The sequence below is a fragment of the Rattus norvegicus genome, chromosome 2 (genome assembly GCF_021556685.1).
Source record: "Rattus norvegicus strain SHRSP/BbbUtx chromosome 2, alternate assembly SHRSP_T2T, whole genome shotgun sequence".
Classification (NCBI taxonomy): Eukaryota; Metazoa; Chordata; class Mammalia; order Rodentia; family Muridae; genus Rattus; species Rattus norvegicus.
Genome location: NC_141535.1, coordinates 122,696,475 through 122,768,240, shown reverse-complemented (window position 1 = coordinate 122,768,240; position 71,766 = coordinate 122,696,475). Strand labels below are relative to the sequence as shown.

General features: G+C 44.2%; 1 protein-coding gene across 3 annotated transcripts; it reads left to right on the top strand.

Moving 5' to 3' along the window:
• Positions 1–14,920: 14,920 nt before the first annotated feature.
• Positions 14,921–49,382, top strand: Ankrd50 (ankyrin repeat domain 50). Of its 3 annotated transcripts, none has more exons than XM_087619304.1 (5): positions 14,921–15,095; positions 16,182–17,067; positions 35,711–35,940; positions 41,427–44,971; positions 46,544–49,382. In XM_087619304.1, the coding sequence occupies exons 2-4, from the start codon at positions 16,556–16,558 to the stop codon at positions 44,966–44,968; spliced, it is 4,284 nt and encodes a 1,427-aa protein (XP_087475430.1). In that variant the 5' UTR covers positions 14,921–15,095; positions 16,182–16,555; the 3' UTR covers positions 44,969–44,971; positions 46,544–49,382. The 3 variants fall into 3 exon arrangements, with proteins under 3 accessions (XP_087475430.1, XP_087475423.1, NP_001178535.1); XM_087619297.1 differs by having other exon boundaries at positions 16,104–17,067; NM_001191606.2 differs by having other exon boundaries at positions 15,776–17,067.
• Positions 49,383–71,766: the final 22,384 nt, after the last annotated feature.

Sequence of the window (71,766 nt, the reverse complement as noted above, 5' to 3'; positions counted from 1 at the left end):
TAGTGAGGCTACAGTGAGGACTGGAAGTGGTGATCCGATTTGGTGTTAACAAGTGGCAATGAGGAGAAGGTGGCTATAAAAGCACGGTTGTAAAGGTGCTTGGTTAGGCAAGACCACACACGCCTCTAATCTCAGCCCTCAGGAGAAGGAAGCAGGAAGATTGGGAGTTCCAGATCACAGTGAGATCCTGTCTCAAAAACAAGGAATGGGGTGGGTTGAGTACTGCCAAAATACATTGTATGAATAAAAAATATTCCACTAAGAAAAAAAAAAACAAATCAAATAAAAGGTATCTAGGTGAATAGGAAAATTTCATATAAACAATAAAAAGAAGGGAGAGGTGTGGGATAATGCCTGGTCTTGTGATTTGAGCAGCCAAAGGGAGAATGTACCCAAACAGTGACAGCAATCCAAGAGGAAGAACAGATTTGTGTGGGATGAGGAGATATGTTCATTGAGATTACAATGAAAACACCGCAGCGCTGCTATGTTATATGAGAGTGTTTTTATAAAAGCAACCCTGTGGCTCCTGGGCTAGGCAGAGCATGTGTCTTTAGTCAATACGAGTTACAGAAGAATAGGAATGTTTGACAGAAGAGTATCAGTGGGAAGGTTCATGATGAGCGCATATGGCCTCTGCCCTGAAGGAGCTCACTGGGTATACGAAAAGTCACCCAAATAATTAGTGTTGATTATTACAGAAGGTGCCCTAGTTACAGTGTGAAACCAGGTAGGGAAGGCTGGCATTACACCTGCTGGCTCCAGTTCTCAGAGGTGGACGAATTTATACATGCTGTGGATTTGGGAGCCTATGATGAAACTACGGGGGCAGGGGCTGAGACCTGTCATTCATCTCAATAGTAGGATTAGAATCACACGGGCTTTTCATTTCCTCGAAAGAATGGTTGACTTCACGTTCCTGGTAACAGGGATTTGATAAGACAAGGGAACTTTTGAAAGTGTTGAGTGACAGGATTTCCAATGTAGCAATATGGCAGATGTGTGGGAGAACAACGGATGAGGAAAAAAGAGTTATGGTTCCCTGATACACCAAACAGATCCCAACGGTGGTGATAAGGAATCAAACTTGGACATGCTTAAAGAAATTAGGATGAAACATGACAAAGCTGAATGCTTGCTTAGTATGTGCGCAAGGAACACGGAGGCACTGGAGTCTGAGAGTGGGGCGAGCTGATGTTATTTGGACCAAGTTGAAAGGCCTCTGAAGCACACATCAGCTAAAGGACCAGATGTTGGAATTCTAAGTCCAAGGACAAAAGGTATATAGAATGGCTGCAGAGGGTTGCAAACCTCACAGATCCAAGGCCAGGAAGTCTGGAAAGAAAGATTATGCTTTTTTTATGGCTGGGGGTGAGTATGTGAGGATTCGGACAGACAACTTATCCTTTCTGCCCTCTTGTTCTGTCTGATTCCAATTCTTTATATAGTGCCAAATCCACTGAGGTTGATGGTTCCCTAACAGTCTGCCAGCTTAGGCACCAGTCTCCTCTGGATGTCCCTTTACAGACACTTGGAAATAATGCTTAACCAATCATCTTGGCTGATTGTGGTGGTGCACACCTTTCAACTCAGGGAAGACAGAGGCAGGTGAATCTCTGTGAGTTTGAGGCCAGCCATGGATACACAGTGAGATCCTGTCTTAAAATAAAGCCTGATCAACTCCTTTTGGAAGCTAAGTGGAGTTGCTGCTCCTCTGCCATGGCCTTAATTGCTAAATGGTGACATTAATGAAGATGGTAACCACAGTTGTGTGTGTGTGTGTGTGTGTGTGTGTGTGTGTGTGTGTGTGTGTGTGCAGGCACATGCACACATACATGTCTCTAAACCACATTAAAAGGCTCTAAGACATTAGCCGGGGATCCATGAAACTAAAGGGATCTTCACGGAAATAATAAAAAAAAAAGCAATTTGCTTTTTCTCTATGCTGCTGTTTAACTGTTGGCTAAGGGGCCGGTGCCTCTCCAGGTCCGGCTGACAAGTGCACTGTGGGGCCATAAGTCACGGCAGCTCACCACTACACAGGCAGAGTGTAGAAACAAAGCCGCCTTAACTTAATGCCACTGCCAAGCAAAGGACAGAGGTTATTTTTACTAAAATTCTCACAGCTGGATATATTTCCTGCTGCATACCTGTGTGAGCCCGTTGCTTTGGTAACCTCAGTGTGCTCTGAGCAGTCAGTTGAACTATACAGTTTTCATGAACACTGCTTTGAACTGTCAGGATGACTAACACAACAGTCACACTTTGTTATCCCGTCTAGGGAAGTGTAGTGTGGGTTTTCTCAACGAGGAAAGACATATGCCTGTCATCTATAGGGAAAGAAGTGGCAAGATTTATTGCTGATGGCAAAATAGAGGCTTTCGAACTGCACTAAAAGTCTTGGAATAGGGCTAGAGAGATGACTCAGTGGGTGAGAGCACTTGCCGCCCTTCCCAAGGACTTGACTTAAATTTCCTGCACACACAAGAAAGTTCACAAGAGTCTGTAAGTCCAGTCCTGGGAGATCAGATACCCTTTTCAGTCACCAGGCGTGAACTTGGTACACAAACAGGTAAAACACCCATACACGTTATATTTATCTCGGAATGCTATTGGTTGTCTTTGTCAAAGTGGCCAATATTTTTTAATTAATTTTTTTAAATGAAAGTCTACATACAAAGCAGTGTATGAAGTAAAGGTTTCTTTCTGGCATTTTTATATGTACATGTCATCTTGCCTAGTCCTTATTCTTCCTTCCCTCCTCAGGCAGCCCCGTTCCCTCTCTTCTGAATGAGACATGTTGGGGATCCCAAGACTTGGGTTTGGTTCTTGTCATTCTGTATATTCTATAAGAGGATGTGCCTACCAACCTCAGTGAGTATTTGCCAGATCATACAAATTCAACTTTATGTAATCGTGTCTGGAAAAATTGCCCATCTGGTTTACGATAGAGCAACTGATGCCAATAAAGTATACTGTTAGAGTGCAAGACAGTCCAACCAGATTTAGCTGAATTAGTCAGTTAAATGAATCGCCATGAACTCAGATCCCATTGTGAAACTTAATGTTTAAGATGCCTCTGTTTGCCAAATTTTGGTGTAATATGCAGCCGAACATTAATTATTATATGAAAAAAATTGTTATAACTCTTTACGTGTTGTGCTCAGCTTGGCTATTATGTGTAAATGCACAAGAGTGTATTTCCCAGCAGCCAAAGATCCCAGCTGTCTCTTGTTACATCTCCCATTAAAGAGATTTGTTAAGGGGGAGTACTGAAGTCTTCTCATGGCCTTTCCTATTATTGCTTTGAAAAAAAATTATAAAATTACAATATTTGTATCAGCATGTAATTGGCTTATGCTTATTTAAACATAATATATTTCCACTCTTTGTTTTAATAGGGCAAGTACATTCCCACACGAGCATAGTTTGGAAGCTACATAAGCATGATTATTCAATTATGTTAAACTATAAATGTGTACTGAGGCAAAAAATAAAAAATAAAAACTTGATGACCCTACATAAAGGATGAAAAAAGAAAAACAAGTGCCTGCCTTTAACAACTGACTCATGAGAGCTAGCCTCAAAATGTCCACAGGTGTTCTTTTGACCCACCTCCCTAAGAGAGGATGCACATCTTAAATCCTGCCCCAGTGGCTTCCAGACAAGGGCATAACAAACTGGGGGTTTCTTGCGCTGGCAACCATCCAGTCCTCCCGTCTCTTCCTTGCAGATTCGGTGTGCCCTGTTTTGTTTTGGTTAGAAAGGCTGCACTGCAGAACTATTTACCCCCAACTCTACCGTCTTCACCATCTCTGTTATATATCTTCCTCTATTTCAAAGTTATCAGTGGCATTCAATGCTAAATATATTGACTTTCAAATCTTTGTGAAGCCAAAGAGGAAGTTAATGTCAGAGGTCATGGTGCAGAAGAGAGTTGGGCCAGGCAGGTTCGTTCAGGGGAGCCTTCGCTACAGACAAGAGCAGAGGTGAATGTTTGAAGGTGACCGTGTCCAGAGATGAGAAGTGGGATGTGGAACCCTGGGAGCCATCACGCCGAAGGCATGGGTGATGGATGAGAGGGACCAAAAGAAGACTGCGGGAGACGTCAGCTCAACTAGCAGGGCTCTCTCTCAGAAAAAGTTTAATGCTAACTTTGAATGTCAACCCGACAAGCTCTAGAAAAATGCAGGAGACAAGTCTGGGCGTGCCTGTGAAGGTGATTATGATTGGGTCATTTAAAGTGGGTAGCACCATTCTGTGGCTTGGAGGCCTCGGCTGAATGAAAGGAGAAAGCAGGCTGAGCACCCACATCCATCTGCTTTCTGACTGGGGCTTCTACTATCATGCTTGCCCCACCATGGTGAACTCTGTGAGCCAACATAAACCTACCCTCCCTTCCTTCCTTCCTTCCTTCCTTCCTTCCTTCCTTCCTTCCTTCCTCCCTTCCTTCCTTCCGTTGCTTTGGTGAGGTATATTGTTACAACCAGGAAAGTAGCTGATCAAAAGATGTTTGAAGCATCAAGACAGGGTCAAAGGAGGCCTGAGAATTAGCACAACTGAGGGTCATTAGTGACATCAGTGACAGCAGTTTTGTTCTAAGTGTGGAGGGGCAAACTAGATGACAAACTTGGCAGAACTTGAAAGTTGGAAACATTGAACTTGGAGTAAATATTTCCCAAGATTTTAAGTTAAGGAAAATATCACTTGTTCTTACCTTCACTCATCCACCTGAGCTCCTGAGTCTGTTTTGATGTTTGGATTTTGTTCTGTTGTTGAGAGCCAATAGATGAATTCCCTATGAAGAGCTGGGCAGTCCCCGGATTCCTTTGCTTGGATTGTCACCAGAGAAAGCATCAGATGGTGATATGACCTACAGAAGTGCATCTTGTGGCTCTGGAAACCAGAAGTCTAAGATTTAGGCACCAGCAGGCTTGGCATCTGACCAGGCCTCTGACTTTGGTTTGACAATGGCCATGTTGGCACTGTGCCCTCACCCATCCTCTATGCAAATATCCCTGCCTCTTCTTCTGAGGCTCTATTCCTACTGGGTTAGAGCTTTTAAACACATTTAACTTGATTCACCACCTATGGCCTTATCTCCAAGCACAGCTGGGCATCGGGGACCAGATGAATGCACTTGGGAATGAGAGGTGTCATTAAAGGATACCTGGTATTAACTGGAGTGACAGAATGCAGCCTTCTGCTTTTTAACCACGGAAAGTGCGGATGAGAAAGCCCTCAGTCAAAGTCACAACTTAAGTCAGAGGCAAGATGCACTCCAGAACTAGTGTTCTGAGGGTCAGAGACTGTAAATGTGAAGCATGGCTCAGGCAGAGAATCACACAGTAGAACAAAGCACAGAAGTCACAAGGAGAATACTGGTGAAAACTGTTGTAGAGGGAATACTGCAGCAGGGACAGTTACAGAGTTAATAAGATGTCTCTTTTGCATATGCATGTATGCATGAATTAATAAGATGCCCCTTTATGCATATTCATATATTTTAGTTTTGGGTCTCAAAAGTTCTACTTTCTGCATATCATTGAATTACACATATTCATTAAATGTCCAGGTGTGGTGAAGTAAAGGAGGGTGAATCCCAGGAATGAGGCTCACTCAACAAGGCGGTGCTCACACAGAGATAACGCCTGTGCTCTCCATTTCAAGGCTGTTTTCTTATTTTCATGTATATGTCTGGGTGAGCATAAGCTCTGTATATGCAGATGCCCTTGAAGGCCACAAGAAGGTGTTGGATCCCTGGAGCTACAGGGCTCTGGCCACCTGCATAAGCACTGGAGGTGTGGTGGGTTGTTACAGGGCAATTGGAAACTGATCCAAGCTGGGTGTGGTAGCACACACCTAAAATCCCATCCGCTGAGGCTCCAGGAACTTGGTGAGTTAGAGGCCAACCTGGGCTACATAGTGACACCTTATTTCAAAAAAGCAATCAATCAAACAGCAACAACAAAAAAGAAGAGAGAGTAATGAAAGGGAGGAAGGGAGATGAGGAGGAGGAGGAGAAGCGGGTTGATAGAATTATAAACATTCCCATTCAGAAATAGTTTAAAGCCGATCTGACAGAGGCCTGGGAATATCCTTTGTGGTTTATGTCCTGGGCCTCGGGGATTTTTCACTCTGAGCCCTTTTCCTCTTCCATGAAAGGTGGCTTGTGTCAGCTGAGTGGTTCTGCCAGCCTCAGATCTCTGCTGGGATGCAAGGTTCTGAATCTATGCTACTTTAGAACATGGGCAATCTCCTGGGGATGACGCGCTCTCAATCCTATTCGGAGGTTCTTGTGTTGTTTCCAAGTTGTGTTGTGAGACAGTTGTGTTCTTTGTGGTTTTTGTTGGGACTGGGAGGGACGGTAGCAAAGCTACCTAGGGGTGCGTGGCTTTGACTGATGGCCTCAAGGCTACCTTCAGTGTTGTTGGCTCCTCAGGCTCTTTACTCTTGCTGGGGTTTCAGAAAATGGTCGGCCACGCATTCAGTCTTTGTGCCCCAGTTATGAAGCTGGGGGATTCCTGAGCCATCAAGTGTCTGATAGCCTTTCACGGTCTTTTCCTGAGCTATTCTCCAAACTAAAGCAAAGGGCAACAACGGGCAAGGCTTCACCTTTGACACTTGGCAATCTCCGCTGCTCTGATTCCAAACTTACCAAGCCAACGCTGCACATTTTACATCGCTACAGGAACTAATGTCCAAGCCTGACCTCACAGTGAATCAAGAATGTCCCTTCTTGGGCTCGAGACCCCATATGTACAACAATGCCAAGCAACCAGAGCTCCCAGGGACTAAGCCACTACCTAAAGACTATACATGGACTGACCCTGGACTCTGACCTCATAGGTAGCAATCAATATCTTAGTAAGAGCACCAGTGGAAGGGGAAGCCCTGGGTCCTGCTAAGACTGAACCCCCAGTGAACTAGACTGGTGGGGGGAGGGCGGCAATGGGGGGAGGGTTGGGAGGGGAACACCCATAAGGAAGGGGAGGGGGGAGGGGGATGTTTGCCCGGAAACCAAAGAATTATTATTAAGTATTAAATAAATTAAAAAAAAAAAAAAAGAATGTCCCTTCTTCCGGTTCTGATAACATGTTCCTCCTTAAGGCCTTCACATACCTTCTCTGGCAATGCTTTTGTTTTGTTTGTATTGGTTTTTGTTTTTTGTTTTGTTGTTTTAGTCTGTGTTTCTAGTAGCCACCATTCTAAGACTCTAAGTCTTTTCTATTCTTTAAATTTTCAGTGGCTATTGTTCACCCCACCCTCACCCCGCCCCAGCCAGCCCCTCTCACGTATCTGAGAATTTGCTATGATGGCCTTGTGGTACTGAGTTCTATTGATTTCCTATGGTGGGCAAACATGTTAACAAAGACTCAGACTTTTAAAATAACACCTGCTTACCATCCCACAGTTTTGGCCAGACTCAGATGAGTCTAGGTTTATGAAGTCCAAGTCACGGTGCTGGCTGTGGGACTCCAGCTTCCGTTCCAGACTCCTTCCTGTGACTGGGAGATTTTAATATCCAAAAGATGTTGTCCCATTTCCTGCTGGCAGCTAACCAGGCTTCCCGCCTTGCTCCCTGGGTCCCTGTCCCTTCCCTGCCTGTGGCCATTGCTGTTTCTGAGCCCGCAGAGCTGCACTAATCCCTCCTGCTGCCATCACCTTGTATCAGAACTCTACAGAGACTTCCTGAAACTGGTCAGGCTCCTGTGATGGAAACAGGGATGTTTCATTTGTGTGCAGTGTCTCCTTTATGGGCACTCCCTCAGATAACTCCTGTGGTGGCTAATTGTGGTCATCCACTTGACACAACTGGGAAGAGGAAGCTCAACTAAAGAACTGTTTCCATCAGACTGTCCCTTGGCCATAACTGTGTGACATTTCTTGATTGCTGATTGATACACAAGGGCCCAGCCCACGTGTGGGCAATACCATTCCTAAGCAGGTGGACCTGGTCTGCATAGCTCAGGTTCAATCTTTAGCACCCACAGTCCCAGGGGTGCTGATGCCCTCTGCTGGCATCCTGCCAGAGCCCTGCCTGTACATGGTGCACAGACACACGCAGGCAGATCCTCATACAGATTTTTAAAAAAGATTTAATTAAAAGAGATGGGGAGGAAAGTGAACAAAACTGGGAAGCAAGTCAGTAAGCTGCATTTCTCCAGGGTTTCTGCTTCAGTTTCTGCCTTCAGGTTTCCCTGGCTTCCTTTCAAGATGGACTATATGATGTAAGCCAAATAAACCCTTCCCTCCCTAAGCAGCTTTTGGTCAGTGTTTACCACAGCATCAGAAAGCAAATTAGGACAGTTCCCTGCAATGAACTTTTGGTTTCTGCTTTGCCCTGAGGGCACACTTTGATTGCAGTGTTTTCTTGCAGCTCTGGCCTGCCTTATCAAGTGGTAGCACCTTGTTCTTCTGGACAGTCAGGAACTATGTGAGAATTTCTAGCCTGCTGTGTGGACACATGCAAAGCACAGTGTATCTTATCAATCACTGGAAAGTGCCAGTTGCTTGTGCGAGCGTGTGACTTTCCTAAGATCTTCCGGAAGCAAATAATGAATGCATATAAGAACATAAGGGATAAAATACTCTCCATTCATTTTACTTGAAACACAGCCAAATTAAACTACCATGCGTTATAATACATGCTCACAGCACCAAGATCATATCAAATAACAAACTTACCTGGGGAAGATACAGCCAGTGCCAACTATTATGTCATATAGTAAATTACCTTTGAAGAACATTTATCTTAATAGGTTTCGGTACATATTGTTTAATTTTTAACACTATAAATTAAAAGTCTGGCTCTTGTTTGATGGAATACCCTCCAACCAGTACCCAGAGTTTAAAAAATTAGTTGAGTTTAACCTTATTAGTTTAAAATAATTTAATTTTCGAAAGTGCCAAATTTATAAGACCCACGTTCTAGCATGAGGTGAGGATATGCGGCTATTTGGTTGGGTGTTGATTTGTAGAACACATGTGTTCAGCTCATGCTCCTCCTGTGTAGTTCAGGATCCCCATCAGGTTGAGCTTGCCACCCACAGTGACAGTTATTTTGTGGAGCAAAAAAAAAAAAAAAAAAAAAAAAAAAAAAAAAAAAAAAAACACTAGCTAATGATGTAAATGCAAAATTCATTGTTTCATACATATTTTCTACTCATAGCTAGATATGATTTTGTCCCATCTTCTCAGTGATGCTGACCTGTGACTGGGACCCAGCCTGTGAAGTCATAGGCGGAGTTTCCACTCATGAAGAGGCTTCAGCACTTTTCAAGTTTGGAGCATTTTCTGTTCCAGATTCTGAGTTATGTTCGACCTGTGTTTGTGGGTCACTCTATGGCTTCTCTCATCACCCAGCAGGGTACAGCTCTGACATTGCGGTCAGTCTGTTAGCCCTGGAGTTCCTGGGACTTGACAGGTTCAGATAGCCATCCTGGCACTGGACACATTGTAGTTCATGGAGGTGGTGACGTCAGGACATCAGTGTTTCCTAGGATGCTGGGCTGGCTGGGACTGTCCTTGCTGGCCCCGAGGGATTGGCATAGCGTCTCAGATTAGGTAATAACTTTCTTCATGATGGTTCTTTGACCCCTCCCCCCCACCTCCCTTTATGATGGTTCTTCCCCTCTTCCCCCTTCATGATGGTTGTTTAAATGTAGAAAATCCAGGCCTGGAACTCGTGAATTCTCATGTCTGTCACATTCTAATGTGGACAACAGGATACATCGAGAAGACTGTCTAAGGACACCCACTGCAGGGGGCAGGGTGCAAGGTGCATCTTGACAGCTACCTAGGAGACACAGGTAGCTGGGGTTGGGGCAGGGGGATTATCATTTTTGCCTCCCCTTTGAAGAACAGGAATCTTTACACTTGTGGAACATTTTTTATGTCCTGCCATCGAAGCCACCACTGACAGGACAGTGTTTCATAGCCACACTGGTCAGGCTCTGCTCTTTAACCAACTCAGTGTTGACTTGGAATTTCAATTACATTTTTTTCTGCCAGAAGGATTCTTCACAACAGAACAAGCTTAGGCAACGTTCAATGGAAGTAAAAGGAAATTTTAACACACCCCTAAAAGAAGGAAAGTAAACCAGGCTAATCAAAAATGTAGGCACTTCACTCGAGTGACTTAAGAAAATTGTGGATTACATCTTGGTGGCTAGCAAACAGCCAGCCTAACTTGAAACAAAGAGGAACACACTGTCCAGACAGTGTAGCAGGCTGGTTCTGCCCTGTGCACCAGCATCATGGTGCACCTCAGTCAGTGCTGTATGGGAGCCTCTTGAGACCTTAATAACATGTCTGCTCTCTTAAGTCTTTTTTTAATCATTATTATGTAATACAGCATTTGTGCATGCGTTGTGCGTGTGCGTGTGTGTGTGTGTGTGTGTGTGTGTGTGTGTGTGTGTACATGTAGGTATGTGTATGTGACTGTACGTGTCTCCAGAAGTCAGAGAGGATCGATTCTCGGCCTTTTGGCTAAGATCAAGTGCAGAAGTCAGAGAGGGGTAGGATCTCCTTGGAACTAGAGGTTATGAGCTAACCATTTTAGGTTCTGGGAACTGAACTCCAATCTCTGCAAACACTCAACTCTTCAGAGCCATCTCTCCTGCCCTTGAGGAGAATGTCCTACTAGATTTGTGACTCTCAGATGCCAGCTTCAGTTTACCCTTGTGCTTTCTAGCAAGTCATGTTGGTCTTCCTGGTGAAGGCAAGTTACCATCCTGAAGTTATCAGTGTGGTTCAGCAGATAGCAGTGGTTTGGAGCAAGAAAAAGTAAGGTGTGCTGCTGGGATCACAGACGCCTGAGGACAAGTGATTAAACAGTGACTTTCATTTCCCTGAGAACGTTCACGTTAACAAATTACATGCAAGCTAATGAAGTGATTAATTTAGCCAGTTTCCTTGCCGTCTCACTGGAGGATGTATAGCAGACATAATAAAGTTACAGAAGTTTACCTTAACAGATGGCACTTAACATTAGTTTCAAATTGGTCTAATTCTGGGTGATTATTGCTATGTTTCTATATGACCATATGGCACAGGCCACAAAGGACTCATGAAGGTGGGGTCACTTATTACTTAGTTGCTCTCCAAGGTTCTCACATATTTAAGCTGTGGCTCAGAGGATGCTTATGAACAGATGAGACTCCTCTGTGAAGGTGGAGGATGACTTTGAGGTTGAAGTTAGAAGATCACTAAACATGCATGCAAGGTCAGTGCTTGACACATTGTTAGACGGTAACTTGTTTAAAAATTCCTCTCTGCCTCTGAGAGGGGGGACAAGGGTGATCTCTAAATGTACACTACTCAGCCTATAGTGGGTGTAACACTAGGGTCTTCTGACAGCTCTGTCTAGCTTTGCAGTCAGCTGCTTAACTGTACTTAGGTCTTCACCCTGCTGGCCTAGCATTCCACAAAACAACTTATCTGGGGGTCTCTTCCATCCTTCGAGGGAAAACACCTTTTCCTCTTGTGTCTTACAAGCAAAAGCTACTTTCAGTGTGTTTTCTAGAACACAGCAGGCAACAAAGTACCTTCAGTAGGTAGAGCTTATATGGGCGCTACTCTAAAAGGTACTCAGGAGGACAGCGACAACATGTTTTTATTAAGCTCGGGTCCCTTTGTCTTGGTCTTTTGAGGCAGTGTCTTACTACAGTTCCCTGACTGGCCTAGAACTCTCAGTAATCCTCCTGTCTTAAGCTCTGTGTCCTGGAACTCTAGACATGAGCTACCATATTCTTCCGTGGTGAAATCTTTCCTATGTGCTCCATTTCTGTCAAGTTCACTCGCCATAACCAGTATGTTCCGTACCTGTGCAAATCATACCTGTGCTAACAGCAACATTAACAGTCATGTGGGATGGGTGGGCACCTTTATTACTCCCAGCCTCTGCCCTGTTGAGTGCTGTGTGGCATAATCTGTGTAGAATTCTTTAAATTTGTGGGGAAATAGGTAATGCCTCTTGGGGTAATTTCTTCTCTAGCCCTTCTACAAGAAAATCACTTTTCTTTCTAGAATGGTGAGCTATCTCAAAACATGAAATATAACTTCACAGGAATGGCTAGTGCTTTCTTATACACACACACACACACACACACACACACACACACACACACACACACACAAAGAGGCAGTATGGCTATATACTTGTGAACTTGTTTTATGCTGTGGTCAGCCACTGCCTCCCACACTTGGGACCTGTGCAATGTGTGCCTTCCTGAGATTCAGTGGGAATCAAATGTAAGCTCTCTGGAATATGTGCAGTAAAGGCCATGTCATCTGGTAAGGAAGCACACATAAGACAAGGTTCTTCAAATCTGTGCCATCACCTGAAGAAGCCCAACTCCTTAAGGCTTGGCTTTGTGAGCAAACCCTAGATCTCCGCCAGAGCACTAGCAGAAGTCCTCTACATTTTCAAAACATCATACTTAAAATCTCTAAAATCTCAGGCTTTTTGGGGTTGGGGACTTAGCTCAGTGGTAGAGCGCTTGCCTAGCAAGTGCAAAGCCCTGGGTTCAGTCCTCAGCTCCGAAAAAAAGAAAAAAGAAAAAGAAAAAAAAAAAAAAACTCAGGTTTTCATGTTTGTGGCCTCTGCCTGTTGAAGTGACTGAAATTGGGGGCTTAGATAAAAATAGATATTTTTCACTGCCATAGAAAACAACAAACACTTGTTATTGTAAGAGTATAAACACAAAAAACCCAGTTTGAACTTTTTTTTTTTGTGCTTTTTAATAGTTTGTGGGGTGAAACTTTGGGTTGGAGGTGCTGATCCTAACTGGATGAAACTTTACTTTATATATAAATTATTAAAATGAGAAGAAATATAACTTTGCAGCATATACATCTGCTTAAAACATTAATAAAAACAAAATTTAAAACTAAGTTGTTTTTTTTTTATTAACTTGAGTATTTCTTATTTACATTTCGAATATTATTCCCTTTCCCGGTTTCCGGGCCAACATCAGCCTAACCCGGGCCAACATCACCCTAACCCATCCCCCTCTCCTTTATGGGTGTTCCCCTCCCCATCCTCCCCCCATTACCACCCTCCCCCCAACAATCATGTTCACTGGGGTTTCAGTCTTGGCAGGACCAAGAGCTTCCCCTTCCACTGGTGCTCTTACTATGAGGTTAGAGTCCAGGGTCAGTCCATGTATAGTCTTTGGGTAAAAACTAAGGGTTTTTATTCAACCATATTTGTTGAAATATATAACTGTGAATATGGATAAGAAACAATCTATGAAAACATTTGGAATGAAATAGTTTTCAAATAAAGGCATCAGAAATGGAGACTACTTTCTTCAGCCAGTGTGCTTTGAGCTAAATAGGGACCTCACCTCTAATAGGGAAATGAAAAAAAATCAATAAAACTTAAATTAAAAGAACAAATTAGTCTACGGGGTGTAAAATATGTTTGAAGGTGTGAATAATTTCAAATTTATGAACATTTTATTAGCAAACTAATAATAAGGAACACTGTTTCTAAAATGTCTTTTTCAAGAAAGATGCCAGGGTCTTCTGTTAGAGAAATATTTCTAAGAAACTAAACAATGTATGTGAACCAAAAGGCTTGGTGGCACTCAGTTTTAATCTCAACACTCAGTGCTGATCTGGTGAAGGCAGGCAGATCCCTATAAATCTGAGGCTATCTTGGTCTACACAGAAAGTAGAGGCCCTCCAGAGCTGCCCAGTGAGACCCTGTTTCAAAGCAAATCTAATGTATATACCAAGAGTAAATAATAAGCTAATGTTATTTCTAGTATTTATGTGATTGATAAATATAAGTTGGACAAAATTGTATGTAAGCTATTGTTAGAGTTTCTATTAGGAAAACAAGATAGGTGAGTTGTGAGCTAAATGAAAAATTAATATTCAAACGGGCATGAAGATTAATGACAGTCATAGCTGATGATAGTCTTTCAGCAGGCATGATTAATGCCTTGTAATTCTAGCACTTGTGAGGTAGAGGCAGGAGCATAGCCATCCTCACGGCTAGCCAATGCTACATACAAACTCTGACTCTCACAAACTGTTCCATATCAATGGAGATGGCCAACTAAACCAGGTTTCTCTACCTTCAGGTCCAGGCCAAAATTATTTCATTAATTAACTTAGCAAGTGGTTTAATGAAAATTATATGTACAAATTAAAACAAACTAGTCTACATATATATTAAAATCTCTCCACTTACCGTCTTGCCCTATGCTGTTGGAGACACAGGCTAAGCAATGACTAAAGCAGTTTAAGCAGAAACTAACCCAAATTTAGCTTTATAGAAATCAGCCTTCAAGCAGCTCTGGAGAACGTTCTCTTCTGCAGGTTCACTTGCAACCTGGACAAGGTGCCAGGCACTACAGGTGTTGGGAGTTAAGCGAACAAGAAGTAACGCCCCGCCCCTCAGCCTGAGCCGGCCGAACTGAGCCGCCTTTCTAGTTAGGCACAGAGCCCCTCGCAGTTTAGCTTTCTCGGGAAAGCTCAAGGACCAGTTGCACAAAGCGGCCACAAAGCCGAGCTTGGGGTATAGAACACCACCCAGCACAGAGTCAACCGCCACACAGCGACCAGGTTCTACGCGGGTGCGAGGGACCGGGGACGGGGGGCGGGGCGGGGCGGGGCCGCGGCGCGGGGGCTAGAGAGGAATGGCAGGGCAGATTAGGCGGGGCTATGAGCTGGGCGGGGCCTGTAGAAAAAGAACGATTGGGCAGGACCTGCGAAAGGCGAGCCAATAAAGTGGGGCTTAACTGGGAGGGGCGGGGTCTATGCGGGACGTGACCTATAGGAGGGGCGTGGTCCTTTAGAGGCGTGGTCTGCGTGCAACGGGGCTGTGGTGGGCGTGGTCTGCGCGGGGAGGGTCCTGTATGGGCGGGGCTTGCGCGGAGGGCGGGGCTGTGGTGCTGGCTGAGACAGTCTTTGCGCCGGCGGCGGTGGCGGCTGTGGGGGCTGGGCGGAGCGCCGCTGTGCGGGGCGGCCGGGCTGGCGGCGGTCGGGAGCCGCAGGCTGGTGCGAGGCTGAGCGCACCGGGGGCCGGGGCGGCGGAACGGCTGCGGGGATCCCGGGATCGTGGAACTGAAAGGACTGAGGTAACGGCGAGCAGCAGGCCGGGTGGAGGGGCCTCTGTAGCGGAGCTGGGGCCGGGCAGGTCAGACCCTCACTGGATTCCCGGGACTGGAGGCGGCGCCCGCGGCGGGACCTGGGCCGCGCCCTGCTCGCGCCGCACCGGGCAGCACCTCGTTCGGAGCCTTTGTCTGTCAGCTGAGCCGGGGCTGGAGCGGCGGCAGCAAGCATTCAGGGAAGCAGGCGTCCTCCTGGGCCTGAGTGGGGACTGCCTGCTGGGGCACAGCCGGCCTTTTGCGGGAACAGGTCCGGTGCAACCGTAGCCCCTTGATTTCCCTAGGGTCTGTAAACTATCAACAAAGAACCCCGGCCGGACGGGGTGCCTGAGCTGCCTCAGTGGCGCTCTTGCACAGCTACACTGCGAGGGCTTTCAGGCTGAAATCCAGGGTGTTGCTGTAGGTGGCATAAAGTACCATTTTGTTTCCGTTTCGACAGTGAGGCTTTCAAAATCTGGGTTAATTCTGTTAAAAAAAAATCTGTCTTAGAAGCATACTCATGGGGGAAGAAAAAAGTATAAAAAGGAAAATGGGTTTATTTAAGGGGTAGCCATGTAACTTTTTTGAAAGTGATTTCTGGGGTGAGTTGTAACGAATAGGTTTTAACATGGTGTTTTGGACTAAAGACAATTTTGTTTGCTTCATTTTAGTTTGGGGAATTGTTGACTACCTGGGCACAGGAACACCGAGGCACCTGAAAACAGGTCTATTAAGAATCTGTCATCTCAAAAAATTTATTTTATGTTTTCCATTAAGAAGGTGTCAACAGAGGTTTGTGATTTTTGCCACATAAGAGACTCTAATTTGAAACAGTTCCCTGGCAGCGGTCAGATGTCTGAAACTGGCAAGAGCTAGGCTCTGGGCTCGGAATGCTCATCCTTCAGCGGGAGAGACACCGCGCTACCTACATCCTGTCTAAATGCAATCTCTCTGGTGCCACTTAACGTAATGGATGGCTTTTCTGCATCTCGTTTTCAGATAGAACACTGAAGCTTGCAGTGCTGTGGGGGCGTTTTCCACAGACCCAAGCGCTGGCTATTCTCTTCTGTTTTCCAGATGTGTTGTCTCATTTGTGTACTTGAAGTATCTACCATCACATGAACTCCAGATTGAGCCACAGAGTTCTGTGACCCCAACAGATCCAGGAATGGTGTTGCCCAGCTTCCGGACAAGCCATTTTTACATCCTGTTTGACAATTAAATAAATAGATCCTTTGCTAATGAAGGCTATGGAACCAAATAAAGACATGCACATTCCTTTGCCAAGTGAACTCTGAGACTGTTGAATTTCACCGTAACTGGTCATTCCCAGCTAACTCACATAGAAGTTATGCCCGAATGGATGTGAAGCCTCTGGTAGTGTATCTGGATCCTAGCCCACACTGAAGATTTAAGAAAAAAACAACAAAACAAACCAAACAAAGCCTATTATGACTAATCCTTGGGAAGAGAAAGTCTGCAAAATGGCCCAGACGAGTCTCCTGCAAGGGAAGCAGTTCTACTGTCGGGAATGGGTTTTCCACAAACTTCAGCACTGCCTCCAGGAGAAATCAAGCCGCTGTTTCAGTGCAGCCAATGCACAGTCCCTGGTCGGGGATGCTGGGAATAATGCTAGTGCCCTCTCTGGAAAGGGAGCCTCCTGGGGCGTGTTGCTGGTCGGAGGGCCTGGCAGTGGGAAGACAGCCCTGTGCACTGAGCTCCTGTGGCCCAGTTCCCCCGCCAGCCTGCAGAGAGGTCTGCATCGGCAGGCTTTGGCTTTCCACTTCTGCAAAGCCCAGGACTCGGACACACTGTGTGTCGGGGGGTTTATCAGAGGTCTGGTAGCCCAGATCTGCCAAAGCGGACTCCTCCAAGGTTATGAGGACAAGCTAAGAGATCCAGCCGTCCAAAGTCTCCTAGAGCCCGGAGAGTGTGAGAGGAACCCAGCGGAAGCATTTAAAAGGTAACAGTGGGAAGGTAGCTTGCATGCTTGCATTGCTGTGCATCCAGGTCTGAGATACCTTGACTACACTACATTGCTCAGTTGTTGGGCTCAGATCACTGTTCATCAGTACAACTCCCTAGTGACCTAAGGAGAACCAAACTCAAGCTTTGGATCATTGCGAAGTGTGTGGCTTAAAAGTGAAGCTTAATGTTGCTGGATTAATAGCAGAATGCTGCTTTTCTTCTACAGTGCCTGTAGGTGGTAAGCGGGTTTCTAATAAGGCACAGCAGTTAGCCACTGGGACTCTGGGGTCAGATTTCAGTGAGGCTACCTTTGTCCATAGTGGTATTTATAGTTTCTTTAAATAAGAGATGTACTTTGTCTAAAACAGAGTCCTTAGGAGATTTGCTCATGTTGTGGGATTTATTCTCTTATTAACCAATAGAAAAGTTGAGTGCCCTGTGGTGATATTTATAAAATAGCAAACATTGGAACCATCTAAGAGTTTTGAGTGTTGAAGACAACATTGTCTCACTCATTTATTTAAGAATCTCTATGTAATAGACGGGTGGGTGGAAGTGAGCGTGTTGCTTTTAAAAATGGTTTCAGATGCAAAGCTGCATTCCAGGAAATGCCAATCCTTGCAGACAAATTTTTGCTTCTCAGTCTCTCCTCATTTAGAAGCTGGCACATTGTCCTCTCTGTCTCACTTCAGCTTGAATCGCTCATCTCCCTATGTACCTGTTTCTCCACACTGCCTCGTTCCTCCAGAACCAGTTGTGTGTTCGGCACCCTACGCTCTGGTGCCTGAGAGGTTTGTGTGTCTGGAGGAGGGATTTGCAAAGTCTCTCCTGAATCAATGTTTGCTTTTATGTGCTGAAATCTAAAACTGTGCAGGTGATACTGAAAGTACTTGATAATGATAGTAAAGTGTGGGGTTGTTATGATGAGGGTTACAAATATTAAGCCATGTAATTTTCTTAGGAATTCTGTGATGTGGGAACCTTCATTCTATTTTCTTGATGAGGAAACAGAGAGAAAGCAGAAGGAAATTACCAAAGATTGTACAGGTTGCATACTGATATATATATTTATCTCAAATACACACACACACACACACACACACACACACATAATTGTAACTGGATTGTTTGATGAACTTGATGAATAACAGAGGTTGTGAGTGGAGAAGGTGGAGAGCCTGGAGGTGTGTTTAGTACCATGTTCCGATGACCCATAGAGTAACAGGAAGAGTAGGGTCTGCATGGGAGATGCCCCCATCGACTCATGAGTTTGAAAGCTTGATGTGCAGCTGGGCACAGCCCTAGAAATGGAGCCCAACTGGAGGAAGTTGGTGACTAGGGGCAGGCCTTGAATTTTGTAGCCCACCCCATTTCCTCTCTGCTCTTTGTTTTCTGACTGTGGACACACTGACCATCGACCTCAAGTTACTGATGTCATGCCCTTCTCCTCTTAAGCTGGTTCTTGTTAGGTATTTGATCACAGTAATAGAAAGTAGTCAGTACAGGTAGTGTGACCAGCATGGTTGAAGGTGAGTAGTTAAACTACGAGAGTCAGCTTGAGGGTAGGGTTTGAGAGGTGTGATGTTCTAGACCTTTAATTGAGTAAATACAGTCTGGTAAGACCCTGGACAAGTCTTCTGTTAGCCATCAGATTCAGGGCTATTGCCTGTAGGCTGCTGAGGAAATCAGGATAAGCCTGTGACACAGACTCAGTCAGGTTGTAGGTTTGGTGGAGAGCACTTTGTGTGGGAACTTTGTATGATCAGTGCTGTTGCCTAAAGCACAGCTTATAGGCTGTACATAAACACCCCTCTTCCCCTTACTGCCTTTTCTGAAGGATACTATTAATAATTAATGTAATTTGTTTTAAATAATTTCATAAGCTATTTGGGTAACATCATGAACAATCACTTCTAGAGTATAGAATCTGATACTTAAGAGTGCAAACTCTTGTTGGGTAACTGTGTGCTTATTTTTATATAATCTCATCCCAAACAACTCTTTCCTCATAATATCATTGATTTTCCTGAAAACAGGAAATTTTCTCTCATTCTGTAACTATTTTTCTACCTGATTTGGAGTTATTAACTAATTGAAGGGAAGGGAGCCAAGTTAGGGCTTTGGATGAAAACCATACCCACACTGCCCTTCTGATTGACAGGGGTGCCAGTCCCTTAGTGGTGCCACCTATACTAAACAAACACCTGTGTGTTTGTTTGCTTGATTGACTTTCTACCCAGTCATCTATCGAGAAGTACTCCATGAGCTAAGGCTCCTCCGTTTTGGGTTTCCTACCCTTTAGAACTGTAAGCCCAGTAAAGCCATTGTTTATACCCTTCCCACTATGGTATTTTGTTACATCAGTACAAAGTGAACAACCTACTTTAAATGAACTCTTCAGAAAAATGTATTGGAGCATGTGTTAGATTTGGACATGAATAGACACCATTTGATAATCACCCAGGAGAAAGCTGTTGTTTCTAAACAGTTACTCTATTTGGGGAGAGTTAAAAGTAGACAGTTAAGGAGTAGGCCCTATTTTTGGTTACTAGTTAGGATTGCTGTGATGAAACACCATATTTACCAAAGGAAGTCAGGACAGGAACTCAAACAAGGCAGGAACCTGAGGCAGGAGCTGCTGCAGAGACCGCTGAGGAGTGCTGCTTACTGGCTTTCTCATCATGGCTTGCTCAAACTGCTTTCTTATAGAACCCAGGACCACCAGAACAGGGATGGCCCCATCTGCAATGGCCTGGGCCCTACCCCTCAGTCACAAATTAAGATACGCTTGCCTATAGTCATCTTATGGAGACATTTTCTCAGCTGAGGTTTGCTCCTCTTCAATGACTGTAGCTTGTGTCAGCTTGACAGAAGACTAACCAGCACGGTGTAAAAGTAGATAATTGTTGAAGAGTTTAAATGAAACATAAATTTAAGCCTAGAGAAATAGAATCATATTTTTTCCTTTTGATAAAATCAAAGCCAGCTTTTATAGCATTTCTTAACATATACACCTTGGTAATATTTGTGGCTTTGTAAATACACATGAAGCAGGGAAGCAATCTGCCCTTGATGAAGAGAAGTCTTAGCTGGGGAACAGGCTGAGGAGAGACTCAGTCATGAACTTTTTCATCTACTTGACTTTCCCCCTTGGTTTTACTTTTTAACCTTTTCCTTATATTTTACTCTCAGTCCATGACCACACTGTGCAGTACTGCTAATTAAATCTTACATGAGGTGATGCATAGCTGGTTTTATTGGAGTGACTTTTATTCAAGTTGCACATGGCAGCTCCTTTTCCCTCAGACATGGTGTGCTGCTTCTCATATGTAGTCTAAAGTTCCCTTCTCATTCATTCATTCATTCATTCATCCGTCATCCACCCATCCATCCGCCCGTCCGTCCGTCCATCCATCCATCCATCCATCCATCCATCATCCATCAGCAGACAGAGCTGTGCTGAGTTCTGGGTGGAGTTGAGCTGGAGATAAAGCAGCATGTGGTGCGGTTGCAGCCCTACCTTCGAACAGTCTAGATTCTGATACCCATCCTGCTTCTATGAAGAGAGATTATGGTTGAAAAGCTGTTACAGTGTTCATGTGACACACTGTGCTGTTCATAGGATTATTCCACTTATTCACCAGACAGAAACACGATTGCTTGTTTCTTTTCATTTTACTTAGTTTGCAATTGACTGTATATATTTACATTTTTTTCTTTTAAGTCTATTTGTGTTACTCAAAGGAACTAAGTTTATAATGCTTTCTTTTTTATTTATGCTGAGAACTGTTGACTAACTTCTTTCATTCTGTTCTCCCCAACCCCAGGTTTTCAGTACAAAGCTGTGTGTTTTGCCTTCAACATGGCTTCTTCTCTAGTGTTAGAATAAGTAAGTTGGGCTTCCTGATAGTCTTGTAACCATTAGCAAATTTTAGTCATTTCTGACCAAATGGTAACTATCTCTGTAGGAAGTGAGGTATGGGATGACCGGGAGGAAGTGCTTCAGTCCTCCTGTATGCTTCAGAAGCAGGACAGAAGCTGTCATTTCACTAGGCTACAAACTCCCAGATAGGTCTTCCAGGTCTTTCAGATTTAGGTGTACACAGAGCCCAGAAGCCCTGTTCTCTATCCCTGTCTTTATTTCTGGATGACAGTCTGCAGGTATCCCTTTCCCTCTGGTATCACAGATTAAGTGTAACTGAATTAGAATTGTGAGGAAATATTAAAGATGGATGCATGGCTGTAGGCAGTAAGAGTTTGGAAGTTACATGAAGGGCTATGGACTTGCAAAAGAATATCTCAAGCTGAGAGATCAGTCCCTATCCCCAGCCAACAGAACTGGAGTCCTGGGGCATCTGAATCTTCCTGGTGCTTTCATCTGTCACCTCCAGCTTCCTACCTGGGATCTTTTAACTCATTCAGGCATCCTTTGTTCCCCTCTCTCTTCCCCATCTCCATGACATCATCCATGCCTGAGGAACTTTTCCTGCCTACTGTAGTGCTTAGTTAGCACTTTGCATGATGTCAACAGCTGCTAAGCAATTATCACTTAATGAATGCAGAATGCTGCTTGCCTATCTAAAATATTCCCTAACATAACTGAAAGGCTGAAGCCTTTGAATAAGAAAAATGAAATGTTTTATTGTTAAGACTAATTTTAAATTCAGAACAGACTAGAGTAGTGATTTTTAATTTATTAACCTGCTGTGCAAATTGGCATTAATCCAGATAATTTGGTGGCAAGATACCCATCTCCCATCTCTTCAACAGAGGGTTCAGAGCAGAAGGCCTACTTACTTGTTCTCTTGTGTGTGCTCATGGCAAAATATTTTTTCCATCATTTGTCTTTTATAACTAATACTATGTAGGATAATTGTCATTTTCATCCTCTTTTAAAAGTACTTTGAAAATTAAAAATATGTGCTTGTATATGTGCATCAGAGTAAGTTGTGAGGCCTCCAGGAGCTATAGTAGTAGGTGGTTATGAGCCACTAGTTGTAAAGTGTTAGGAATCAAACGCAGGTCCTCTGCATGAATGAATGGTCCGTTTTCTTAATGGCTACACCTCTCCACCCTCTTCATTTTTCATTCTTAGGTATTTTTAAACTGAAGATCCCTGTTAAAATGTCTTTTTTGTCCACTATTTAAACACAGCGAAACCATAATTTATAATTTCATTTACAAAACTTTACAGGTATTGTCTTAGCCAGGGTTTCTATTCTGCCTAAAACACCATGACCAAGAAGCAAGTTGGGGAGGAAAGGGTTTATTCAGCTTACACTTCCACATTGCTGTTCATCACCAAAGGAAGTCAGGACTGGAACTCAGGCAGGTCAGGAAGCAGGAGCTGATGCAGAGGCCATGAAAGGAGTGCTTCTTACTGGCTTGCTGCCCCTGTCTTGCTCAGCTTGCTTTCTTATAGAACCCAGAACTACCAGCCCAGGGAAGACACCACCCACAATGGGCTATGCCCTCCCCCACTTGATCACTAGTTGGGAAAATGCCTAACAGCTGGGTCTCATGAGGGCATTTCCTCAACTGAGCCTCCTTTCTCTGTGATAACTCCAGCTTGTGTCAAGTTGACACGCAAAACCAGCCAGTACAGGTGTCTTTCAGGCCAAGACCATTCTCACTTTTTGCTCTGTCGTTTAAAATATTTGTGTATGTAGTTGTGTTTATTTAGTTATAAAAGCATTTTTAGTTTTATGTCCTATAGTTTTGTGAGTGGCTGTGAGCACATGAAGTGTCCACAGAGGTCAGAAGAGGGAATTAGCTCCTCTAGAGTTGGAGGGACAGCTGATTGTGAGCTGCCCTGTGGGCTCTGGGAACTGAACTCCGTCGGAAGATCAGTGAGCATCCTTAGTTCCTGAGCCATTTCCAGCCCCACTTGATCATCTTCCTCTAGGATGGCTTTCCATTCTTTGGAGCCTTCCACTCTTCTCCCTCATGTCTGTCCTCTTGCTCCAAGCTGGACACTGAGTGCTGAGCACCTGCAGTGCTCTCTGTACCTGCTCTGCACGCTCTGCTCACCTCTTTTCCGAGGTTTCTTTCTTTTCCTTTAGCACGGTGTGTGTGTGTGTGTGTGTGTGTGTGTGTGTGTGTGTGTGTGTGTGTCAGACATACTCAACATATACACACATATTTAATAAATAAATGCAGAACCAAAACCCAACAAATGTTGCAAATACAATCCAGAGATACCCTAATTTGATAACATGCCACGGAATGAAGGAGGAAAGCATGGGAAGACTTTGTTTTCCATAATTAAGCTGCCATGTTTCTATAAGAGCAGAATGCTTTGTCTGTGAAGGTGAAGTAAGGTGATTCATAATGTGTGGTCATTAATCCAAGCTGGAGTGTTTCAGGCCTTGGACCTAACAGTGTGCACAGTGTGGAGTTTCCATGTGCTATGTTCAGAGCCAAGGCTTCTGTGAAGCCATGTGACAGAGCATAGGCAAGCTGCCAGACATACCCTGGATTCAGTCCGAATTTTATGTTGAGCTAATTTTGGGTTATTGTATATTAAAAAATCAAAGTTATGTTATGAAAGTTATGGAACCCCAAATGGAGTTGCAATCCACAGTTGAAGCAACTGAGTTCTAGAGCCATGTTTGTCTCTGGTTTTCTCAGGATTGAGGTCTGTGCCATGGTGGCAGACATGTCCTGAATAGGGCTTCAATTCGGCTTTTTCTCTGGTGCTTTTTGCCATCAGCATGGTAACAGAACTGTGGTGTAAATGTGCTTTGGTTGCCCTGCTGGCCCAGAGATGGTAACAGTTAGGGAGAGCCAGGATCCTAGCTGTAACCTTAACTCATGCCTGGAGTAGGTAAGATAGACACACAGACATAAGAGAGAGTGTACATAATTGTTATGGGGAGGTATAGGCCACTGTTGTGAAAATAATTGCAAAGCTAAGAAGAAAGGACTATTTCAAAGGGAAGTCACTGTTTGCATTAGAAATCTGGGAGTCATGGATTAGTCAGTGTCACTCACTCATTCATTCACCCAGTCTGTCAGCAACTTGTTCTACCTCCAAGATTAAGCCGACACCTCCTGTTTACACTTCCCACCATCACTAAATCCCATGTTTCCAGAACTACAGCAGCCTCCCTGGACCATCAGGTCATGTCACCTTCTCATTTAGACCTGCCAGCCCCTCTTACCACCAGTAGAGGAAAACCTGAGCTCTCCATAGTCTCCTAGTGGCCTTGATCTTTGACCTTGCTCTGTAATGCTTTGACCATCTTCCTTGCTTTTGAGCCACAGTATCTTTACCCCATCAGGTTATGTTACACCCAACACATTTTTTTTTGCATACTTTATCTCCTCAGAGTCTTCTGAAGCCTTCCTTCTCAGTCCTCATCCTGTTTTCTTGTTTTCTGTGGTGCCAGGGCTCATGCTTAGGGCATAGCACTAGTTAGTAAGCCCTCTCCCACCCATCAAGGTATGCTCCCCCCCTCAGCCGGCCCCACATCCCACCACCCCACTCTGCTCTTTATTCATTAATGATCATATGAGATCGGGAGTTCTTCTGTCGGATTTTAACTTTGACTTTCTGTCTACCTTTTTGAGGGAATACAGTATGTGGTTGCTAGAGTTACAATATAGTAAGAGCCAATCACTAGTAAACTAATAGCCAACTATTTGTTTTAATATAAGACATTCTAATTTTGGCCATGTCAATATAATTTTTATTGTTTGAACCACATTCAATTCTGAAATACTTCACTTTTGTGTGATAAGCAGCTTACACTTATAACTATATGTATTATAGAGTTGTTGATGAGCAGATCTCTTTTATACCATTCCCCTGCTGTAAGCAGAATATTCACATATTCTGGAGGGAATGAAAGTGAGAGCAGCTAAGGAGGTCTTCCTTCACCTCACTGTGCCTCTCTGAGAGGTGTGAGGCACGGCATGTCTGGGGTCCCAGAGAGGCACAGTGTGGATTATGTTGTACAGCCAGAATCATTAAGCAGCATCTGTGTGTGTGTGTGTGTGTGTGTGTGTGTGTGTGTGTGTGTGTGTGTGTGTGTGTTTAAAGCTTTATTTTACTTTTTATGCATATGTATTTGAATCTGTGTGAGTATATCCCACATGAGTGTAGATAACAGAAGAGACTAGGAGGAGTAAGATCCCTTAGAGCTGGAATTACAGTTGTGAGCCAGTTGATGTGGGTGCTGGGAGCTAAACTCCAGTCCTGAAGAGCAGCCTTAGTTATGCAGTGTTGCTGAGGCCACCATTGTACGTTGGTTCATTCATTTCTTTGAATTCATTTGGGTGTAAGGAATGCATCAGGTCCTGTCCTAGGACATTCAGTTAGCAGATGTGGAAAGTATTCTGTTTATTGACTTATCTTTGCTAGCTAAATATAGGTGATTAGCCCACAAGTTAAGACAGTAGGTAACAGTGTTTTATAGAAAACCAATGCAGGGCAAGAGCTAGGGCTGAGAGAGTGGAGGACTGCTCTATTCATATATGGCTACTTAGGATGTTTAGAAAGAAATCTGACGAGCTTCAGACCCAGGAGACACCAAGTACAAGGTCATAGCCTTGGTGGGAGTTGGTTTAATGTCTAGGAACACAGAGACTGCAAAACTGAGAATAAAGGAATATTTCTTCTGCAAGAGAGCTCACAGGGGCAGACAGTAGGAGGCAGAAACAGCCAGGACCCTGAGAGAGCTTTAGGTAGTTGCAAGGACATTAGGTGTGTTTGTGTGTTCATTGTCTTTGAGTAGATTGGAAGTCGTGGGAGCTCTTTACACAAAAATAATCTGACTTGAGGTTTCATTCGGTCACACTGACTGGTGTCCTGAGAAGAGGATAGGTGAGTTAAGACAAGGAAGGCAGTAAGTGGCCAGTGTGGTCATCTGTGTGCAGGTGCTGGTGCTTGTGCTTGGACTTGGGAGAATGGAGAGCCCAGCAGACGTGTATTCTGAATTTGGTTTCAGATTGACCCAAGAGCTTGTTGGATAAGAGTGATGACAGAAATAAAGCAAGATCTGCCTCTTGGGATCTTGGCTTTGAAGCTGGTGGGCTGGAATTTTGAGTTACTGCAAAATAGAGGCTGAAGGGAGGAGCCCAGCTAGGGCTGGAAGCTGGAGGGCGTAGTTCTAAAAAGCTGAATTCCAGCATCAAAGCACAGAAGGTGAACAAGCAGTTCAGATTCAGCCAAAGTTAGCCTGGGATGTTGCTGGCATCTAAGGCCACTAATGAGCAGGCAGAGTAATAATACGAGGCTCAGAACGTGGTGGGGTTCTCGATTGGGGGTTGTTAGAGCATGAAGAAGGAGTTACTGCAGCAAGGGGATGATAGGGCCATACACATGGTGTCAGTGGTAAAGGATTCCTGTGAGCTGAGGGTCATGTGTGGGAGGGAGTGGTAGGCAGGTCATCTCCATAGCATGAGAAAGCTCCAGCCACCGGCATTGTGAATGAATTCTAAGGCTAAGTATCAGGAGACTGAAGCCTTTACTGTGGTGCGGGGCTGACATCTAGCAGAAGCGGGAGAAGCTGTGGGCTCCTGGATCGCTTGCAGAGGCAGAGAAGAAGGGTGGAAGGAGGGGAGAAATAAAGATGCTGTCTGATTCGTGGGAGACACTGGGTGCTGGGAATTGGTGTCGAGTGGGTGTGGTTGGTGGAATCTGAAGAGCAGATGAGCAGAGGGGACATTTCTAGCCAGGGCGTGAATCTGTCCCCCATGGCCATGATTGGAGGACTGTGGAGCTGTGAGCCGGAGTGGGCTGTTGGAGCTCTCTAGTGAAGTTGTTTCCAACACTGCCCACCGAGCCCGATGGTCTGGAACGAGTGGGTCCAGAGCTGGAGTGCTGAAGTACCTGGATTATCTCATCTGCTTGTCTATTGTTTCTTTTGCCAGTAGGCTACTAATCCACATAACTATTTTTTAAATATGTATTTATTTATAAGTGTGTATGTCTGTGGGCATAGCCATGCCATGCTACTTTGTGGAGGTCAGTTCTCCCATCAAATGGGCAACAGGGATTGACGTCAGGTCTTCAGATCTGGCAGCAAATGCATTTACGCACGAAGACATCTTGCCAGCTCCGTAATAATTAAAGTTTTTTTGAGCTAAAGAGATGACTCAGCAGTTGAGAGCACTGTCTGCTCTTCTAGAGGACCTTGGTTCCATTCCTAGCATTCACATGGCAGCTTACAACCACATGTAATGCTAGTTGTAGGGGGTCTGACACTTTCCTGCCCTTTTAGGCACACATAGTATATATACATGTACTGGCAAAACATTCATGAACATGAAATGGGAAAAAGAGGTTTGTTTTACTTTTAATTGGGTGTCTGTGAGTGTCTGAAGCGGTTTGTGCATTTGCATTCTTCATCTGCATTTCCATACAGAAATCAGAAGATGGTGTAGGATCCTCCAGAGTGAGAGATACAGACACCAGCATGGTGATGTGACCTGTCCTCTGCAAGATGAGCAAGCACTGTCAACACTGAGCCATCCCTCCTACCCCCTACCCCATAATAAATTACTTAAGTGGGTGTCAGTTGTTGGATGAGCATAGCAGTCTCCTGATAGTGCCTCTCATCAGTGAGGGCCTTTCCTTCCTTGGGCCAGCAATGCTCCTGGGACTCAGCTGCTCTGGGTTTCTTTGTGATCTTTGTTTGCCAAACCTCTGGTGCACTTTTCTTCTGTATAGTTTGTCTCACTTTTGACCAGGTCCTGGAGGCATCTCAGCGCCTTGAGGCTCAGAAGTTCTGCTCTTCCTTGGTGATGCTTAGATTAGCTCTTGTAGCCTCCTGCCCTTTCCAGCCTGAGATTCCTCCAGCTCTCTTGAGTGTTGTTTGTGTTTAAAGTAAACAGAGTTCTCTTTCCAGCATGTAGACTGAGCTTTCCTGCTGGCCTGCAGACACACTTGGCCTACTTTCCTCAGCCTTTTAACACTGTCCAGAACTCAGCAAACACACCTTGGGGAAAACTAATCTTGTGTGCTGAGCTCTTCAGATTTGCACTTTACTCTTTAAATCAGACCTGACTGACCTCTACCAGCCTTGTGAGTTTGCTTCCTAGCAGAGTTTCTTGGTGGGCCAAGTAGGTTTTTGGCCTGCGCCTTTAAACATTAATATAACTTTTCTAAGTCCTTGGGTGGTGTTGTAAATGTCTTCTCTTAAGACATCAGTACTAGGTCTGATCTGGAATGGCCACTCTCTGGCAGTTCCTGCCTTCATGAGAGACTAGCTTTGTGTGCTCTCTGCAGGTCCAGTGAGTCTCTGGCTATCACTGCGTACCTTGGGGAGAGGTTGGGCTCTATTTACTCAGAGCTAAGCTTCTGATGCTCGTTTGTCTTTTGCCTGCTATATGTTCTTTACAATTCCATATTCCATATTTGCCTTAAGATTTCAGAAACAGGCATGACCTTGCTTTAATTATCAGCTGGTTGACGTTACTGTTGGTTTGGTGAATAAATAGATAATATTTTATCCTCCATGGGTTGGAACTAGCAGCTACCTCCATTATCTTCTTTCACCTCTTACAAATGCCTTGATTTAGTGGATGAAAGATTTTCTTTTTAAGAAAAGAAAACACAATCTAAGTTTGTTGTCCCGAAAGAAGGCAAGATAAAAATTATTGATAATTTTATTTTCTGTGAAAAGCAAATAAAACCTCTCAGAAAAAAATTTATTAAAGCCTGGGATTTTTTTTAAAAGAATTGAATAATCTATTAATATGTCAGTATATCATCCAAGATAATTTAGAACATGCTAGGTCTAGCATTAACCTGTTAGGTAAATGACCCTCACACATGCTGGGTTGGGGAGCTCCACCATCAAGCCAGCTCTTATGTGGATAATTCTCAGATACTGACTTGCAGGGAGGAGAGAGACTTAAGACTCTAGCATTGGAAGTGTGTGGTCTCACTCTGTAAATGGTAACATCACATTGACAAGTCAGTGAAAAAACCAGTTCCAAGACAAAGGCTAGTTAGGCTCACAGGCTTCGAAGTTCTAGTCACTGAGCAAGGGAGCCCATTATGACTAGGTCTTTGCTGATGGTGGTGCTATCAGCAGTGGTGGACACTTTTCAAAGCACAGCTGCTGTTCTTATGGCTGGGTATTGAAAGAGAAGACAAGGCCAGCATCCCAGTGACTTCTTTAAGGGCATGCCCTAGTGACCTGAAAACCTTTCAGCCAAGGAATTTAGTATCTTGTGTGCATTTCGAGTGTTAAAACTTGAGGATTTTGGTTTCTTATGCTCCCCTGGAATCACAACAGCTTAGTTTTAGTCATGCAAGTCCTTCACCATGGTTCATGTGTAGAAGCTAGTGGAGTCTCTCAGTATCTGTCCTCATTTTCTTCTTGTTTGCCACTGTGTACTCCAGACTAGCTAGTCTTCGAACTTCCAAGGATTCTTCTAACTCCAAGTCCAGTTTTTCTTTACAAGTTTTGTGTTTTGAGATAGATACTTCACATGATTTCTGGGGTTTCTAACTATGGCCCTCATGCATATGCAACAAGTACTTTACCCACTGAGCCATCCCCTTCAGCCCTATAATTTAGATTTTTTCAATCACATATTTTTAAGCAGAAATGGGACAACCTTTTGTAAAACCTCAGTTGTGGGCCACTCATCACTGAAGCAGTACTTTGCTGAAGCCCAGAGAAAGAAAGGCTCACATGTGAATGTTTAGAAAGTTATATATATCCACAGAGTGAGGCCAGCAGGAAACAAAGTAAGAGCAGAGCCACTCATGTTCTGAATCCACAGGGCCTCACTGGCTCCTCGTCTTCATCCCTCCTCTTGCTCATGTTCTCTCCACAGTCCCGAGCCTGAAGAGAAGTATGTATTTATGGAGTAGAATCCAGTAATACTATTAGGTAGGAAGCAGAGTTAATACTAAGACACAATGTGCTTTATATGCGTGGGCTCCAAAGCTTTGTGCCTGCTCCACTTTCCTCTCTCTTTCTTTCTCTTTCTCTCTCTCTCTCTCTCTCTCTCTCTCTCTCTCTCTCTCTGACAGAGATCAGTGACTTTAATGTCTGACACCCCAGCTTAGAAAAGGGTTCTGGTATTCTATTGTGTATAAATACCATGAATTGTTTAACAGTACCAGTGCTGAGGGAATGCGGATTGTCCTAGTTAGGATTACTGTTGCCAGGATATAACACCATGACCAAAGGGTCTTGGGAAGGAAAGGGTTTATTTCAGCTTACACTTCCAGGTAAGTCTATGACTAAGCAAAGAAGTCAGGGCAGGAACCTAGAGGCAGGAGCTGATGCAGAGGTCATGGAGGGGTGCTGATTACTGGCTTGCTCATCATGGGTTGCTCAGCCTGCTTTCTTATAGAACTAAGGACCAGCAGCCCAGGGATGGCACCACCCATAATAGACTAAGTCCTTCCCTCATTAAGCAGTAATTAAGAAAGTGCCCTGCAGACTTGCCTATAGCCATTTTATGGCAGCAATTTCTCCATTGACGTTACTTCCTTTCAGATGACTTTAGCTTGTGTCAAGTTAACAGAAAACTAGCCAGCACAGGGAGCCAGAAGCCTCTGGCACGGCACTGTAGGACCGAACCTTTTTAAAATTTATTTGCAAAGTTAATGCAACCTACATGAAATAATTGTAGTCCTTTGATTTAGGGTTTTTGTTTGTTGTTGTTTTTGGCTTGTCCCATTTTAGGCTACTGTTTTTTAGCTGCCCCCCCCACCCCATCCTGAGTATGAGGTTTTGTAAATGCCCTTTAAACTAAGTATACACACACACACACACACACACACACACACACACACACAACTTTTTCTTTTTCAGAATTTAGATTTTTCTCTTCAGCATTGGGGCAGCATCGCCACTCAAGGTCGTGCCAGCTGAGGTTTGTACCTCAGCCATGTCCTAACTTTGAGCATAAATGTTTGTCAGAAATGGAGGAATCAGGTCACTCAGCTTCTGCTTTATTGAAAGTGGATCCCAGAGTTGGCATTGGTACTTCTTAGGACATTCCTCATCTCTGAGAAGAAGGTCAGGTCCCCACCATGACAGGGACTGTCACAGTGTGGTATAACAACCCGAACCTTTCTGCAGTACTTGACAGTACTTATCTTTGTAGGCCCAGGGTGTTCTTTGGAAACATTTTCATTTGTTTATTCTGAGAACCTAACCCTAAAAGAAAGCACAAATGAGCTGTTTTCCAGTACTGTGGATCGCAGTGATGTCACCGCACCCTGCAGAGAGGGCAGCTGGTAGAAACATGTTGTGTGGATGCAAGTATGGAATCCACATAGAAACCATCAAAGTACATAAGAAAGTAACATGCAGGTGGCTTTAGAGTAAGCCCTGTATTGGAATGCCCCATAGAAGTTGTGATAAATGGATTAATCATGAGGAATTCACTTCCATGGTAATGGGTGCTGAGAAGCTGCAAGCCATGCAGCTAGCAGGCTGGAGTTCTAGGAAAGCTGACCTGAGTCAGGGCAGCGGGTGGTGCAAGTTCTCAGGAGTAAACTGATACCTCTACTCCAGTCACTCAGTTAGCCTTCAGCTGCCTCGGGGAGAGCCAACCTTTGGGACCTTAACTTCAGAAACATCCAGAACAGAAGACCACCTCTGGAGATCCTGTGGCTCAGGCAAGTTGACATATAAAGCCAACCACCACAAGCCCACAAGAGCTGAGTGCAAGCCAGAAGTGAGTCCTCTATGTTCACATTTGGGAGTGAAGAACACTGTTCTGGAGTTGTGGGTATCTTATTCTTGAGTGTTGTAAGGTTTTTATTCATTTGGGATAGAAATCTTTATAAATAAGCTATCGGGAGGGCAAAGGTCAGTTCACCTAACCATCCTTTCTCCTCCCTAGAGATCAGGAAGGTAGATGCCACACTACCAGTTCCTTGGTGGCCTGATTAGTTCCGGTTGTTGAGGGCTTTTCAGCAGTGTGTGTGCAGCACCCTTCCTGAGCCAGGTTGAGAGTGAGCAGTGTTATCTCAAGCCCTCTGTGTGTGTATTTGAGCTGAGCTCCGGGGGTAGAGAGGAGAGTGAGCATGGTAGCAGGCATAGGAGGAGATTTCTGGCATGAGAGAGAGGGTCTGTTCAAAGGCCCACAAGCAGGCCCACAGAGTTGGAGTGAGAGGGTAAGCAGCAATTACTGGTCAGGGCCTGGAAACAGAAACCTGTGGTTGGATCAGCATGCTGCCAGGGCGGTGTGGACCTTGGTAGTTTGAGGGGTAATGATGGGACTGAAGGCCCTGGCCAGGCCAGCCCATGAACAAAGGGCTTTCTGTTTAATGACTTGCTCAGCATTAGTGTGTGAAGAGCAGAGTCAGCTGCTACCGAGAATTCAGACTCCCACACCAAGGGACACATTACCAGGAGAGATTTATTATATTTTTCTTGCATATTATAGTGTATATCATGTTAAATTTTTTAGTTTGCATGCTGTAATAATGACTCTTGTACAGTTGTATGATTTTGACAAATGTAGAGTCGGCGATGGTCTAAAGCAATCCTGTCACTTCCAGAATTCCCCTGTACCCTCCTTAGTTACTTTCCCATAGCTGGATTCCAGATCACATCCCCACAGTCTGTTTTGGGAAGCCATTTTGATGCACTCGGACACAAAGCCTTTTGGATCTTGATCCATTTTCTTGGAAGGGAGGCTGTCTGAATCCATTAGCCTATTGGAGTGACACTCTCTTGTGTGATGTGTGCAGTCTGTTCCTTTCCCAGATTGTGTGCATTCCAGTGTTTCTACATGGGCGGGGTTATCAGTGGAGCTGTGGAAGCATTGAGGTTCGTTCAGATGCTCTCGGGGCTGTGAGTGATAAATACTGAGAACAGACATCTTTGGTTCATGTGATAGATGTGTGCTTGGAGAACTGCTGAAGTAACCTGACCTACTGTTTCTTTGTTTTTGTTTTTGTTTTTAACCAAACTTTGTGTTCACAGCAGACAAAGTACTAGATAGGGTAAGGTGCAGTGATTGGTGTATAGCAAGTAGCGTGAGGTGCAGTGGTCAGTACAGTAGGTAGGGTCAGGTGCAGTGCTTAGATGTCATTATTGTGTTTTCTCTTTGGACTGGAAGCATCAAGGTCCCCTAGAGCCTTACAGGTGATCTCAGCAGATCTAAATAAATACAGTGTAGACTGGTAAACAGATGGCTTCATTGTAGTGTGCGCTCCTGCAAGAAAAGGTGAAAAAATTACTACTTTACAGTCTCGCAAAGTGAGTATGGTTTAGACCTTCTTCCACTCATGGGTCCTCTGTAAGAAATGCTCATAGAACACTCTTTCAATTCCATTGATCATGGGATAGGTGTATCAGCTGCTCTTCTGTTGCTGTGCTAAAACACCATGAGCAAAGGACGACCTCAGAAAGAAGGGGGTTATTTCAGCTTACAGTTGTAGCCTATCATGAAGAAGTCAGGGCAGGAACTGAAGCAGAAGCCATGGAGTAATGCTGCATGTTGGCTTGTTACCCCTGGCTTTTCCCCAGGACTATCTGCCTAGGGATAACACATCTCACAGTGGTAGACTCTTTCAAATCAAACACAAATCAAGGAAATGCCCCCCACAGAATTACCTACAGACTAGTCTGACGAAGGCACTTTCTCATTCAAAGTTTCTTCTTCAAGAGTGAATAGCTTGTGTCAAGTTGATAAGAACTAACCAGTAATTACTATTAGCCCTTGTCGACTTGACACACAAATTTACAACTATTAAACCATTACTTTTTCATTTCTATTTGTCCCCATGATGTCATTTTACTATTAATATTTGCAACGTGAATGATGTAACTAAATGTCTTATAGTCTTTTTTTTTCTTTTAAAGTCTAGCACTTTGAAAAATTCAGTGTCTTAGGTAGGGTTTCTGTTGCTGTGGTGAAGCAACTTGGGAACAAAATGGTTTATGTGGCTTACATTCCATATCATAGTCCATCATCGAAGGAAGTCAGGGCAGGAATGCAAACAGGTCAGAAACCTGGAGGCGGGAGCTGATGCAGAGGCTATGGAAGAGTGCTGTTTCCTGGCTTGCCAGGACCACCAGCCTAGGAATGGTCCCTCCCACAGTGGGGCCTGTCCTCTTCAATCACTAATTAAGAAAATGCCCTACAGCTGGATCTTTTGGAGGCGTTTTTTGATCAATTGAGGTTCTCACCTCTCAGATAACTCTAGCTGTGTCAAGGTGACATAAAACTAGCCAGCTCAGAGACTTTGGATTTTTAAGGAGACTTGGGTATTTTAAAGAGACTGAATGTACTGGCCAGTTTTATGTCACCTTGGCACAAGCTAGAATCCTCAGAGATGATGAGAGGAGGGAGCCTCAGTTGAGAATGTGCCTCCATAAAATTGGGCTATAGATAAACCTATAGGTCGTTTTCTTAATTTGTAACTGATGTGATGGGACCCAGCCCATTGTGGGTGAGGTCATTCCTGGGCTGGTGGTCCTGAGTTCTGTAAGAAAGCAGGCTGAGCAAGCCTGGTGAAATCAGTTCCTACCCTGCTCTCATTTGCTTTTAATGATGAACTGTTGTATGGAACTATGAGTAAAATAACGCCTCCTCCCCCAAATTGCTTTATCACAGCAATAGTAACCCTACCTAAGATAGTCTTATAACTGTGAGTGCCTAGAAAGAAAGAAAGAAAGAAAGAAAGAAAGAAAGAAAGGAAAAAAGAAAGAAAGAAAGAAGGAAGGAAGGAAGGAAGGAAGGAAGGAAGGAAGAAAGAAAGAAAGAAAGAAAGAAAGAAAGAAAGAAAGAAAGAAAGGAAAAAAGAAAGAAAGAAAGAAAGAAAGAAAGAAAGAAAGAAAGAAAGAAAGAACAAACCTCCAAGAGGGAAGAATTAGGGTACAGTCACAGATCAAAGCAAACCCAAACTCTAGCAGTGTAAATAGCTTAAAGTCCATCTGGATTTTCTGGGCTCTGAAGAGTCTAGGCCGTTCTACTTCTCCAGCTTTGTCAGTGCACAGCACACCCAACTTGTCTCGTAGTCTCAGGTTTGTTCCCTTCCACAGCTGCTGCTGTCCTTGGTGGTCATCTCATGATACTGGCATCTCAAAAGTACTGAGGTCTCCATTACATCTGGACCATACCTTTACCATAGTCTCTCCTGAGCTGTGTTCGACTATGATCCTGCCACATGGTGCCAGGCTTCATCTCTACGAGAGCCCTTTAATCCTGGGGCTTTTTAAGGGTCTTCCCACTTCACTGACTATCAAGAAAATGCAGTTGCCCACACACCAGTCTAATGGAGTCATTTTCTCTGTTGAGGCTCCTTCTTCCCAGATGACCCTAGCTTGTGACCAAAAACCAAACCAGGACAATAGGTTTCTTCCTGCTGTGGTGTCTTCAAAGCTTATCTGTCTTTCTGTATTTAGCACATTCAGAACCATCTAAGCATTTTATTACTGACTCAGAACACCAAGAAGGGTGTTGAAATCTAGCTTGATCCAGTTCCTAATATCCTTTATTATGCTGAGTCACAGCACATACACAGGCAAGTGCGTAGTACAATACACACTGTACTATGGAAGCTGATGCTCTTAGGAAATGAATTACTTAAAAGATACATTTTTATCTGAAACCATTTTACTTTTATAACATTATAAGCAATCATTTGAACTATGAATTCCAGTGCCCTCTCTGTGACATTGACCTGTCCTGTGGCTGTCTTACAGGTGTGTGCTGCTCCCACTCTTGGGGATGAAGCCACCCCCGCAAAGCCTCTACCTGTTGGTTGACTCCGTGGATGAAGGCTGCAATGTGGTGGAAGGGGAGCAGACGTCACCCAACCTCTCCGGGACTGTGGCAGAGCTCTTGGCTGGTCACCACGAGTTCTTTCCCCCATGGCTCCTGCTTCTCTGCTCTGCCCGGAAGCAGAGCAGAGCTGTCACTAAAATGTTTACTGGTGAGTGTTGTGTTCTCCAGAACTGGACCCAGGAGGGGTTCTTGTGGGTTATCAAAGTACTTGGACAGAGGTCTGAGTGCTACATGAGCCTCCTCAGTCTCGCCACCACCATGCCTTAAGATCATATTTAAAGTAAGGTGTGGTATGCTTTAAAACCGCTTACATTGGCTTTTTTTCTGAAAATTCTTTCCTTGAGCTGAGGGGATAATTCAGTGAGTAAAGTGCTTGCTGTGCAAGCATGAGAACCCCTATACATAAAACAACAACAAAACCCAGCCCAGCATGGGAACGAAAACCTTTAATCCAGTGCTGGGAGAGCCAGTCAGACCCCTAGGGCTCGTTGTCCCTCCAGCCTAGCCAATCAGGAGTGAGTCCTACACTCACACATGAATGTGTACACATAAAACAGTCGTTCCCGGGTCCCTGCAGTAAGACCCAATGTAGTGACTGATTTGCTGTGCTGTTCTTTAGTAGTTCTAGGCACTTCACAGCCCATTGGTCATTAAGTCAGTGTCTCTTCAGTGACTCCTGCAGTCCTGTGGGAGGTTCTCCATGACAAGGCTGAGTAGAGCTCTTCATATAATCTAAGGGCAGCCACAGCAGTATTTGGGTGAAAGCTTTGGGTGAGCATGATGTAACCAGTACTGTGTGACATCTCCGTATGCGTGAGGGTAAAGGTGCTCTCCCTCTCCAAGTCTCCTGGTAGCATCAGCTCATTTTGTGTTCTATATACATTATGAACTTTTAAAATTCATTTTTAAGTATGTGGGAGGGGGCATGTGCACTCGAGTTCCTTATCCCATCCAACTGGAGTTAGGGGCAGCTGTGCCCAGTGGAGATGCTGGGAATCAAACTTGGGTCCCTTCAGAAGCAGCACATGCTCTAACACCTGAGTGTGTCTCTAGTCCCAAGCACAAATGAATCACTATAGCATGTTCACATCAGTGCTCATACTGTCTGTGTGACCTCTGGCGGCTTGCCTGACCTCTTCCTTCCTGTCTGTAAAGTGGGGTCCTGTGAGGCTGGATATGCCCGAGGCATGGTAAGGGCTCTTATTCTAGTCATCGCATTCTCATTTGTTAATAAAAATCAATTTTGACCTGAATTTTTATTATTGCTTTATTATTATTATCTTTGGCTTCATCTGCCAGGTGTTCTTTGTTGTGAAGAAATGCTTTGGCTGCAGGCATTTGAGAAAATGGAACCTCAGCTGAGAACAAGATTGGTCTGGGGGGATTTTCTTGATTGATGTGAGAGGGTCCAGCCCGATGTGGGCAGTGCCACCTCTGGGCAGGCAGTCCTGTGCTGTATAGAAAAAGCAGCCTGAGAAAGCAGTGGGGGTGGTGGAGAGGGCAAACTAGTAAGCAGTGTTGCTCCATGGTCCCGTGAGTCAGCTTCTGCCTTCAGATTCCTTCCTGCCTTGAGTTCCCTGCATGATGGAGTACAAGCTGTAAGGTGAAAGGAACCCTTCCTTCTCAAGTCGCTTTTGGTCATGGGATTTCATCAAAGCAGTAGACATCCAAAGGAGGACGACAAACCTCCTCTTTGTGCTTCCTTTCCTCTATCCTTTGGCATGCAGGTTGGCGTGTACTCACTGCAGGGTGATCATCTTCAATCTAAAACCTAGAGTCTAAAATTCAGGAGCTGCTTGAGTGCATCCAAGGAGAACTCCAGGGCAAGATTCTGTTTTGTGTGTTATTTAAAATATTATCAAGCTTTCAAGCTGTGTGGATAAATGTGCTTGTGAGACAGATGGGTTTTGTACTTGGAGATGGTTTCCATTCTTCTTATGTATATTCAGATATTCCAAAATCTGAAAAATTCCAAACTCCTTCCTGCCCCAGGCGTTTTGGATGAGCTACTCAAGTTCAATTGCCAGAGGGGCACGGTTAGTGACCCTTTGTCCTCCAGGCTCTTGTAGTCATTGGGTGAGGCCGTGTGTGCTTTGGGTGTGGGTCACTTCTGTTCTATTACAGGCTTTCGTGCACACAGTGATGCCCATGCCTGCCTCTACATGAGGACCCCCTCTGCGTTCTCTTCATCCACGTTGCCTCATCTACTTGACGGGCTTTCACACAATACTAGAATGTCCGTGCCTTGGGCGTCGCTCCATCTTCCCACTGGTCCAGCTCAAATAAGACACTCACACAGACTATGTTTTCCATTCTTGTTTATCTGTGCCGTCCTTCCACAGAGTCACACCCCCACTCTGTCTGGTTTATTTTCTTCATGGATCTAATACCACTTGAATTTGTCTACATTTCATGAGTGTATTTAACTAATTATCCTCTCATCTAGGAAATAGTCTCCATGAAAAAAGGGGCCTGACTGTGTGAGCACAGACTTTGGTCCTGTAAGGATTCTGACTGTGTGAGCACCTGTTTGTAAGCATGGGGTCAGGCCCCTGTCAGGGTGCCGACTGTGTTTGCACTCATCTGTAAGCAGAGACTCAAACCCATTTGTTTAGCCAGCACCAAGAGTGTCGTGCCCACTGAAATATTTTACCAAAAATAGAAAAGAGATTTAGTGGGGCCTGGGAAGATGGTTCATTTGTCAAAGCACCTGCTCCAGAGCCGGCATAAAAAACCTGGGTGTGATAGCCTCCTTTCCAGAGAGGCTTGCTGGCCAGGCAGCCTAGCCTACATGGTGAGTTCTGGCCACTGAAAGACTCTGACTCAAAAGGTTCCCGTGGGCACTTCCCTGGCATGAGTGTGGTGCTAGGTTCCATCCCCAGTACCCAATGAATAAAGGTCAATTTCAGAGGTCAGGGTATCTACCTTCTTGGTCAGTGGATGGTCTTGGTTCTGTGTGTGTTAATTCAGTTTCTTCCTCAGGAGCTGCAGCTCAGTCAGAGCTTTACACATGCGGCCCAGCTGACACTACTGAGCTAAACTTCTGCTCTCATGTCTGTCTTGTTTCTGCCACTAAGTCTTGCCTTGGCTGGAATGGACCTCACATGTGGATCTTGAGCCTGCAACAGTCTTCCTGCTTCTATTCTGTGGAGCTGGGATTGTTGCCACAAACTGCCCACCCCATATTAAACATAGGTGTTACTGTATTAAATTCTTTTTAAATCAGCATCACTCTTTAGATTTGGGAAAGATTTGCTTTTTGAGTTATAAATATTTTGCACCCTTCTGCACAGCATCAGTTCCATGCCCTTGACTTCCTCCTCCCATCTCTGTCAGCATCATTTTCTTTCTCAGCTTTGCCAGGAAAGGAAACACTTCAGCATTACACAAAGCCCTGACCCCGACCCCATTAGTCATGGTGGGTGATTCAAGCAGCCTTTGTGTCTGCACTTAACTCACTTACAAGGTAGGAAAACCTCCCTCACAGTGCACATGCAAGGTGTGTGTGTGAAAATTTACAGTGCATAGAGCCCAGGGGTAGCCCTTGCCCAGCATTCAGACACCCTGGGTTCAGTCACCGGTACTGTACACACACAAGGAGAGCTGTCTCAATGGCATTTTCTTTAGCCCACTTTAGAGGCATCAGTCCTGACACTCTGGAGGCTTAGCCCAATTCTGTTTTGGTTATCTTAAGTTTTTATCAGATGACTTTAGTTAATTTGCTTAAATTATAGATATTTATGCATAATGGGTTTATAATCTTACACATAGATCAGTCTGTGTGCACATCATTTTAGAAACTTTAAAACACTATTCTATACAACTTTAGTCATCGTTTATTTATTAGCCACAGGCTTGGAACTTGCTGTGTAGCCCAGGCTGGCCTCAAACTTACAATCTTCCTGCCTCAGCTTCCCAGCACTGGGATTGCTGGTATGTACCACCTCACCAGGTAGGTTCCTTTGTTCCTTAAATGGTCTCAGTGACTTTGTGAAACAACAAGGAAGTGAACATACAAGAGGCTTGGAGGAGGCCAGTCATCTCTGCAGGCTAGGATGTGTGTGTGTGGGGCGGGCATTCCTGGGGATGTGCGCAGCCTTTCTTTAGGTTGGAAGGGTTTGTTTTATGTTATCAAATTAAAATAATTAAATCTCCAGTTGTCAGTAAAGAGCCCGAATCAAGAAGATGCCACTGGCCAAATTATGCTTACAGAACTCCAACACTGTTAAAGTGCAGCTGCTAAGTGAAAGCAAAATGAGTTCTCTAAGGGGCGAAGCATGGAGCACAGCCTGGGTTGTTAGGCATCTGAGCACTCACCTTATGGAAGGAAAGACCACTGAGCAAACAGACAGAACATGGCCAAGGCTGTGCTTCGAGTGCATTCTAACATGGCTAAGAGCAGGGGGGACCAGACTCAGGGCAAACTCATTTCCGTACCCTCCTTGAAGGGCAGAGCTTTTTTCAAAGTTTATCTTCTAAAGCGGAGGATTTAGGTTTTGTGGGTGCATATGTGCCTGCTGTGTGGTTATAGATCCCACAATACAGACGTAGCTTTGCATAGGTGTTATTTTATTTTGCTTTTGTTGGCAGATTGTGCTTTTTAGAATTTTCCTTCAAGGATTTGACGCTTGGGTTCAGATAGTTGTTTGTTTTCAGTGATATCTTTTTTGTTCTGTTGGTCCAGGTAGGTGTTGGGGTCACCTTTGACTTCTCCACCCTCACCCACCTTTTGCTCCTAATGCCCATCAAGGTAGATTTTTGTACATGCTGTTGTCACACCCCCATGGTCCCTTCTGGAGTGGTGTGTGACTTCTCTAAAAGCTTTGCCTGCAGTCATGCTTTGCTCTGCTCATGACTGATCCTGGAACGTATTCTGAACGCACACCAGCCTGGGCGAGTTTATTTGTAGCTTCTTTGCAGCTTCTCCTTCCACGAGGTGAACAGTTACCTAACAAATCCAGCTCCATATACCAGTGTTCCTCTGGAGGATGCTGGCGTAGTCTACGTTGAAGAACTTAAGAGTAGCCACCACTGGTGCATTCTTTAGCTTTGGTTGACTTTTTTAGTAAGTAGCTTTATTTTCACAGTGCTAGAGTTCTACAAACATAATTTGGCAATTTGCATCTTAATTGGTTCCAGTTATTTCTTGACAGTCTGAGATTTAATTATTTTAATTTGACATCGTAAAGCAACGTATTATAGTGTGACTGGTATTCTGTTTGGATATAAACCACTCACATTAAACCTAATGCATGGTCAAGTGGATGGCTGCAAAGAGCTAGTACTTGTGTGAAAAACAGTCCTATTTATCTCTCACAAATCTGACACTCTGCTATATCTTCATGGGGTACTTATATAGCTGGATATGTCTATCTGTTTCCACTTAGTGCTTCTTGCAAAGGAGTTGAAATGGGCACCACACTGCAAGAACAGATAGTAGCCATATTTGTTGGTAGGAAAATGGAATCATTGCTCTGTCATTTATGTGTTTTTCTATGCAAACTCCTTTGCATACTAGCAGGTGTTGGTAGATTCTCTTATTAGTATTAATCCACGAGTCAGGCTATTTGTATTGGTTTACTTTCTTCACACATATGCCCATCTCTACTTAATCAATCGGGTCATCTTCTGCAGGGTTCCGGAAGATCAGTTTGGATGACCTCCGGAAGGCGTATATCGTCAAGGATGTACAGCAGTACATCCTCCACCGCCTGGATCAAGAGGAGGCACTCCGGCAGCATCTCACCAAGGAGACGGCTGAGACTCTGAACCAGCTGCACATCAAGAGCAGCGGGTGCTTCTTGTACCTGGAGCGAGTGCTAGATGGAGTTGTAGAGAATTTCATCATGCTTCGAGAGATCCGTGACATCCCCGGAACTCTGAATGGTCTCTACCTCTGGCTCTGCCAGAGACTTTTTGTCCGAAAACAGTTTGCCAAAGTTCAGCCCATTCTGAATGTGATCCTCGCTGCCTGCCGGCCCCTGACCATGACAGAATTATACCATGCTGTGTGGACCAAAAATATGTCTCTAACCTTGGAAGACTTTCAGCGCAAGCTAGACGTCCTCTCCAAGCTCTTGGTGGATGGGTTGGGCAGCACCAAAATCCTGTTTCACCACAGCTTTGCTGAGTGGCTCTTGGATGTGAAGCACTGCACCCAGAAATACCTGTGTAACGCTGCAGAAGGACACAGGATGCTGGCCATGAGCTACACCTGCCAGGCCCGGAACCTGACCCCACTGGAAGCACAAGAATTTGCCTTGCACTTGATTAATTCAAACTTGCAGCTGGAGCCAGCCGAACTGGCTCTGTGGATGATATGGAATGGTACCCCAGTCAAAGACTCACTGTCCACCTTGATACCCAAGGAGCAAGAGGTCCTGCAGCTGCTGATCCGAGCTGGTGCTCATGTCAACAGTGAGGATGATCGCACCTCCTGTATTGTCCGGCAAGCCCTCGAGAGAGAGGACTCAATTCGGACTTTACTGGATAGTGGAGCTTCTGTCAATCAGTGTGATTCCAATGGGAGAACTCTGCTGGCCAATGCCGCATACAGTGGCAGTCTGGATGTTGTGAACTTGCTTGTCTCCAGGGGAGCCGATTTAGAAATCGAAGACACCCATGGACACACGCCACTTACTCTAGCTGCTAGACAAGGGCACACAAAGGTGGTTAACTGTCTAATTGGGTGTGGAGCCAATATTAATCATACAGATCAGGACGGTTGGACAGCACTGAGGTCTGCTGCTTGGGGGGGCCACACAGAAGTGGTGTCTGCTCTGCTTTACGCTGGCGTAAAGGTAGACTGTGCAGATGCGGACAGCCGGACTGCTCTGCGTGCAGCAGCCTGGGGTGGCCACGAGGACATCGTCCTGAACCTGCTACAACATGGTGCAGAGGTCAACAAAGCCGACAATGAAGGGAGGACTGCACTCATAGCTGCAGCATATATGGGCCACAGAGAGATCGTAGAGCACCTGCTGGACCATGGTGCAGAGGTAAACCATGAGGACGTGGATGGCAGAACAGCGCTCTCTGTGGCTGCGCTCTGTGTGCCGGCAAGCAAAGGGCATGCGTCAGTCGTGAGCCTCTTGATTGATCGAGGGGCTGAGGTAGATCACTGTGATAAGGATGGCATGACCCCCCTGCTGGTCGCTGCCTACGAAGGTCATGTGGATGTTGTAGACCTGCTTCTAGAAGGAGGAGCAGATGTTGATCACACCGATAACAATGGACGGACACCCCTTCTGGCTGCAGCTTCCATGGGGCATGCTTCCGTGGTCAACACACTTCTGTTCTGGGGCGCAGCCGTGGACAGCATTGACAGCGAAGGCAGGACAGTTCTCAGCATAGCTTCAGCACAGGGGAATGTGGAGGTGGTGCGCACTCTCCTGGACAGAGGCTTGGACGAGAGCCACCGAGATGATGCTGGCTGGACACCTCTACACATGGCAGCTTTTGAGGGTCACAGGTTAATATGTGAAGCTCTCATTGAACAAGGTGCTAGAACAAATGAGATTGACAATGATGGGCGCATCCCCTTCATTTTGGCCTCCCAAGAGGGCCATTATGATTGTGTCCAGATTCTGCTGGAGAACAAATCCAACATTGATCAGAGAGGCTATGACGGGAGAAATGCATTACGAGTTGCTGCCCTGGAAGGACACCGGGACATCGTGGAATTACTCTTTAGCCATGGGGCTGATGTGAACTACAAAGATGCCGATGGGCGGCCCACACTTTACATATTGGCCTTAGAAAACCAGCTTACAATGGCCGAGTACTTTCTAGAAAATGGTGCAAACGTGGAGGCCAGTGATGCAGAGGGAAGGACAGCGCTGCACGTCTCCTGCTGGCAGGGTCACGTGGAGATGGTACGGGTACTTATCGCCTGCCATGCCGATGTCAATGCAGCAGACAATGAGAAGCGCTCAGCCTTGCAGTCTGCGGCCTGGCAGGGCCATGTCAAAGTGGTCCAGCTTCTGATAGAGCATGGTGCCGTGGTGGACCACACGTGCAACCAAGGAGCCACAGCCCTCTGCATCGCAGCCCAGGAGGGACATGTAGACGTAGTGCAGGTTTTGCTGGAGCACGGTGCTGATCCCAATCATGCCGACCAATTTGGACGTACTGCCATGAGGGTGGCAGCCAAAAACGGGCATTCTCAGATCATTAAGTTGTTAGAAAAATACGGTGCTTCCAGTCTGAATGGCTGCTCCCCTTCCCCTGTCCACACAATGGAGCAGAAGCCTCCACAGTCGACACCATCCAAGATGCAGTCTCTTACCATCAGGTCCAACAGCTCTGGTGGTACAGGCGGAGGGGATCTGCAGCCTTCCCTCCGGGGCTTGCCCAATGGGCCGGCTCATGCCTTCAGCTCTCCATCAGAGTCTCCAGACTCAACCGTGGATCGGCAAAAGTCGTCTCTGTCCAACAATTCTCTGAAAAGCTCCAAAAACTCATCTCTGAGAACAACGTCCTCCACAGCCACGGCTCAGACGGTGCCCATTGACAGTTTCCATAGCCTGTCGTTCACGGAGCAGATCCAACAGCACTCGCTGCCTCGCAGCAGGAGCAGGCAGTCTGTTGTGTCCCCCTCTTCCACAACCCAGTCCTTAGGACACAGCCATAATTCTCCCAGTAGTGAGTTCGAATGGAGCCAGGTGAAACCAAGTCTGAAGTCAACAAAATCAAATAAAGGAGGCAAGTCAGAAAACTCCAGCAAGTCTGGGTCAGCTGGGAAGAAAGCTAAACAAAACAATTCCTCACAGCCAAAGGTTCTAGAATATGAAATGACTCAGTTTGACAAAAGAGGACCTGTTGCCAAGTCTGGGAGTAGCCCGCCTAAGCAGATGCCAGCTGAATCTCAGTGTAAAATCATGGTCCCTTCATCTCAGGACAGCAACCGTGCCCAGCCACAGTTTCTCATCCACCAGCAGGGCGGCGAGCAGAAGAGGAGGAATGGGATAATGACCAACCCCAATTACCATCTGCAGAGCAACCAGGTGTTCCTGGGCAGGGTCTCCGTCCCTCGAACACTGCAGGAGCGAGGGCATCAGGAGGTGCTGGAGGGCTTCCCCCCCTCCGAGACAGAGCTGAACCTTAAACAAGCGCTGAAGCTCCAGATTGAGGGCTCTGACCCCAGCTTCAACTACAAGAAGGAAACGCCCTTGTGAGAGGTAAGAATGCAGTGCAAAGCTAAAAGGAACCAAACTGATATTCCTCTTCCTGAAAACGCCCCCTGCTTGGTGCTCTCAAGGCCTTCAGGCAGCTCCCTCCGTGTGTGTTCATGGAGCCCATCCCAACAGTCTGCTCAGTGTGTGCGCTCCAAAGCCCTGCACCTTCCAAAGCACTTATGTGACACAGGATCGATAGATCATATAGAGATGCGCAGATCAATGATAGGATCACTAATAGGCAATAGAGAGCAGATGACTGATAGATGTGCTGAGGTGTAGATAACTAATGCACATAGATAGTACCAGATGTGTAGATACATGGATGATAGACGATAATAGAGACAGAGACAATGGGTGGCAGACGACAGACAGTAGATGATACATACATACATACATAGATGTAGATGTATGTGTGTAAACTATTCTTTCTCTCCCCTCCCTTTCCCCCTCATAGTGCTAGACTAAATGGGATGTGTTTGTATTTGATGCTGTGTTCACGTGCTTGGAACATGGTCCAAACCTGTGGTGCTCTTTCAGTAAAAATGTATTGGATAAGTAGATGAACAGATCAATATATCATTTATTAATCCTAAATTAAGAGTTTTATCCTGTATTATCATCTCTTCTATCAGGAGATTTCTGATTGAAAACTGGGTTGTTTTCTTTCTAAATGTTCATTGTTTGATTTTGAAGCATAGGGCTGCACCCAGTGGATTGTTGGTAAATGTTAATTCCATGTTTCTCCCAGAAACAGATCATGGATTTAAATTAGTAATCAAGTTTATTATGATGACTCTTGCATAAACCTAGTAGTGTTGGTATGTAATATACACAGGTGTCGACCATGGTGAAGGGTATGGGTTTATCATATTTACTTATTTTCATATTTAGGGGCAGATATAATAGCATATATTATGTTCAGATCATTAATATTTCATATTAAATAAAAACGCTTTTATCCTCACCTCAAAGGAGGCTTTACTGCATACATAGGTAGAAGCTGGTGGAGAAGTAACAGGTGCTCATGTGTGCACTCTGGGTGCTCCCTGAGAAGCACTTTCCCATGTTATGAGTAAACTGAAGATTTCATTAAGCATCTGGTCTGAAGTCCAGTGACTTTGTAGCCACCTGACTTCTGGTGACAGTCACACTCAGGCAAGCTAGCATCTGGATCTCTTGCTCCTCTTGTCTTCGGTGATATAGTTTAAGAACTTAATAGATGAAATATCATTGAATATGTCTTCTAAAACTAAACACCCTTCTGTAAGGACGGATGGATAGCCAATCGAAGGTCATTCAAAAATACTTCTCCATATTCTTGGTTCTGGTGGTGTGACACCCTCTCCCACAAGTCCTAGGAGCTCTTATGAAAATAAAGGACTGCATCTATGTCAGATACTAAAAATAGGATATAAGGTCAGTGTTGGTAGAATAATGAATATTTGTGTTTAACTTGAAATTGTTGTTTACATATTAACATGCATAAATAGTAAGGAGTAATATATCCTTTATAAGCTTTTAAAACTGTCATAAGAAAAGTGTAGGAGTTATTTTATTTTTTATTTTTTCCAGTTTCCAGTTTCCAGTTGTATGAAACAGAAGGCATTGTGGTTGGAACAGCCGTTCAGCTGCCAGATGGAAGCCAGACGCCTGAGGACGTGCTGCCGAGACTGTGACTCCCGCAGTACTGTGTCCTGACTTACTGTCATGTGCCTACCCAGTAAGGCTGCCATTCTCAGCATAACCCCCATGCTGAAGCAGTCTCCACCACACCGAATAAATGCAGATGTAAACTGCAGCTCCTCAATACCAAACCGGGTGTTGAGTATTTTCCCATTTGGTAAACGTGCATGTGCCATGGTCGGGTGTCTCTGCAAAAGCACTGTTCCGTATTTATTGTTTTCTGCGTTGTGCTGTGTACTCGGTCCCATCGCATTGTCTGGTGTGCCTGGTTCTTGTGTATTTAATAGATGTTACTCAATAAAGCAATTCTTGCAACTGTTTTCTGTCCGCTAACCTTCAGCACTGGATAAAAACGAGTGTCAGTGTTGATGCCACATGGAGGTGAAAATGACTTTGTGATGAATTTTCCACAGGGATCAATTCTGGTGGTGTAGAGAGTCAGTCACTCGGGTACTTTAAATCTCCATTTTCCAATCAAGGACCGTCTGTGTCAGGCTGAATGTGACAGAGCAGGCACATGCCAGCCACTCCAACTGCAGCCACTCTGTGCATTCACAGAGGCTTTGAGCCATCTTCCACCTGCCTATCAGCCCACCTGCAATGGACCATCATTCCTGAAGCCTGGACATTCTCAGGGACAGAGCAGTTAGTGCCTGGGGGCACATGCCACACAGAGGCTCCAGGTCCAGCCAAGGATGACACTCTGATCCCTGAATCATTCACCGGCTGCCTTCAATTCCTCTAGCTTAATGAAATGTAATCTATCATTGTAATTGAATGCTCACTGCTCTGAGCGGTTTCCACTTGCCAATTACTGCATGATCAAATGAGCCCCAGTTAGAACCAATTGGGTACATGTGAATGGCTTGGTGGGATGGATGTTCTTGAATGTACGATGTGCTGTCTATCACAAGTGATACCACTAACCATCAGTCACAGCACATGTTTTGTTATTTGATGGAAGTGATGGGCCTGCACTTTTCTAGCCACATACTCTTTCCTGTTTTCTTCTTTGCACAATTGCACATAGGATGTCTGGATGCCATGGTTAAGGGAGGCGTCTACACCGAGAAATATGGAGCAGCTTAGATGGATTGGGCAAGCGTTTGGAAGGATGACTCAGAAGCCAAGGATGGTTTGATCCTTGAGTGAGCCCTGTTCATCTCCCCAGCCTTGGGGAGATGCTCTCCACATGCTGTTGCTAAAGGGAAATGGGGAAAGAGAATTTGGAAATTGAGCACAAAACCATTGCTACTACTGAAAACTTTGGAATGTTTTAGTGAGAGGCCAGTGATGGTCATTATGTGAAGGGCACAAGGACTGTTGTTTATGGAAGCTCAAACGCGGAATTGCTTGTGATGAATGTTTCTCACTTGAGTCTCTGTGGAAGCCTTCCTTTGCCTTGTGTTTCTCAGTGTCAGCCAAACTCATTTCCTGTGTGTCATCTGTCAGTCATAACTAGGATGAGGGATAGCTGATGAACTCACTCAGATTTAAGGTGACAATGTGGTTGATACTGACAAGTCAAATGTGAATGTTTCAAGGATTGATTCTTGTCCCTATGGGACGTTGATTAATGACACTTAACAGGACTCTTGGAAGGCAGCCTTAAAAGTGTTTCTGAATCTGTTGGATAAGTGTGATCACACCCTGTTCCTGGAACCAGTGTGACTCCTCACACACACATTTACCATAGAAGAGGAGCCTCTTCTTATTAGGTGGTTTGTTTTGTTTTTAAGAAAGATAACCCAAAAGCTGCCAGTTTTTCTATTCACTTTGAATTACTAAGATTGTATTTATTTAATTTTATTAATTTTACAAAGTTGCACCTTGTGACCAAAGGGCAAAGACAACGCATTAGGGATTTGTGTTTTCCAAGTGTTTTGTGTCCATCTGTATGCGTGTGGAATAGACAGTAGGGGGAGAACCTGTTGGAAAAAGAGGGTTCTCATAAGTATTCCTTGGGGTGTTTTTTGTTTTCATCATTAATTATGATTTAAAGTAGAACAAAAATGGCTTCTGGTGAGGCCCAGCTTGACCAGGGTGCTGCAGCCAGCCTGCTTGGTGTGCTTGTTCATTTTGGAATGGGGGAGGGGACTAGGACCACAACTGGGAAAAGCAATGACGTCTGCTCTATTACAAAGATAAGAAACGGTCCCACAAATTAAAAAAATAATAATAAATGGCTATTTTTGAAATTCAAATATTTAAATTTTGTAAATCAGCTGCTTAGGACACCATGTGTTTGTAACTTTTTTTTTTCTATAGTGTCCCTTTAAGCCTCTTCCCAAAGGTTAGTGTCCCTGGTATGACAAGTGGCGAAACATCAGAGAAGTAAGCATCTGAAGGGATCCAGGAAACTTTGGGGGAAAAGAGGGGCAGAAACCAGTGCCCTGTGGTATACAACAAATACCTTTTGTTCCGTCCTCTCCCACCCCTACCAGATTCCTCAACCAAAACCAGTCCAGAACTTCAGAAACAGGAACAAGTCGTCCCGCTGTTCGGCTGTGCAGCTGTTTGTTTTGCTTAATGCCCTTCGTCAACACTTTCCGCAAGTGTAGTTGCAGACAAATGCTTTTTTTCTGTTGTTCGCTCTGTGTGGGGTGTGTAAATAACCTAAAATGTACATTGAATTTCACAGTGTAAAGTTTTATTTTATTCCTTGTATTATATTATTCAAAACCATCCCGATGTACATGAAGTGCATAATAAATCTATTTGCTTTACAGAAGATGCCTTGGTTTAATTTCATCCTTTAGTAGCATGTGCATCCTTTAGTAAGCATGATATGCTTACAGTAAGACTCTTTTAATTTTGCAATTTTAAAAAAACTTCGAAGAAGAGGGAATGAGATATAACACTGTCCAAAGGAAGCTAAGAGGCCATGATGGAGCCTTTATCTCTTGCAAAGCTTTGATAAGTGTTTGCTTTTCTGTTCTTCCTCTCCTCTGACAGAATTCTTATTGTATCTCACTGTCGGCTTTTTACTGTGACCCTGTGACCTGTGTACACATGTGCCCCTGGGTTTTACTACAGTCTTACCCGAATATTTTTTAATTTTCTGGAAAAAAAATGAATTGTTTTCTAAATAAAAGTGTGCTCCTCTTTGGTAGCCTGAGTCCCTTCTCTGGAGATTTGTTTGCCCCAGAAGATCCCAGCACTGACCAGGACATCAAGTCCATGCACGTGTGTATATAGAATATAAATATACTCCATTCCTCCCAGGGGAGGTTTCTAAGAAGGCCAGCAGTTAATTTTTTCTTTGTGACTTTATAATTTAATGCAATTTCCTAGAGCTCACAATATCCTGCAATCATTCACTTTCTCATATTTTTATACACTTGATAGGTTAATTAAAAACAAGCTTATTCTAGGCAATTTTAACGTAGGAGGTGTTGGAGCAGAAATAAGTGATAGTACAGATTTTTAAAAACACTTGGCTAAGTAGAGTTCAGCTGGTGGGCAAAAGAGGCAGCGACTCTTCAGAGGCTTGCTCAGCAGTTTCACAGATGCCAGCTTATAGGAAGTGGCATTGTGATGTGCATTTCTGGGGGATTTTATTATCATATAGTGGATATACTAAAGTTACTGTGAAGTTACAACATCTGACTGCCAGTCACTCTATTATAATATAAATAAAAGCCAATATTAAAATGAGATGATTTGGGGGAGAGGAAGCAGACACAGAGACCCACAGCCAAAAATTAGGGGACGCTCAGGGTACCCTGCAGAAGAGAGATGAAGGCTTGTAGGAGCCAGAGGGGTCAAGCTTTGCTTGACTTCCCCCCTGCCCTTTGTTTAGTTCTGTATTATTGTGCATTGATATTTGAATGTTTCTGCCAGTAACTAATGATATTAAGCATTACCTAAAATTATATTAGGATATTCTAACTTGGAGAAACTCACCCACGGTCCCCCAAAGGCTCCTTTGCTCTAAGTGGCATGCGTTAACAAGAAGAGGCTCATTTTTTCCCCATCCGAAGGTTCTGACGCCATTGTCCTGCTTTCCTCTAATATTTTGGTTGCATGGAATCAACGATGTAACTGGAATTACGGATTAGAGTGACCCTTCTCAATGCATTTTAATCTGCAGCTTTTAACCAGCATCCTTTGTTGGGAGTTACCCCCATCTGTAGCTCCATAAGTTTTCATAGGATATCGAAAGTCCTTGCACCTGCTTCTTAAAGCTTGCCTTAATTTCTAGTGGTGCAGTGGTGTGTTTCCATAAGAGGCTTAAGCTTTGATTGTTAAAGTTCCTGTTTTTTTTAGAGCTGACAAGATGGTTCAGACTTACTGTCAAGTCTGAGGTCAACTCTGGACCCCATGTGGAGGAAGGAGGAATGGCTCCCACCTCCCACAGTGTCCAGACTGCCGTATATGTGTATTGTTTACACACGAGTGTGCCTGCGTGCGCGTGCACACACACACACACACAATATAGTGTTAAAAATTCTGATTTTGTTTCAGATATTGACTCTATGAATGAGCTTTCATTAATTGAATTGCTTATATACTTTAGTCTTTTGCTTTCTTTCATGGTTTAGATCTTTACTGAGAATGATGTGTTTTCCACACAAAGCTATGGACAATGATTAGCATACCTCCCTAGTCCTTTGTTGGTTATTAATATTGTTATAAATGACATTTAACATTTTATTTTTCCTGTTAGCATACAGATCTACAGTTTGCTTCTCCACAAGTCTTGGTAAATGTATTTTAAAGCAAGATCTGTCAGTAGTCAATCTTAAGTATAGTTGAATGAATTTTGATTTTGATATATTTTTAGATGGGCTCATGTAGACTAAACTAGCTTTAGAGTGGAGAGTGACCTTGATCCTCCTGCCTCAGCCATCCAAGTGCCGGGATTCTAGGTATATGTCACCATATGCAGCACATTCAAGGTGCTTTGACAAATCTGATAAACTCAGTAGCATAATTGCGTTGAATGTTTTCTGAGCTGCCTAAGGCTCATTGACTACACCGAATCAGTTTCCTATTCTCACCCCCACCTCTACCAACCACTATTCGTATTTTTTAATAATTTTTGCCCTTCAAGACTTGCCATGGTAAAATCATAGTGCAAGTGCATTGTACCTGGTTCTTTATTTATATTGTTTGTTTTAAATTGTTTTGATTTTGTTGCAGTCTTGCTAAGTATCCTAGGACAACCTGGTTCATTTGTAGACCAGACTGGCCTCAAACTACATGTTAGTGATCTTCCTGCCTCAGTCGGGTGACTAAGATTCACTGTGTAGCATGCAGGGGTCCTAGATGAAATTATCAAAATTTCATGTATAAAGTGAAATATGTCTTTCCCCCTCCTATGTCTCGCCAACATGCCCCCCCCAAACTTCATGTCTTGTTTTGAAAACCTCCTAGGGCCAGTTAGTACTCCCCATGTGTGTACGGATAGGGGACATCCCCTGGAGCATGGGAATCCTACCAGTGCCTACACCAAGATGAATGGCTCTCCCTCTCCAGCAAGTATCCACTGCAATAACTCCTCAGTGAGGGCTGTGGCTTGGAGAGCACCCCTTCCATCTATCCCAGAAATTCGGCTGCCTTGATCTTCTGCGGGACTTGTGCAGGAAACCACAGCTATTGTAAGTTCATGAGATCCATCCCCATGTAGTGTCCAGGAGACTGTCACAGTGCATGTAGTGTCCAGAAGACTGTCACAGTGCTCCTCCCCCTCCCTCTCTTACCTTCTCTCCACCTCTTCTTCTGTTTCCTGGGCTTCAGGGCAGGGTGAAGGGCTAGAGAAGACTTTTCATTAGGACAGCACTCACAGCCTATCACTTTTAGTGCTTTGAGCAGTCAGCATTGGCTGCTACTCACTGCAAAAAGACGCTTCTCTGGCCAAGAGCTAGGCGTAGGGGTATGACACAAATATTTAGAAGGCAACTTTACAATATTTTAATATGGCTTTTTAAATACTGATTACATTCAGCAGCTCATCCTCAGGCTCCCTAAATTAACATTGTTGAAACAAGAGTTTACATTTCGCTGGGAGTGTGGCTCAGGGGTGAGTGTGCATTTAACATATGTCCTCGCTTCTATCCTTAGCAACCCAAGCCAAAACCAAAAGAGGCAAAGTGCTGACAGCTAGGACTTTAGATTATTATTCATTTAGGAACACATACTGCAACCCCTACAATGGAAGCAGCAGGGTTGGTTACCATCGTTGGCATGGCACCTGCTTAGGCTTCTCTGAAGACCAGAATGAATACAGTGCTGACTTTTCTAATGTTGTCCTTCTTATGTCTAAGGAAAGCAATAGACTTGTGGGAAAAGAGACAGTGTTAAATTAACCGTGCGGTTTTCCATGTTTGACAATGCTTTAATAGTTTGGCTACCGTATTCACAGGAAGGCAGAGTTCAACAGATCCCTGGGGCTCAGCAGTCAGCCTAGCTTCATTCACGAATACTCAGACAGTGGGAGACTCTGTCTCAGAACACAAGAAAAGCACCAGAGAATGACACCCACGCTTGGTTGTAACACATGAACACGTATAAGCACGCACATACCTCCTTGCCACCATATTTCAGTACTGTAAGCACTCACACAGGCACACACATAAACTGAAACCAAATATCCACCATTGTTATTTTCTCTCACAAAGTTGCAAGCTTCCTATGTGTGCATTCTAAGGACACTGCAGAGACCATCTATCCAAACCTGAGACTGTCAGCTTCCCCATGCAGCCAGCCAATGGTCACATTGGTGCCATGAACAGGCAAAGTTGTTCATTCTACTGAATATGTATAAAAGATCCCACTGGGGTGATGCTTATGCCCAGAAGAGCAAAGAAAGGCGCCAAAGTTTTTTTTGTCATATTTTGCTCAGAAAGTCAAATAACCCTTCTTGTTGGGCTGCAAGAGTTTCCACTGAGCAGTTTGTTCTACCAGAGGCTTGAGCTTCAGCCTCCCTTCACAGGACTTTGTCTCTACGTTGTGTTAGTAGGTCTAAAATAGATATTTGTGTTACTCTGACTATTACTTGCTACGCGGTTGTCTTCTCCTTTGAAGGGTCACACTGATGCATGTTGACATATAAGGTCGTTTCAGGAAAAGATTAGGCTTTGACTTAATGAAGTGGCTGTAGGAGCTCTCATTTCTAAGGCAATGGCAAAGTTAGGACATACAGGGCCCCTCTCAGACTTACTTCCTTCCCAGCTACTTCTTCCAACACATTCCCTCTCACCAAGCACTACAAGATTCAGCAAGCCTTGTCCTGCCTCTCCCCTTCCTAAAGTAATTTCTTCTTTTTCTCAGCAATATTCACTTCAGTCACCTTAGCCCCCCTCAGTCCCCCTCTCCCAACCAGAGGCCCTTTCTTTCCTTAGTCCTCCTCTCCCAGGCAGAAGCCCTTTCTTTTTTACACTGCCGGAGTGTATTTTGTCTTTACTGGTTCCCTTTCGGAGCTATCTGGAGTAGACGCCCTTGCTGACGCTGGACTCCACTGTTAGATAGAAATCGAGCCTTCCTTATCCCCGTGTGTTCGGATCATCTTCTCAGAGTAAGTGTTCAATTACTTTTGGTAGTGTTTTCTTTTCATTCAGAAACAGCTGTGTGCTGTGAGACACATTTAAATCCTGCTATTTTAGGCCACCTGACAGAACATATTCTTAGCTTAGCCATGCTCAAACAGGATCCCAAGTCGTAGCACAAACGAGTATATATCATCTATCCCTGCCTTCCCATCTGTTCTGTTCAGTTGTGTTGAGTGCAGCAAGGGAGCACGCCAGTTATTCATCACTTACACAAACACGCCTGCTGTTTTAAGCAGATACCAGGTCCTAAACTCCTTGACCTGGCAGGCAACCCTTAAGTTGACTTCTGTTGACTTTTTAAAGAATTTAGAAGCCACTGATAATGTCGGGAAGTTATCCATTTGCTCTTTATTTTGAAAGCACAGAGGGCAAACACTTTCACAGACACAGTGAGAGTGAATGTAGGTGAGCCAACTCTTTCTGTACATGTCTATCAGAAGTTCTATTTGTCAACAATCTATGTGTATCCAAGAACAAGCAATAATCTCTTTGACAGGCAGACATCTGAATAGAAACTGATATGGAAACAGTTGGATCTAATCACATATTAGTAATGAAAGGAATAGAAGAAATGATGGACCAGCATGAAAAATAAAAGAAATTATAATTAAAAATAATAATAATTAAAAAAAAAACCTTAAGAGGTAAGAGGAGACGGTGAAGCCCAATCATGGAAGATGATGACTTTACTATGTCTTAAGGTCTGGGCTCTATGTATTTGCTTTGTGTAAGACACTCTTTCCATTTCTTCATGCAGCTCTTGGATTTCTTATTACTGTTTCTGCATTTCTGACACTTAGGGCCTCTGTTTGGGGGGCATCATATTCACCGTCTAGTAAGATTCTTAATTCACAGAGTGATTTTTGTGACCTGTGGGGCATTGAAAATTTGACAAGGAAGTAATCATGAAAACTGTTGGCTTAGCCTCGTGTACTTCTGAGCGCTCCTTGCTTTCTCCACTCCTCAAATCTGGTGCTCTAATCTTAATTCTGGACACACAGTTTGTGGCCAAGAATCGCAGCATCAGCACCTTTCCCTGGAAGGCCCATTTACTCCCTGGAAGGTTCATTTATTCGTCCAGAAATACTGATTGAACACTTAAGGCTACTTGATAGCATTCTAGAAAGTGACAAACCAGAGCCCCGTGATATCCTGGCTGATAAGATGGCTCAGCCGGTAAAGGGGCTTGCTGCCAAGTCTTGCAACTTGAGTCCAATTCCCTGGAGCCACACAGTAGGAGAAAGAGCTGAGTCCTTATAAGTTGACTTCTGACTTGCACATGTGCACTGTAGTACATGGAAATCCCCACATAAAATAAATAAATCAATCTAATGAATAATGATATAATTCTGGCTGCAGCAGAATTATATTCTGTATACTGCCTTGTTCTTAGGCATGCCTAATAAAACCATCAGGATTATGCACATTTACTCTTTTATTTTCTATCATCTTTTTAGTAGTTCTTAACACAAAGGAAGTGCTCATTAAATATAAGTTTGAATGCTCTCACAAGCATTTCTAACCAGAAAGGAGACCCACAGGGTCTACAAATGACAAGTACTTTACTGTCTTATCTATACATTCCTCAGTGTCTTGTTTCTAACCCCTAAGTTGTAGGCAAGATAACCATGCTACAGGATGAGGTTGTTCACACCACCCAAAATCTATATCCTGACCATTGGAAGTGAGCACCAGACCCCTTAGGGTGCTGACTGTGTTAAAATTTTTTGGGTGAAGACAACAGAAACCAGTTTAGACCAAAAGGAATATACTTGAGACTACTAGGAACTCACTTAATTCACAAGACATGTGGACAATGTGTCCAGACACAAGCTGAGTTCAGGTTATCTATAGATTCAGGGAAAGGATGCACAGAAATAGCAGGAAGCCTTTGTTTAGGGTGTTGCTGCACCATGAATGGGCACTCATTGTCTCCTTATCTTGGCTACTTTGTTAGTTCCATCAAGGTTAGCTGGGGTCATGCTTCTGTCCCTTAATTAGCAGAGGACAGAACACCTAATAATTAAATTCCTGAGGGAACCAGGGTGCTAGGAGGAACTACAAAAAAGAACTCTGGGAAAATGCAAAATAGAAAAAGCCAACTCTATTGTTCAAGTGAAATGAGGCATCTCAAGAAAGGTGAATGGTCCGAACTTATAATCTACCTGAAGACTAGGAGATAGCCTGCTATATCCTCACAGATGCCAGGAGACCCAAGGCTCCCTTGGAGATAAGGGATATTACTGCTTATAGCCCCAGGCATCATTAGCTTGGACTAGTTAATTCTATATGGAGTCAGTCGGGATGTAGGCTAGAAGGATGATGTATCCATTATTCATAGTATTCATGTATCATTATTCATGTCCCCAGGACCTGGAGGCCTCAGTCTTGTAAAGCAGCTCCTAGTGAACGTCCCCTAACTGGGCCCTAGAGAAAGAAAGCTGTTATAGAAGTAACTGCTTTATCTCCAACATGTTATTTCCCACACAATCTCTTTCAAAGGAAGGTGCAGAATAAATGATGATATAAGATGGGCAGAAACATTAGGGAAGGGTTAATTCCCAAGCAAGGTGAGAGGATGCCTTAGGATGGAACAGTGGTCCAGGACCATCTGGTTTAAATAGAAGACGAAAGAGAAAGCCAACGTGGAAAACGGAACTAGCAAAGGTCAAGGGGTTCGTGTGAAATCGTATAGGATCAGTGTAAGACCAGGGACACACAGCTAAGAGATCTGGGTGAGCAGACACGGAGAGAAGCAGGTGCTGATGCTGTGACTAGCGTTGGGCTTATCCTCAATTGCCAATTGCCAGGCTGGCTTAGCCTAGCACAAAAAGAGCAGGCGTGTGCTCTCCCATCTGTTTGGCAGAGCATGAAGAAGCACATGGCCTATCTCTGTGGGGTAAGTACATGGAGACTCATAGCTTTACTGCGACTGCTATCATGGGTCAGGTTCACTCTGTTGCCTAGTGACAGAACACTCACTTTGGATGTTGCTAAGTGAAGGAGCCCTGACCTCTGAGGCTATTTTCAGTGAGTTGCCCTGAGGCGTTCACCCCCAAGCCCAATGGCAGAGAGTTTCATAGGATTCAGAGGAAAGAGGAAAATGTCATGCTTTGAAACATTCTTTGATTCAAGCCTTACTGTCTATGGGAATTGTCTTCCCTCAAGTTCCCAGATGCTTCCTGGGAGAACAGAAGCTACAGTCTACCTTTGCAGATCCCAGCCCTTCCCCCGGGCCAGACATAATCTACAAATGCCTCCTGTGAACCAACTGTGACACCCCCAGAACCCTAATGGGAGAAGGAGGGCAAGTGTGGGCAAGGCCCCTGGCTCTCCTGCCTGCAACCATTTCTCAAGCAACCTGTTTCTCAAGGAGACTGCAAGAAACAGCTCCCAGTCTCTGTTGAAAAGGAAACCAGTCATTCAAGGGCAAATCATCAGTACTAAATGAAAAACTCTGTGACTGTACTCTAAAAAGTTTATCACAAGGTAATGTGGGCTGGGTGGGGAGGTGGAACCATGAGCCCCTGTGTGGGTGGATGGCTCTATTGAGACAGATTTTAGATATTTTTAACTGAAGACGAAACTGGGAAATCTTGGAGAAAATTAAGCCACTCGGAGCTGGTGGGGAGGTAAAATAAAGCTTATGTCAACTAAGAGAGATATTATGATCTACATAAGAACCCACTACAACCTACACCTGAAATGTCTCCTCTTTCCGATGCATACCTCTGTTCAAGTCTTGAATGACAAATGACCGTAGCACCTTCTAATATCTGAGAGGAGACTTTGACGTTGTTACCCGTGAAGCTGAGTTGTAGAATGTAGCTAAGTCAAATACCCTCTTAGGAAGCTTAGGAATGAAGCCTTGGAATTGATTCAGAATTGTCAGGGGGAAAAGTGAGTACCAGATAAGAGTGCTCACTGAGGGTGGAGAGGGCGGGGATGGGCGCAGTTTTACATTCCAATGTTTTCATCTTGTCAATCACTTGGGTACTAGGTTGAGAATAAGTCCCATTACTACAACACAGGTAGCTCTCATCCTACTTAACACAGATGTTTTTCATGAGAATTTTGTCTTGGATCAGTGAATCCCAAATGCCCCCCTTAGCCAATGCCCGATGTTTGCTAAGTTACTGTGCTGTGAAGTTCTGCCTTCCCACCTGACTCCACTTCCTCAGGGGACAGGGTGACTCAGAATGATGAATCTCACCACAGACAGGTCTTAATCCAGCTTGAGTGATTTTTCAATCCCCATCTTGGCCTTTGAAATTCTATGTTCCTGCTTTTCTTGTGAATTTTCTCACAGCTTGCCTTCCTTCAGGGCAGCCTGGGTGACTTTCCATTATTTTAAAGGCAGGGATCACATTACTTTCTTTGGCCTGCCAATTGGAGCCAAGGTTGTTTCCACATCAGAGACAGGACAGAATTGCACATGCCACTCAAGTCAGTTGTATCCAACCATTTTGTAATCATCTGACAAAAAAAAAACTGTTGAGTGTTTGCACAGGTCTAAGAGATGAACTCCTTCCTTCTTCCCTTCCTTCCTTCTTTCCTTCCTTCCTTCCTTCCTTCCTTCCTTCCTTCCTTCCTTTCTCTCTTTTTTTTTCCCCCTCTGTTTAACAGCTCTGGCTCTCCTGGAACTCACTTTGTAGACCAGGCTGGCCTTGAACTCACAAATCCTCCTGCCTCTGCCCACCCCCCCAAATCCTGGGATTAAAGACATGTGTCACCACACCTGGTTACTCAGTTTCTTTTATTTATTTTTTATTGGTAGTTTTGTTTTATTTTCTTCTTGAGACAACATTCGAACTCTAACCCAAACTAGACTGGATGTCACAGTATAGTCCAGGCTGGCCTCACACTTGTAGCAATCCTCCTGCCTCAGCCTTCTGAACACTGGAAATATGCATTATTGTAGCAAAAGTATTAACCCTATGAGAAGAAAATGGCCTGAGAAATCAAGAATGTGCTTGGTTCATTTGTAGTCACTTCATTTGCAGAAATGATTCTGACACCCAACAGATTCCTAACCCCAGTTCTCTTGCTGATGTATCTATCATGTTACTGTGCACTTCCTCAAACCGGGGAACTGATAATGAAGTCCTCTATGAAAGGTTATAGACTCCATTTGTATGCCACCAATTTTTCTTCACATTCTCCCTCCATTTTCAGATCACACCAACAGAATCATACAGCTCCCCACAACACATATAGAAAGGTGTTCCCTCACCCCAAACTGCCTGTTTGTGCTGGTTGGGCTCCTGTGCTCACCACATACAGTCCCTGGAAACTGCAATAGCAGAATCCCCAAGCCACGAAGCATTAAAACTGCAGTTTATACAGATAAATATGATGAAGGCCCAGTTCACTTTATGTTGAAAAGTTGCCATGGCTAGAATGATCTCGGTGCCCCCTCCCCTCACCCTCAGCCACCCTGGATATGAGACATAATAAATGGAACACCAAGGGAACATGGGTACAGTGCTTGGTGAGCCAGAGGACAGATAATACCTCATAGGCTCTGACAGAAACGGAGCTACAAGAGCCTCTTGGACGAAGGACTTTAGGTGCCACCTCAGGGAAGTGACCAAAGAGACCTGAGTAACAGCAGGAACCTGATGACATTTGGACAACTTTTCAGGTTACAGTCACCCCACAGACCAGCCCATGTCTCAGGAACACACACCTTAGAAGCTGCTTTGCTGTCATGCGTAGACACTGGGGTCTTTTGAAACAGGCTGCTTTTTAGGAAAATGTAATTTACTCTTACCAAGCCAAGGAATGGCTCCATTTTCTTAGTGCGCATGTGTATGCATGTGTGTAGGAGTCATTGGTGATAGAACCCAGGACTGCACATGAGCCAGACAAGCCTTCCACCCAGGAGCTGCCTCACCAGATACAAGGAACTTTGGAAAAATCTCAACATTTTCTTCCCACAGAAGACAAGAAATTCCTACACAACAGAGCACCGCACAGCCTTAAAGGGTTTTGTTTTATTTTGATTCAAGGGAAGAAAAGTAAGATATGAGCGTGGACATTTTATGCTGCCTTTGCCTAAGATAAATAACAAAACACCTGCAGGCAGACTGTTGATGACTCTTACCACTAGGCTGAAGGAGGCTGAGGGTTGGGAGCTGAGCTGGCCAAGATGGCCATCAGCTTTCTCAGCTGACACCTTTTATATATTCGCTTTCTAGATTGACTTCCAGTAAAAAGCAGTGCAAAGCAGTTGAAGAATTCTTTGGACTTGTGTCAGTTGCCCATCTGTTTCAGTATTGTTGGCTGGTCCACAGACCTCTTCATCTGCCTCCAGGACCACCAGCTGGAGTGGTTCCTCTGTGTCTCAGGACCCTGTGCTGAGTCCCTAAGTCAGTTTAGGCTGGGAAAGGCCATCCTGCCCCAGCTGCAGGCCCTGAAAGGTGTGAAGTCTTTCAGTCAGACTGAACTTTACCTCTTGTTCGGACTGCTTTTGTTTCATGTGGCCTGTGGCCAATGACTTAGCTTCTTTTGCTTCTTTTTTGCACAGTGAAGATCAGACTTGCACTAGAAAGTTCTGAACCACGGGAGTTGAATATAGCAGACATCTGTTGGGACCTGTTTCTGGTGATTTCTGTCACCTCATTTCCTGCCTTTTAGTTTTAAACTAAAAATAAAGCATTTTAGTTTAATGTGTCCAAAGTATGAACAATGTCATAGTGTACTAGCTAGTTTTTTGTCAACTCGACACAATCTAGAGCAGTGACTCTCAACCTGTGGGCCATGAACCCTTTGTGGATTGAACGGCCCTTTCACATGGGTCAAATATCAGATATTTACATTATGATTTATAACAGTAGCAAAATTACAGTTATGAAGTAGCAATAAAATAATTTCATGGTTGGGAGTCACTACCATAAAAGGAACTATATCAAAAGGTCACAGCGTTTGGAAATTTGAGAACCATTGAGCTATAGTCGTCTGACAGGAGGGAGCCTCAGTTGAGAAAAGACCTCCATAAGATCCTGTTGTAGAATATTTGATGACACTGAACCCCAAAATTGCATTATTTACTAAAAAAAAAGTTTCTAGTTGTGGTGTGGTGAAACCCTTAGCATACACCTTTAATCCTTCTGGCTGGAATGCAGACAGAACCTTAGTACACACCTTTAATCCCAACAATGAAGGTAAAGTTAGTTTGTATAAGGGAGCATCTGTGTTTGAAAGTGATATCTAATTGAGTGGCAGACAAAGTGACAAATCAGAGAAAGTTTTGACTGAATGGGATATGCCCAACTCTCACAAGAAGAGAGAGGAAAGGGAAGCCACTTAACAGGCAAAGCAAAGAGAAGGAGGAGGTAGTTTTACCCAGACAGTTGTAGAGAGACAGGTTGCAGAGAACAAGTTAGACTCAGATGAAGACAGAATGAGCTAGAAAATGAGAAGGAGGCAGAAGATTAGAACAGATTGCCAAAGTGAGTATCAGGCCCAGCAGGGTAGTTCATTCAGAAGAAGCTGAGAGAACATAGATTGAATCAGTCAGCTTGGAAAGAAGGTTGAGGCAGAAGAGGTGAGTTGAACCAGTCAGCCAGAGTTCAGAAAGAACTAGGAAGAGGTGAGCTTATTCAGCAGTTAGTCTCAGTGACTGAACACATCCTAAGCCTACATAGGATTGTATGAAGCTAGAAGCTTTAAGGGCTAGGCCTAGGTTCCAGATTGAGGCAGTAAGCCTCAGAGATCACAATTATTTCAGGAGAATAAAAGTTACATTTACCATCCACCTATAGTCAAGCTTGTAGTGCATTTTCTTAATTAGTGATTGCTGGAGGGGGGCGCCCAGCCAATTGTGTGTAGTACCATCCATGAGCTGGTGGTTCTGGGTTCTATAAAAAAAATCAGACTGAGCAAGCTATGGTGAGCAAGTCAGTGCAGCACCCCTCCATGGCCCCTGCATCATCTTCTGTCCCCAGATTTCTGCCATGCTTGAGTTCCTGTCTCCTCTGCTCTTGATGGTGAAATGTTATGTGGAACTGTGAGTGAAATAAACCCTTTCCTCTGCAAATTGCTTTTGGTCATGGTGTTTCGTCATGACAGTAGCAACTCTACCTGGACACACTCACACTTTCTGTTCCAGTTGTTCTGATTCACTCTTCGGTCACACCAGGTTTTCTGTGGCCTTTCTGATGCAATGGTTTTGCCCATAGCAGACAGCAGCATGAATCCAAATGGAGCACTTCATAAAGCACAATTGCTGTTTCACAGTTGTGGTGGTTTGAAAAGCAATTGCCCTCAGAGGGTCATGCATGCTTGATATTTGTATGCAAGTAGTTTAGTGGCACTACATGACAGGGATTGGGACGATAGGCCTTGTTGGAATAAATGTGCCACTGAGGGTGGGCTTTGGTGTTTCAGATGCTCAAGCCAGGCTCAGTGTCTCTCTCTTCCTGCTGTCTGCCAATCTGGATGTGGGGCTCGTAAGTCCTTCTCTAGTACCTTGTCTGTCTGCATGTCACCATGCTTCCTGCCTTGCTGATAATGGACTAAACCTCTGAACTCTAGACCAGTTCCAATAAAATGTTTTCCTTTATAACAGTTGCTGTGGTCATGGTGTCTCTTCACAGCAATGGAACCCTGACTAAGGCAACAGACTTCATGGAAAAGGGTAATTCTGTACAAATGCTAAGGTTTTTCCTTTGTTAATGAGGATTGCTTTTAGGATATATTATTATATGATGTGTGATTTAGAAATTAGAGGGAGAAGAGAATTCTGTACCTGAAGCATGTCATGATGGTTGTCTTACTTAGGGTTACTCTTGCTATGATGAAACACCATGAGCAAAATCAAGTTGACGAGGAAAGGGTTTGTCTTAAATTTCCACATTCTAGTCTGTCATTGAAGAAAGTCAGGACAGAAACTCCAACAGGGAAGGACCCTAGAGGCCACAGAGGGGTGCTGCTTACTTGCTTGATCATCATGGCTTGCTCAACCTGCTTTCTTATAGAACCCAGGTCCAGCAGCCCAGGAATGGCACCACCCACAATGCCCTGGACACCCCCTCACCAATCACTAATTTTAAAAATGCCCTACAGGCCTCTCTATAGCCTGATCTTTTGGAAGCATTTTCTCAATTGGGGCTCCCTCCTCTTTGATGACTCTACCTTGGGGCAAGTTGACATAAAACTAGTCTGTGCACTGGAGATGAAGACAAAGTGGGTGGAAAAAGAATGGGATGAAAGAGGATTAAAAGCTACGTTAACTTTGTCCTGAAACTTTCTCTTACTGAGTAAAGAACTCTGCTTAGATAAAGGATCCCACGAGTACCCTTGGGTGGTGAGTTGGGAGCTCTCTTAAGTGGATCAACCAGGCTTGCAAAACTAAAGCACGAACTGTTAAAGAAAAAGAATGGGTGTCTGTCTGCTGCATGGGTGTCTGCCTGCTGCTTGGGTGTCTCTGCTGCATGTGTATCTGTCTGCTGCATGGATGTCTCTGCTGCATAGGTCTCTGCCTGCTTCATGGGTGTCTCTGCTGCAGGGGTATCTGCCTGCTGCTTGGGTGTCTCTGCTGCATGGGTGTCTGTCTGCTGCTTGGGTGTCTTTGCTGCATGGGTATCTGCCTGCTGCATGGGTGTCTCTGCTGCATGGGTGTCTCTGCTGCATGGGTATCTGCCTGCTGCATGAGTGTCTCTGCTGCATGGGTGTCTGCCTGCTGCATGGGTATCTGTCTGCTGCATGGGCGTCTGCCTGCTGCTTGGGTGTCTCTGCTGCATGGGTGTCTCTGCTGCATGGGTATCTGCCTGCTGCATGAGTGTCTCTGCTGCATGGGTGTCTGCCTGCTGCATGGGTATCTGTCTGCTGCATGGGCGTCTGCCTGCTGCTTGGGTGTCTCTGCTGCATGGGTATCTGCCTGCTGCTTGGGTGTCTTTGCTGCATGGGTGTCTCTGCTGCATGGGTGTCTCTGCTGCATGGGTATCTGTCTGCTGCATGGGTGTCTCTGCTGCATGGGTGTCTGCCTGCTGCATGGGTGTCTGCCTGCTGCATGGGTGTCTGCCTGCTGCATGGGTGTCTCTGCTGCATGGCTAGGTGGTGAAGCAATAGCCTGGAGTATGTGAGGCCTTGGCTCTGTTCCTAGCAGCACCCTTGTTAGGAGCATAAAATGTTCTCGTGATACTGTTTGAGGAAGTACTAAGGCTCATGAGTCTTAAAATGGAAGGCATTGTGTTATCCTTGCAGTATGTCAACACCTGTAGGACTGACAGTCAAGCAGTAGTGGCCTGGGGTTTAGGATGATGGGTAAGAAGAGACTTAGATGACTGAACAAGGACAATGGTGTGAATTAAAATGTCTTGCTGTAAGGCAGGCCTGCGGGGTCAGGTATGAGATGTGCAGTGAAGTTGAAACTTCTAGGTTTTTTTTTTTGGAAAGTTGTGTCAAATGCTGTTTTGCTGGGACACACAGGTAAAAGGATGTCTTCCTAAAGCGAACATGTGAAAGAATGTGAAGCAGACACAGGTAAAAGGATTTTTTGCTGGAGCAGACACAGGAAAGAATGTTTTCCTGAAGCAGATACAGATGAAAAGATGTTTTGATGTAGCAAACATAAGAAAGGACCCAGGATGAAGAGGTATAAATATGGCCCCACAGACAGTGGGAGATGAACACTGAGTACTGGCTTGGTTTGCTCCACCTCGCTATTCTGCACTGACAATACACATGTATGCCTTACATAATGTTGCTGAGCTCACCTTGTGATAACTCTGGCATTGAGAGAAACGAAACAAAGAACTGCTCATGAGTTTCCTGAGGCAGCTTGTGGCTTCCTTGGTCTCACTTCAGGTTGGGTGGTGTTCATGCCTGTTGTCTGCTTGCCGAAAGGACTGGACTGTAGCCTCCCTAGAGGACTGCTCTACAGCTACTGAGTCATATTTTCTGTTTGCTACAGGAATGAGGTGCTGCCAAAGAAGATCGAGCTTGCCCCCCAAAGAACTATTGATGTACAGGTCCATTGCCCCCATATCCTAATAACCTTTCTCTTCAACTGCCTCTGCTGGGTGGTGGGTTAAATCCTTATTAAAAGTAGGTTGCAAAAAAAATGTATGTCTACAGTGCAGTTTACATTTGATTAGGTGACTTTCATTAGATCCCATGTTTAGATTTCAGGTGTAGGAGATTGTCTCTGTAGTACCTTGGATCTGAAATGCTCCCTACCCTCAATGCAAGGCTCTGTGAAAGAGACTCACTCCTTTGCTTAGCACTGTGATGAGGTTAGTGGCAGTGTAAGGAGGCAGAGGCCGTGAAGGGCTTCTTGTCATTGATGGCACACTTGTGGAGGGATTTGCGGCCCCACCCCATTCTCCTGGACTTCCCAAATATAGTGAGGTACAGCTTTGGGCTGCCTGCACTCCCCATCATGACACCCTGCCTCTTCTGTAGCCCAAAAGCAAACAAGACAACTGTCCTAATAGCTTTTCAATTGCTGTGACTCCAGGACTTAAAAAGGAAGCATTTAATTTGACTTCCTGTTTCAGGGTGTTAGAGTCCATGTGGCAGAGTGAAGAAATACCTGTGAGCTAACATTTCCATCCACAGCCACAAGACAGACAACACAGTGGTCATGTTGTCTTTTAATACCTCAGAGCCCACCCCTAGTGACACACCTTCTCTGACAAGGTCACACCTCCTAATCCTTCCCAAATAGTTCCACCGACTGGGAACCAGGCATTCAAATCTATGAGCCAATAGGGGCTATTTTCTTTCAGACACAACACCAGCCAAAAGAAATTTCCGAAAATAAGGCAAAAAGAATCTGTTCTCCATTCAAGTTCATCACCTGGACACTTGTTAACTGTGAGACAGCCTATGAAGGGACCACCTGCCAGGAAGCATCATCCCTAGGAAAGACTGGTTACCTTAAGCCAGGCTGAGGAAATAAAGAGAAATAAGTAGTTCTTTAATAAGATATAATGCACTTTCCCCTCCCAGATTCCCACTTTCTAGTACAGTCCCTTCAAGCTACCACGAGGTTCTTTTGCTTTTCTGGGTCCTGACTCTGGTGTAACTTCCTTTTTCTTCTTTTCTATCTCTTTTTTAAGGGTACTGACCAGAGCTGCTGGAGGTGTTTTCTGGTATTTTGGTTTCTTCCTTACTTTCTTTAAAACTCCTTTTCCCTGCCACGGAACTGCCCATTGCCTAACCTCCATGGCAGCTTAACTCAGAAATGATGGCTTTCTCCTTTTCTTTCATTGCTTTTCCTCTGGGTAGTGACTGAGATTTACAACTTGTCTGCCCTGGGGTTTTTCTTTGAAACTCTTCCAGCTTCTGTTTGAGTCTGTTCCTGACTTATTTAACTAATGAAACTATAAAACCAAAAAAGGGAACCTGAATTATTTGGTGTCAACTGGCAATCAGGAAGGGACTCCCCAGAATTTTTCAGTAATCCCAACAAACGCTTAGAACCTTATTGGCCAACAATCACACAGCCCCATCATTGTCCCTAAAAAACGAACTCAGGGTAGAGTCAAAGGGATCAGGTTCTGTTTCCTTTTCTTTTTTCTTTTTTCTTATTTTATTTTATTTTTTTCCATCTTTATTAAATTGGGTATTTCTTATTTACATTCCAAATGTTATTCCCTTTCCCAGTTTCCCGGTAAACATCCCTATAACTCTTCCCCCTCCCCTTCTACATGGGTATTCCCCTCCCGATCATCATCCCATTACCTCCTTTCACCCAAGAATTCTGTTCACTGGGGGTCCAGCCTTGGCAGGATCAAGGCTTCCCTTTCCACCGGTGCCCTTACTAGGCTATTCATTGCTACCTATGCAGTTGGAGCCCAGGGTCAATCCATGTATAGTCTTTGGATAGTGGCTTAGTCTCTGGAAACCCTGGTTGGTAGGCATTGTTGTTCATATGGGGTCTCAAGCCCCTTCAGCTCTTTCAGTCCTTTCTCTGATTCCTTCAACAGGGGTCCCGTTCTCAGTTCAGTGGTTTGCTACTGGCATTCGTCTATGTATTTTCTGTATTCTGGCTGTGTCTCTCAGGAGAGATCTACATCTGGTTCCTGTCAGCCTGAACTTCTTTGCTTCATCCATCTTATCTAGTTTGGTGGCTGTATATGTATGGGCCAAATGTGGGGCAAGCTCTGAATGGGTATTCATTTAGCCTCTGTTCTAAACTTGGCCTCCATATCCCCTCCTAAGGGTATTCTTGTTCCACTTTTAAAGAAAGAGTGAAGCATCCGCATTTTGGTCATCCTTCTTGAGTTTCATGTATTCTGTGCATCTAGGGTAATTCAAGCATTTGGGCTAATATCCACTTATGAATGAGTGAATACCATGTGTGTTTTTCTGTGATTGGGTTACCTCACTCAGGATATTTTCCAGTTCCATCCATTTGCCTATGAATTTAATAAAGTCATTGTTTTTGATAGCTGAGTAATATTCCATTGTGTAGATGTACCACATTTTCTGTATCCATTCCTCTGTTGAAGGGCAGCTGGGTTCTTTCCAGCTTCTGGCTATTATAAATAAGGCTGCTATGAACATAGTGGAGATGTGTCTTTGTTATATGTTGGGGCATCTTTTGGGTATATGCCCAAGAGAGTATAGCTGGATCCTCAGGTAGTGGAATGTCCAATTTTCTGAGGAACCTCCAGACTTTTCCAGAATGGTTGTACCAGTCTGTAATCCCACCAACAATGGAGGAGTGTTCCTCTTTCCCCACATCCTCATCAGCATCTGCTGTCACCTGAGTTTTTGATCTTAGCCATTCTCACTGGTGTGAGGTGAAATCTCAGGGTTGTTTTGATTTGCATTTCCCTTATGACTAAAGATGTTGAACATTTCTTTAGGTGCTTCTCAGCCATTCGACATTCCTCAGCTGTGAATTCTTTGTTAAGCTCTGAACCCCATTTTTAATAGGGTTATTTGTCTCCCTGCGGTCTAACTTCTTGAGTTCTTTGTATATTTTGGATATAAGGTCTCTATCTGTTGTAGGATTGGTAAAGACCTTTTCCCAATCTGTTGGTTGCCATTTTGTCCTAACAACAGTGTCCTTTGCCTTACAGAAGCGTTGTAGTTTTATGAGATCCCATTTGTCGATTCTTGATCTTAGAGCATAAGCCACTGGTATTTTGTTCAGGAAATTTTCTCCAGTGCCCATGTATTCAAGATTCTTCCCCACTTTTTCTTCTATTAGTTTGAGTGTATCTGGTTTGATGTGGAGGTCCTTGATCCACTTGGACTTAAGCTTTGTATAGGGTGATAAGCATGGATCGATCTGCATTCTTCTACATGTTGACCTCCAGTTGAACCAGCACCATTTGCTGAAAATGCTATCTTTTTTCCATTGGATGGTTTTGGCTCCTTTGTCAAAAATCAAGTGACCATAGGTGTGTGGGTTCATTTCTGGGTCTTCAATTCTATCCCACTGGTCTATCTGTCTGTCTCTGCACCAATACCATGCAGTTTTTATCATTATTGCTCTGTAATACTGCTTGAGTTCAGGGATAGTGATTCTCCCTGAAGTCCTTTTATTGTTGAGGATAGTTTTAGCTATCCTGTGTTTTTTGTTATTCCAGATGAATTTGCAAATTGTTCTGTCTAACCCTATGAAGAATTGGATTGGAATTTTGATGGGGATTGCATTGAATCTGTAGATCGCTTTTGGTAAAATGACCACTTTTACTATATTAATCCTGTCAATCCATGAGCATGGGAGATCTTTCCATTTTCTGAGGTCTACTTCAATTTCTTTCCTTAGAGGCTTGAAGTTCTTATCATACAGATCTTTCACTTGCTTGGTTAAAGTCACACTGAGGTATTTTATATTATTTGGGTCTATTATGAAGGGTGTCGTTTCCCTAATTTCTTTCTCAGCTTGCTTCTCTTTTGTGTAGAGGAAGGCTACTGATTTATCTGAGTTAATTTTATACCCAGCCACTTTGCTGAAAGTGTTTATCAGGTTTAGTAGTTCTCTGGTGGAAATTTTGGGATCACTTAAATATACTATCATATCATCTGCAAATAGTGATACTTTGACTTCTTCCTTTCCAATCTGAATCCCTTTGATCTCCTTTTGTTGTCTGATTGCTCTGGCTAGGCCTTTGAGAACTATGTTGAATAAGTAGGGAGAGAGTGGACAGCCTTGTCTAGTTCCTGATTTTAGTGGGATTGCTTCAAGTATCTGTCCATTTATTTAATGTTAGCTACTGGTTTGCTGTATATGACTTTTACTGTGTTTATCTATGGGCCTTGAATTCCTATTCTTTCCATTTCCTATTCTTTATCATGAAGGGGTGTTGAAATTTGTCAAATGCTTTCTCAGCATCTAATGAAGTAATCATGTGTTTTTTATCTTTCAGTTTGTTTTATAGTAGATTATGTTGATGGTTTTCTGTATATTAAACCATCCCTGCATCCCTGGGATGAAGCCTACTTCATCATGATGGATGATTGTTTTGATGTGTTCTTGGATTCGGTTTGCAAGAATTTTATTGAGTATTTACTTTCTCCAAAATTGACCATATAATCAGTCACAAAACAGGCCTCAACAGATACAGAAAGATAGAAATAATCCCATGTGTCCTATCAGACCACCATGGGCTAAAAAACTGGTCTTCAATAACAATAAGGAAAGAACGCCCACATATTCATGGAAGTTGAACAATGCTCTACTCAGTGATAACCTGATCAAGGAAGAAAAAAGAAAGAAATTAAAGACTTCTTAGAATTTAATGAAAATGAAGGTACAACATACCCAAACTTATGGGACACAATGAAAGCTGTGCTAAGAAGAAAACTCATAGCTCTGAGTGCCTTCAGGAAAAAAAAAAAAAAAAAACAGGATAGAGTATATATCAGCAGCTCGACAGCACACCTAAAAGCTCTAGAACAAAAAGAAGCAAATACACCCAGGAGGAGTAGAAGGCAGGAAATAATCAAACTCAGAGCTGAAATCAACCAAGTAGAAACAAAAAGGACCATAGAAAGAATCAACAGAACCAAAAGCTGGTTCTTTGAGAAAATCAACAAGATAGATAAACCCTTAGCCAGACTAACCAGAGGACACAGAGAGTGTGTCCAAATTAACAAAATCAGAAATGAAAAGGGAGATATAACAACAGAAATAGAGGAAATTCAAAAAATCATCAGATCCTACTACAAAAGCTTATATTCAACAAAACTTGAAAATCTGCAGGAAATGGGCAATTGCCTAGACAGATACCAGGTACCGAAGTTAAATCAGGAACAGATAAACCAGTTAAACAACCCCATAACTCCTAACAAAATAGAAGCAGTCATTAAAGGTCTCCCAACCAAAAAGAGCCCAGGTCTAGACGGGTTTAGTGCAGAATTCTATCAGACCTTCATAGAAGACCTCATACCAATATTATCCAAACTATTCCACAAAATTGAAACAGATGGAGCCCTACCGAATTCCTTCTATGAAGCCACAATTACTCTTATACCTAAACCACACAAAGACCCAACAAAGAAAGAGAACTTCAGACCAATTTCCCTTATGAATATTGATGCAAAAATACTCTGTTTCCTTTCTACAGGAACTGAGCAGTCGTGTAAGCAGTGGGAAGCACGTTATCAAGGCATATCTGCCCTGCTGAAAAATGTTTAAAATGTTTAAAGGGTGTGGCAGACTGTGAGAGGAGTTTCTTATGGGGTGTGCTTTGTAAATGAAGCCTATCTTGAGTTCTCTTCTGACTCTCAGGCACAGACTTCCATCAACCTTCCTAGATATACATGTCAACACTTCAGAACTATTTGGAAGAAAAATCATAAAGTGTCCTGCTTTTATGGCAAGGAACTGTAATTAGTTGCCTCACTGTGCCTAATGCATTTTAGTATTTCTTTCTGAAGGGGAGATGTCTCTTAAGACAGAAAGGTGGTATGTGGGAATGGGGAGGAGGTACCAATCCGGAGCTGGCACCCTGGGCTGCAGGCTTGGGGGGAAGTTAACCCAGCAGTGGTGTGGACCATTGAGCCATCTGCTTTTCCAGCTCATTTCCCTTTGCTCTCAGCTGAAGCACTTTCTGGAAGGAGCTGGCTCGCTGCTTGCTGAGCAGTTTAGAATCTAAACTAATGACAACAGGATTAAATTCATTCTGCTTCCCTGTGGGTTTCCATTCTCAGAGTGCCCTGGATTTGAAGAAGGGGAACATTGGCTCAGGAATTGGGGGAATGAGAACAGCAGGAAGAGAGCAGGGGTGGGAGGCCCTTGGGAGCTCCGTCTGCAAGGAATGAGCCTTCTTAGGATGTGGCCTGAGGTGGAACCAGACCCAGGCTGTATTGCTAAGGCACCCAGGAGGTCAGGCGCTGTGCTGTTAACCTGTGAAGCTGACTGGAAATTCCTTCTCTAGAGAATCATGAGTTCTGATAATACAGTAATTTTGCTACTTTTCTACCCTATTTGCAAAGGAGGAATCTTTTGTCTATACTTGTGTTAGCCTAGGAGCCAGGGACAGAAGGTAATTTTGGAAGAGCTGTGTTCCAAGTGTCATGCTGAGGGCATGCTGTGTAACCCTCGTGCATTTACCCTTGCAGAACACCATCAAAGGGACTGCTAGTAAT

Bases quoted from the DNA above. Each gene is read 5' to 3' on its own strand.
- Ankrd50 (XM_087619304.1), top strand. From the start codon at position 16,556: ATGACTAATCCTTGGGAAGAGAAAGTCTGCAAAATGGCCCAGACGAGT. The intron at 17,068-35,710 runs GTAACAGTGGGA...GCTGTCTTACAG, and splicing joins CCAGCGGAAGCATTTAAAAG to GTGTGTGCTGCTCCCACTCT. The intron at 35,941-41,426 runs GTGAGTGTTGTG...CATCTTCTGCAG, and splicing joins TGTCACTAAAATGTTTACTG to GGTTCCGGAAGATCAGTTTG.